This window comes from Abramis brama, assembly GCF_963993115.1.
Source record: "Abramis brama genome assembly, chromosome: 3".
In the NCBI taxonomy this organism is placed as follows: domain Eukaryota; kingdom Metazoa; phylum Chordata; class Actinopteri; order Cypriniformes; family Leuciscidae; genus Abramis; species Abramis brama.
The window spans coordinates 50,184,463-50,239,553 of NC_139965.1; the positions used below are offsets into that span (position 1 = coordinate 50,184,463).

Here is a 55,091-nt window from a genome sequence, read left to right on the forward strand (position 1 = left end):
AGAGCAAAAGCCAAGACTCGCTCATCCAGGGCAGGACTGCAGTTTCCCGTCGGCCGTGTTCACAGACTTCTACGCAAAGGCAACTACGCAGTGCGCGTTGGTGCCGGCGCTCCTGTTTATTTGGCGGCTGTGCTCGAATATCTTACCGCTGAGATCCTGGAGTTAGCTGGCAATGCCGCTCGAGACAACAAGAAGACCCGCATCATTCCCCGTCACCTGCAGCTGGCAGTGCGCAATGACGAGGAGTTGAACAAACTTCTGGGAAGAGTGACCATCGCTCAGGGCGGCGTGCTGCCCAACATCCAGGCCGTGCTGCTGCCCAAGAAGACCGAAAAGGCCACCAAATCCAAATAAACGTTTCATTAAGATCAAAAGGCTCTTTTAAGAGCCACCTATTTTATCTCATAAAGAGCACTTTTGTCTGTGTGGTAGTATCTAATAATACCGTAAACTCAGTGGTTGATTAAAAAAAAATAACAACCATCAGAACAGTCATGTACGATATTGACAATTACGAATACAACAGCAGGAACAAGGTGTGCATGCTATTTATGAACATGCTAAACATGCTGTAGCCTAATGTGTTTGATAGATATCATTCTTTGGTTGTAGTGCTTTTATAAAAATGGTAAAATGATTTTGTTCGAATCTGAGATCTGCACAACCATAAGGAATATGGTGAATATTTCAGAATAAGTAAACGCAACAGTATAAAATCCAGGCCACGGGGATGTTATATAGCCTACACTGTTTGATGCGCGAAGAATTCAAGAGCACAAAGCGGCACTTTGAGCGGGAAACTCTCCGTATGTTCGAAAAGAGGAAACGCGCAATCATTGGCTAGCAGTCATATATGCACGTCACACATTAGCCAATCACAAGCCTCTGCACCCCCTCGACACTATGAGCTCATGCCCCCGCAATTTAAAAGCAGGCGTGTGAAGTCAAGCCGCGTTTCCAGCGCGAGAAAGAAGTAATTAAAGCAATGGCAAGAATCAAGCAGACCGCTCGTAAATCCACCGATGGTAAAGCTCCGAGGAAGCAGGTCGCGACTCGCTACTAAAGCAGCACGGATCGTTTCTTTAGATCAGGGTTCCTCAAACTCGGTCCTGGAGGGCCTCTGTCCTGCACAGTTTAGCTCCAACACTGATCAAACACACCTGAGCAAGCTAATCAATGTCTTCAGGATCACTAGAAACTCACAGCTAGGTGTGTTTGATCAGGGTTGGAGCTAAACTGTGCAGGACAGTGGCCCTCCAGGACCGAGTTTGAGGAACCCTGCTCTGGATAATACACTTATTCCTCGGCTGGGATCGTGTAGAGCCCTTTGAAGCTGCATTGAAACTGCAATTTGGACCTACAAACATTGTACCCCATTGAAGTCATATGGAGAAAAATACTGGAATGTTTTCCTCAAAAACCTTAATTTATTTTTGACTGAAGAAAGAAAGACATGAACATCTTGGATGATGTGGGGGTGGGAAAATTATCAGGAAATTTTAATTCTGAAGTGAACTAATCTTTTAAGGCCCCGATATACTTAAAGTGAAATCGAAGAATTAACTGATGTGACGTAATGTCGAAATAAAATCAGGCCAATACAAACTTTGTTTTGAGTTAATTTTGGGAGTTCGAAACAGCTGGCCAACACAAACTTTCCGGAAAAGTTTAAATGATGCCCTATTTGCCCTTCACCCGACCCTACACCTAAACCCTACCATCACTGTGACGTAGGCAAATCAGGTAACGCGGTCAAAAACGCCCCTCTGTTTAAGGCCTCGCCCACTGATCTGGTAACTCCTATTACTGTCCTGCACTGCAGAGACCTATGGTGAATCCGAAATCGCCCCCTATACCCCACAAATAGGGCACTATTTGAGGGGACAACCATTTGTAGAGATGTCCGGAACCATAGTGAACATTATGTGCACTCATTCTAATCCACATTGCACTGCAATAATGAGTATACAACCGATGTACGCTCAATGATATTGGACTAACGTGGTGAATGAGGGTTTTGGAGGGTGATTTTGGATTCAGCCCTATACTTATCAAAATGATTGAGATGGCCCCAATAGACTGGTGCAGGTATGCTGTAGGCCAGTGGTTCCCAAACCTGTCCTGAAGGACCCCCAACACTGCACGTTTTCTTTGTCTCCCTAATCAAACACACCTGATTCAACTCATCAGCTCATTAACCCATGTGATAATGAGCTGATGAGTTGAATCAGGTGTGTTTGATTAGGGAGACAAAGAAAACGTGCAGTGTTGGGGGTCCTTCAGGACAGGTTTGGGAACCACTGCTGTAGGCAAACCGGGAGTTATCACGCTGGTTCCCTCGATAAAAAAACCCAATATGATTTTCCCATAGGCTTTTGGATTACTGCTAAAAACAAGCTCTGTGGTTAAGTTTATGATACTTGCACGTTTTGTCCATCAAAATAATTATCACAGATGAACTTTTATGAATTTTGAAGCCTAAATGCAGTCGCATATAAACAAATAAAGTTCCTAAAAATTCAACGTCACCACCACTAAGCTTCCGACAACTCTTTCAGTTTTTTTCTAAAAACAGTTCACCAAACATTTAACCAAAACCCATTCAAAAAACCCATTGACTTAGGGACGATGAAACCGGAAGAGTAAAATTTGCTAACTCGATTCCGCATTTTGGCCTACAAAGTGATGTCATACCTGCACCACTCATACTAACTGGCCAAACAAAGAAGGCAGGTTTAACTGGTCACAGAAGAGGATTGCGCCACTTGTTTTACCAATAAAAGAGTGGCTAAAAGTAGCAGCAAAACAATTAATATTTGACAACTGTTTTACGAGAGGAATATTGAATGACTGACATTAATATGCAAGCTATAGGCTACTGAACTTTTTATGAAATTTCACTGTTTTGAATATAAAATATGCTATAACTTGCATTTGATTCATATAATTCATAACTGAATGTGACAAGACGAGACACGTTTTGCATTTTCGACATATCAGACATAACAATAAGAGTGATATGTTTTAAAACAAAATATTATTTGCAAGTGGAGACCGGGGATGGTTGTAACACGGGTTAACTTTAACACTTTCATTTTCTCCAATTAGGAACAAGTTACAAATCACCTGATTCACTTCACACATGCTTGCTTTAGTCCTTATTTTTTTATTTAAAAAAATACAAAAAAATCCATGTGAGAAAGAGCCCTGTGGCAGCACAGCAGATTTTAGAGGAGAAAAACAAATTTTGATGCAAGAAAGTAATTTTTTATACTTCATTTATTTTTGTTATGGCAATTCCTGCTTTAGTTAAACTCATCAAAGGTAAATTATGTTTATTGTGTGTCTGTGCAGATATTTATCATGCCAGTTGTTGTGAGTGCTAATGTTTGGCTGTTATAAGCTGTAAGGTGAGCTATAATTCATGGCTTCTCTCTCTCTTCTCTCATGTCATGATGTGACATGAGATGTGTCAAACTACATTTGCATGAACTTTATACATTATTATTCTCTCTCTCTCTCTCTCTCTCTCTCTCTCTCTCTCTCTCTCTCTCTCTGAAAATCCATCACTTTGCAGAGTGGCAACATGTGGGTTCACTGCAACCGGTTTCTTCTGTACCATTTGCCCTGTCATTTTAGATGGAAATGTTCCTTTCGAAAATCGTTCCTCTCTCCGGATTAGGCAAGGCAAGGTAAGTTTTTTACACATTTCACACACTATGGCAATTCAAAGTGCTTTACATAGAGAGGAATAAAAATAATCACACAATAAAAGCAAGGAAATTTCAAACAGTTATTCAAAAGCTTTACATAGAAAGGAATTATAATAATCACACTATAGCAATTCATAGAGCTTTGCATAGAAAATAGACACAAAATAAAAGCAGAGGAAATTAAAACAGTTATAAAAGGATTTAAACGAGATAAATGATACAGTTATAAAATGAATTAGAATAAAATGAATTAAAATAGTAAAAAGATGATTCATAGAATAAACTTCTCATCTGGCAAAACACTGATGTATCTTATTTTGACTCTGAGATTTCCCGATGATTAATACTAAAGGGTCAGGAAACAGATGTAATTTGGGTTTGGCTTTTGAGGCTTGTAATCCTGTTTTTGAAATTGGACCTGTTAGAGCAGTGTTTCTCAACTACAGTCGGATCCACCTCCCAGAAAGTTTTTGATGTCCCACTAATTAAAACACCTGATTTAACTGCTTACTAGTGTTAAATAGGGAGACATGCGGGCTGTTTGGACTACACCGTTTTCAACTAAAAACAGAAGACTTTTTATGCGTTTTAGTGCAAGTTTTTGAAAACAACACTCGGTGTAAACAAAAAACGTGAATCTGTGAAAACGGTGACATCATACACGTGCAGGGTTTTGACAAGAAAAAAGGGACTTTATATCAGTGGAGAACATTCTAAAATTGGGATTACAGTGAATTTCCTATCCGATCTCACGGCAATTCATGTGTATTTTACGAGGTGGCTAATTTGTACGAATTAGTACGTTTTTGTTAAATCGTACATATTTTACGAGTTGCCCATTTCGTATGAATTAGGAACACCATACTAATACTGTGTTTGACCCCCTTTCGCCTTCAGAACTGCCTTAATTCTACGTGGCATTGATTCAACAAGGTGCTGAAAGCATTCTTTAGAAATGTTGGCCCATATTGCTAGGATAGCATCTTGCAGTTGATGGAGATTTGTGGGATGCACATCCAGGGCATGAAGCTCCCGTTCCACCACATCCCAAAGATGCTCTATTGGGTTGAGATCTGGTGACTGTGGGGGCCATTTTAGTACAGTGAACTCATTGTCATGTTCAAGAAACCAATTTGAAATGATTCGAGCTTTGTGACATGGTGCATTATCCTGCTGGAAGTAGCCATCAGAGGATGGGTACATGGTGGTCATAAAGGGATGGACATGGTCAGAAACGATGCTCAGGTAGGCCGTGGCATTTAAACGATGCCCAATTGGCACTAAGGGGCCTAAAGTGTGCCAAGAAAACATCCCCCACACCATTACACCACCACCACCAGCCTGCACAGTGGTAACAAGGCATGATGGATCCATGTTCTCATTCTGTTTATGCCAAATTCTGACTCTACCATCTGAATGTCTCAACAGAAATCGAGACTCATCAGACCAGGCAACATTTTTCCAGTCTTCAACTGTCCAATTTTGGTGAGCTCGTGCAAATTGTAGCCTCTTTTTCCTATTTGTAGTGGAGATGAGTGGTACCCGGTGGGGTCTTCTGCTGTTGTAGCCCATCCGCCTCAAGGTTGTGCGTGTTGTGGCTTCACAAATGATTTGCTGCATACCTCGGTTGTAACGAGTGGTTATTTCAGTCAAAGTTGCTCTTCTATCAGCTTGAATCAGTCGGCCCATTCTCCTCTGACCTCTAGCATCAACAAGGCATTTTCGCCCACAGGACTGCCGCATACTGGATGTTTTTCCCTTTTCACACCATTCTTTGTAAACCCTAGAAATGGTTGTGCGTGAAAATCCCAGTAACTGAGCAGATTATGAAATACTCAGACTGGCCCGTCTGGCACCAACAACCATGCCACGCTCAAAATGGCCTGAATGTCATTCTGACATTCAGTTTGGAGTTCAGGAGATTGTCTTGACCAGGACCACACCCCTAAATGCATTGAAGCAACTGCCATGTGATTGGTTGATTAGATAATTGCATTAATGAGAAATTGAACAGGTGTTCCTAATAATCCTTTAGGAACACCTGTTCAATTTCTCATTATATATATATATATATATATATATATATATATATATATATATATATATATACAGTGAGGAAAATAAGTATTTGAACACCCTGCTATTTTGCAAGTTCTCCCACTTAGAAATCATTTGCAGCTGTATCATACAAATAAATAGTTAAAAAATCATATATTGTGATTTCTGGATTTTTTTTTTTAGATTATGTCTCTCACAGTGGACATGCACCTACGATGACAATTTCAGACCCCTCCATGATTTCCAAGTGGGAGAACTTGCAAAATAGCAGGGTGTTCAAATACTTATTTTCCTCACTGTATATATATATATATATATATATATATATTTAAATATATTACTGGAGAAAATACCATATACATATATATATATATATATATATACTTTGTATATAACTTTACTTTTCCTGTACAAATGATAAATTACTGTATTTCAACAGGTCTCAGTAAATAATAATAAAAAGCAGCAATGACAACAGTGTAACTTTTTTATTTTGTTTTTAATTGTTCAATTGTAATTCTTGAAATAACATTTCAATATTCTTGCAGATTGTAGTTTCAGTTTTCATCACAAACTCTGTTTTTACCAAACCTGCAGTAACATTTATACATAAAAGTTTCATATTGCAGCATTTTAAAACAATTCATGAACAAATTCAGTCATAAGAACAACCCAAAAACTTGAAAATTCAAAAAAAACCCTCTCCTGAGTAGAATGTATTTGCTCTTAGTATAGTTTAAAGTGATAGTTCACCCACAAATGATAATTCTGTCATTGATTACTCACCCTCATGTCGTTCCAAACTTGCAAGACTTTCATTCATATTTGTAACACAAATGATGATATTTTTAATGAAGTCTGACAGCTTTCTGTCCCTACATTGACATCATACACAACTACCGCTTTCAAGGCCCAGAGAGGTAGTAATATTATGTCAATATCATGTAATATCTTTTGTTTCAGGAATTGATTTTAAAGCATGCACTTCTCATGTTGCTAGCCTTGTTCAGAGAGAAGCTTTAACACTTAATTGTGCTTGGGGAGGTGCGCATGTTTCTCTGTCTATGGCCTGAATGTCTATCATAAATACATTTTGTAATTCTTGAAATATATTTACTGCCCACAAATGGGGTGAATAATAATCATCTTACTCCTTATGCATGTATATTTTTTCTCTCCATCAGTTAACTCACATGATCATAAAATTTGATTGAGATCAAATCTGTTTTGTGCTTTTGTCTTTTAGAGTGAACCATCTTGACCATATCCTACTGTTCAAGTACAGCAAGCCACTGACTGGAAAAATGTGCTTACAAGAAAAGTCACTTCAGTCATCAGAGTTGATGGGATAGAGATCTGGATGAAGGGGTTCCTGCTGCATTGTATGATATTTTGTCTCACTTGAAGAACACCCTGGTGGATGGTGACAAGCCTCTTTCCGGTTACCAGAGTAATCAACCTCTTAAAGTAACATCTGCAAAAATCCCTTGCCTGTTCTGTTGTCCTAAATGCTCTCGGAGAACAATCACAATTGTCAACAAAATCCAGCACATTGGTCTCATTCATGCACATGAGGCAATTTTTTCAATAACTTGTGGTCTTCATGACTGTCAGAGAACGTTTTCAAAGTAGGACTCCTGTAGATGTCATATTTACCAAAAGCATAAACATACGATGTTACAACAGACTATGACTGATGTTCCTCTGCCTCTGTCTGAGGACGATGACCCAAACATGAAGGAGCTGTTTCAGCAATTTAGAGAGGACCTATTTGCCTTTGTTCTGAAATGCAGAGAAAAAAAATCACCTGCCTCAGTCAGTCAGTGCAGCAAGACATTTTGGATGTTGATTTCTTATTTAGTTTTTTTTTTCAAAGAGAATTGTGATTTTGGATTTTGCATGTCCAGAACTTCAGTCCTACAGTCCCCACACCATTTAAGTTTTTAATTTCGGCTCTATTCAAGAAGTACAGCCATGTAAGATTTGAAGACAAACAGCTTCAACGAGTAACAGAAGTAGATTATTGATGTCAAATATTGTGTTAAATATGTGTTTACTGTGGGTCACCTACATGCCCATGCCCAATGCTACATGTTCCATTGTTTTTTTTTTTTTTTTTTTTTTTTTTTTTTTTTTAAGATTCAGATTAAGTATAACTAACATGGACACAGACTGTTATTGTGTGGCAAGCTGTTAATCCCTGAATCCTTTTGTTATTGTTATTCATACTGTGTGAAAAATGAGAATAAATTGACTGTTCTCTCACCAGGTGGATACCTACAATATTGATGGCAAATTATTTATCAGCACAAGGTTTTCTTGCTGAAGAACAACGGCCCCATGCTGTAAACCTCAATGTGCAGTACATGATATAGCCTGTTGAATTAGCTGTATATCAATGTATAACTGTTCTCTTATTTTTCTGATTTGATTTGCAAGTATTCTACAGTATAGACAATTTCTTGTACTCCTGTTATCGTTTTTTAAGGCATTACAGTTTTAAATGACTGCTTTATACTTCTGATTATTTGTTGAGTAATGTCTGATGAGTTTTATGTGCAATGAACAATCAATTGTCTCGACTCACACCTGCTGCTGTGAGATGATGTAATACATTCCGAGTAATTATCTTTGTAAAAGAAGGTTTATAAATACAATTGCATATCTGTAAAATCTTCATATCTGTAAGCCAGTTTCTTTAAGATATTTTGTTTTTGCGCACCATATAGGATCAAAACTGCTTTGTCATTGGGGCGTACCTTGGGGATCCTTTTAATAAGGTTGTGCTTTCATTGCAGTATGCACAATTGTTCCTTGGGGTACAAAATTGCACCTTAAATGGTACAACGTTATAAGGTACAATTTTGTACCTCATTAAAGGTGCAAAAAAGGGTATGGGTACCACCCCAGTGATGATCACTTGTACCCTAAAAGGTACAGTTTTGTACTTTTTTTCTGACAGTGTACCTGTAATGAAAAGTGCTACACAAATAGAGATATTATTATGATAAGAATGTCAAATTATTATTATATAAACATCACCTAATACATTAAGACTAGCTTACAGCTCTTTTGATAGTTCAGTTCTTTTTTCATAAGTTCAAAAGTGTTTTTTTTTTTTTAGTTGAGGAAAAGACCAGGGAACAGAGAGTGTGGTTCGATCAGAGAGCAGGAAGAGTTACTGCATCGTCATTCCATGAGGCAGACAGGACAGAAAAATCTTCATCTTTGATTAAAAGTTTTCATCTGAAGCATCCAGGTATATATTGTTGTGCTGCAGATATGTCCTGGCACATCATGTTCTTCATACTTAAGAAAACATCTTTGTTTGGTACAGATCCTTGCAAACATCACCATTTAAACATGTTTTAAAATGAGAATAATTATGTAAATATGATAATTTCCTCTTATATCGCAAATCTTAATGCAATTGCAATATTAGTCAAAATAAGCACTTTTTTTTCCCCAAAAATGTCCAGCCCTAATATAAGTAGAAATGATTATTTAAAGCTAGTAGGAATTGTACTCCAAAATACAGAAATACTCACTTCTAGAAAATGAGGACACTGAGAGCCGAACCTGATGGCAATGCAGGGTCTCCATGCAGACCTCAGCGTTGCAGCATCAGGGCTTATCATTAACCCAGCTGCAATGGATGTGTCATGGTTCACAAATCCTTGTGTTCATTTTGTGGATCTGTTGGTGTGTGTTAGGTGTGGGGTCTATGTGTGTTGCTTGTTTGTTGCCTAGTGACCAGCTCATCACTCCAATCAGTCACTTCAGCTGCAGCTAGTTACTGCCTATATCTAGCTGGAGAGAGTAATGCTGGGTGTCGTTTCGTCACTTATGTCTTGTTCTTGTTGCCAGTTACCTCGTCTGAGCTGCCTGCTGTGTTGGTTCCCCACGTTCTCCTCTGAGTCCTATGTGGCGCTGGATTACCAGTTCGGGAATTCACATCGACCAGTCTCTAGTAGTGCACCCTGAGTATTCCTTTATGGTTTCGTCTGTCAAGTTTCATCAGTCTCCTGCATCTTGTCTGATCTGAGTATCTTCTCTGTCTAATAAACTTGAGTAACTTGCATTTGGATCTGGAACTCGTTATTGTGACAGGATGAGCGAATGAGCCCACAGCTATCACAATTACATGTACAGTATCAAATGCAGGCCCAAATGGGTGTAGTAGAGGTAAAATACTGTGATTTTGTGGTGTGGACACCCTTTTATACAGCGCATTCCGTTTGATGGTACATTTTTTTTGATGAGGCATATTTTAATGGTTAACTTCATTAGAACAGGGATACTACCAGAGCTGTTGGGTAAATGGTTTTCTGCCACGCCTCTCAACTCAACTCAAATCAAATCAACTTTATTTATAGAACACTTTCAACACCACAAGTGGAACCAAAGTGCTGTACAGAAAAAGATAAAATAAAAACTAAAACATAATGTAAACATGACATACACTGCATGCTTACAAAGCATTTTCAAATGCTAAAGCAAACAAATAAGTTTTAAGCGCATTCTGAAATACACCCAATGTAGGAGAAGATTTTACAGACAGAAGGTCATTCCAGAGCCTATAGGAGCTGCAACAGAGAATGCCCGATCACCTTTACATTTTAAACGAGATCGCGGAACCATGAGGAGCAATTTATCATTTGAGCGCAGAGATCTACTGGATTGAGAAAGACTTATTAAATCAGTAACATACTACAGCAACCTCAACCACTGCAACCTCTGAAAAGACACCTGTAGGATGTTACTGTGGTAAGCCTGTTGATAGACAACGTCCTCACATCTGAGCAATGCAAGCGAAAACACTTCCAAGTCATGTCTAAAGCTGAGCAGGGTACCAAAGACTTGGACATGTTTAGAGTGCAAAAAAAAAAAAAAGAAGAAAGAAAGAAATAAGCTCCACATGTATAATATAATTATACAAAATATGGTTTTGCTACAAATCAAAATTAAGTGAGCTACTCAAATTATCCAATTAAAGTAACAAACAAAGATTTATTTCTAAAAAATAAAGATTTTCAGCCCGTTCTCATCCCAAGGCGTCATATACTGACGCTTTTGAAATTTCTTCAATATCCGACGCACAGGGCACCCTTAGGCGTCAATATGAGACACAGATACATATGAGTCTAGGAGGCGCCTCCTAGCGGTCTAACCCTAAACCTACCCCAGACCTAAACCTACCCATAACCGGCGTCTCATATTGACGCTAAAGGGTGCCCTTTGCGTCGGATATTGAAGAAATTTCAAAAGCGTCAGTATATGACGCCCTATAGAATGCGTTGAGATTTTCTTATTGTACTTATTATATTTGTACAATGATTCATTTTTATCAGAGTACTTTGGACATTGATGTTCTTAAATGGATAGCATTTTGTTCTTGACACTGGTTGAACAATGATATTATTTTATTCATAAACTAACAGTAGGGTTTCCAACTTAGCTTTGGTTGGAGTGAGCAAAATGCAAATTACCCATGGAAGCCAAATGTTCTACTATATGAACTTTTTAGAAACTGTCCCTATTAACTGCTAATAACTCTGCCAGCCTGTCAGATTTCTTACTGACTAGTTTATTAAAAACAACAATTACATTTATTTTTTGTATGATCTGCATTGTGTGGCAAAAAGGTGCAGTAAGCCTTCATGTTATAGTTCAAGTATAGGTCATACAATATAAACTTGCTTGTCCACATATGTAAAGCACAAAGACAGATTAAAATGGCTACATTATAGATATAAGGAAAAGCAAAGGCACATGCAAACAGGTCAGAAGTAGAAAGTTCTTTATAAGAAAACAAACATGCAGCCCCTGAATAGGGTCACATATTTTGTCATTTATTGTTCTTTGAGTCCCGTTATGAAATATGAAAATGCATATTGTAATCGAAATGTTTGATTTGGCAACCTGTCCGTGTCAATAAACACAGATGGATGTGCTGCTTGGCACATTGTCTCACCCAAAGATATTTTAATAAAGAACAAGAGCAGTTAGTGTTTTGACTTCTCAACAAGTCATTCTGATCTCTTGGTTCTGTAGTCTCACACATTACTTTACTTATGTTTAAGTAGGATTAAACTCAACATTTGTGGTTGTTGTTGTTGTTGATGTTGTTGGCTGTTTGTTTTTGTGACACATATGGAACAAATAATTCCACTGAAATATTTGAGTTTGACATGGAAATATGAGGTTTGTAAACTGGTGTGTTAGTCATGTTTGTCTGCATTGAGCAGTTTAGAGCTGTGATATAGTTTACATTTGACAACGATATAAACAATCAAGCAGTTTCCATATATATATCGCTTTATGTGATTGAACTGTACATCTATACAGATAAAACTAGATACTTATAGTTGGAAGTTTGGGTTAATTTGTAATGCTGTGATATATGGAGGATTTATGAATCTGTAAGTTTTTGTAGAATTTGGTGTAGACAAGCATAATCATTAAGATGTTTCACTACCACAGTATGTGAGAGAATTAAAGATTTTGTTTATATCGTTCAGCCTCGAAGCAGACAATTAATTGAAAGTCATGCCATAGCACGCATAATTAATATGCTTTGCATGGTAAAAAATAATTTTAGAAATTAAGAGTGTGTCCGAGCCTGTATATATATAATTCAAAGAATAAGTTTGCATTTCAGATGCATCTCTTTATATTGCTTCTTTTACAGTTTTCTTTAAACGCTTCCTAAAAGTTGTACTTGAGGCCACTCAGTGAAACCATTCACTCATCTAATCTTTTGACCAAGTCGGCTAAACTGCAAAATGCTAAACACAGTTCTCTGTTAGACATCATTCAAAACTAACAGCTCTTGTTTAGTTTGGGAAAAACTGCCATTCAAATGCCACAATCATTTCCCGATAACCTACACCCAATGATCATGTGTGAAAACATTTAGATTTATTCACTTAGAAATTGAAACTCGTGTTTTCAGAAAGAAATATATTTACCCTCTTGCATTTCTGTTTATAGTTTAAATACCCAATGTGTTCACTTAGAAATCAAAACTCAATGTTTAAAAAAAAACAAAAAACAAAACATTTAAAGCTGATTGATTCACTTAGAAATTGAAACTCGTGTTTTCAGAAATATATTTCTACCCTCTTGCATTTCTGTTTTTAGTTTAAATACCCAATTTGTTCACTTAGAAATCAAAACTCAATGTTTTTTTAAAAAATAAAACATTTATAGCTGATTTATTCACTTAGAAATTGAAATGTTTTCAGAAAAAAATATTTTTACCCTCTTGCCTTTGTTTATGGTTTAAATACCTAATTTGTTCAATTAGAAATCAAAACTCAGTGTTTTCAGGAAAAAAAAATTACCCTCTTGTATATCTTTTTATAAAAACTTAATGTTTGAGAAACATGTCTTTTCTGTTTAAATGCAAAATATATACTGAATATACATGTTAAGTCACCTCTAGCACTTTATAAAATACAGATTGTTTCAAAGCAGCTTCACAATAAACAAATTAAAATTATACAGTAAAGCAGCCAAGCCAAACATATCATTATTCAATAAGTCAGTTTAGTAGATTCAGTTCAGAATTATGGCTAATCTTTGCTGGCTACATTTTTGAAGTAAGAGTAGTTTTGAATGAGGTTTGCTATTTACAACATTTTGCGTTTGATGGTTGTGTGTAGAGTTGAAAAAAAGATGAGCTTATGGTTTCAGAAATTGTTTAAGACAATACTAGCTACCATACAATACCAATACCATACTTACCAGCTTTTTTTTTACATTGATTAACTTTATATAAATAAACGCTTGATTCTTAATCTTGTTTTTATTTTTAACCACACCCTGCTGAAACAGGCCACCACTGCCACAAATAAAGCAATGAAATCATTTTACAAGCATTATAAGCTCTCCAAAAGAGAAGGTGGGTGGCTCTTAAAAGAGCCTTTGGGTAGCTAAGATTAGCAGGTGAGGCTTTATTTGGAGCTGGTGTACTTGGTGACGGCCTTCGTGCCCTCAGACACGGCGTGTTTAGCCAGCTCACCGGGCAGCAGCAGTCTCACAGCGGTCTGGATCTCTCTCGATGTGATGGTGGAGCGCTTGTTGTAGTGAGCGAGACGAGACGACTCACCGGCGATGCGCTCGAAGATGTCGTTGACGAATGAGTTCATGATGCCCATCGCCTTGGAGGAGATGCCGGTGTCAGGATGAACCTGCTTCAGAACTTTGTAAACGTAGATGGCATAGCTCTCCTTCCTGGACTTTCTGCGCTTCTTTCCTCCCTTTCCGGCGGTCTTGGTGACGGCCTTCTTGGATCCCTTCTTAGGAGCGGACTTGGCTGGTTCAGGCATGATGTTGTATTCTTAGAGCTGACGAAGCAATGTGAGCTTGAAAGACATTAGGGGCTTTTATTCACTACCATATGCTAATTTACAAAGAGAAATGGGAGCTTCTGATTGTCTGTTTTCATGGGCGAATCCCATAAAATCGTATTTCATTGGACAACACTAAGCATCACGAGCGGAAGGAGGGCCAATCACATGCGGTTAGATGACAGCCCCGCCTACCGCCCCATGTTTGAACAACATCCTCCTGACTCAGTTTCCTTTGTTTCATTTCCCGCTCTTTTTATTATTGTAGTTTGATAAAAAAAAAACTAAAAAAAAACGAGCGGCTCTAGACAAATATTGTGCACCATCGTGTAATAATTTTAAAACCCTTTATAGACCCATTGAGAGACTTTGGAAGGAAATAGGCCAATAACGGTCAGACACCTTTTAAAACAGATTTCTTCGGAACTTCATTGATTCATGAAACTGTTGAACTGTTTAAACTACATGAAATGAATGCCCATTTGAGTAAAATAACATATTTTTCGTTTTCTGTTAAACACAGTAGGCTACCACTGATCTAATAGCCTAGTATTTTTTCTCCACACAACCACATTTTAGCCACAGTAAGTGGATAAACATTTTGTTATACACGGTCTTATAATATTTAGGGTCTCTGTCGGTTAAAGAGAATGAAACGATGCTGGTATCGATGGGTGAAACGTTATCGACAAACTCTATAGTGAAATTCATTCTCGAATCTCGATCTAGAAAACAAAGCGTTTTATATGTATTGATGGCTAAAACATTGATCTTTATGTGACAGTGTGTGGCTCCTAAAAGAGCCGTTGTTGGGTTAGTGTAGTTTTTTATTTAACCTCCGAAGCCGTAAGGTGCGCCCCTTTCGTTTCAGCGCGTACACACACATGACGGTGACGGTCTTTCTCGTGGCGTGCTCGGTGTAGGTGACGGCATCGCGGATAACGTTCTCCAGAAACACCTTCAACACCAACACACCGCGGGTCTCCTTGTAGATCAGACCGGAGATGCGTTTCCCCGCGGCGAGCCAGACGACGAATAGCGGGTTTGGTGATTCCCTGGGTGTTATCGCGTAAAACCTTACGGTGACGCTTTGCGCCTCCTTTACCGCCTTTTCCTCTTCCAGACATGTTTATCTCAGTAATCAGGATACTTTAATACGGTTGTTTAAGAACAGCAACTAAAGGACGGTTAATGTTACAAGGATGCCTTTTACATTTGCTTACAGGACGCCTCTCCCCCATATATAGTAGCCTAGGCTAAGCTACGTCTGCGGATGAATCCAACATCTATACAGTGAATGTATATTTACCCATTGTTTTGGATCGACATTGACATATCTTATATTTAAACTCTCAAAATTAAAGATTTGGCTATCTGGTAAAGATATATATATTTTTTTTATAAGAGTAAGTTAGCTAAGTGTTTGGAGCAAAATCTGGTGATTATATAAATAGTTAAAATACCATAATACACAAATAAAATGGACATAATAAACCTATAACTTCGTATTATTTAACTCTGAACTTATTATATTGAGGCCTTAAAATATGCAAGAAATAGAAAAGCAAAACGGATATAAATTCTTGTAAATTATCCCCTGTATAGTTTAATATATTATATCCTCCTGAGACCCAGAATTATTATTATTATTTTTTAATTTAGTAAATTTTTTTTTACCAATGTCATTAGGCTACATTGTTTAGATGGGGAGAAAATATAAAAACATTTTTGGAAAAATATATTTTATTTATATGTTGTTGGTTATGCTGTATGTCTACTGATGTAGTGGACACCAGTAATCAGTTGTTTAAACAATAAAATTACATTAAATATATATATATATATTTTTTTTTTTTAACCCTTTCATGCATGAATTATGATATCCTCAGTCAGGATTTTTTTCCTATGTGTTTTTATTGCTCTTAGGGCATGAAAAACAAGAATTGATTTTTATTTTATTTTTTTACAAATTTTTCAAAGAGATCTTCAGATGTCCACTTGAGTGGACAGCATGCGTTTGGTTTAAACTTAAGATATACTAGATTTAATATAAGACAATAATCAAACACATAAAGTATATGAATTTAACGAACTAATCAATACAATTATATCAAATCATGTGAAAACTATAAAATATATACAAAAAATATAAATGCAAAATATTGCAAAGGCTTCATACAGCTTCATACAAGTTGCACTTCGCATATCTTTGATATCAGAACATGAGGACGTGATTCCATCAGATTTTTCTACAGTCTGTCAAGGTACAACTGTGGAAACCACTCAGATGCTCCCTCCAGTGCACCAGAGTATGGAGATTTACCCTTATTAGCTGATAATTCTGATTATGTTCAAGATGGACATGCACATTTCTATCATAGCCCTCCTCTGAGAAAACCTAGCGATACGTTTTTTCAATCTCATCTGAAATGATCAGTGTTGACGGTAACGCACTACAAGTAACATGCATAACCCATTCAGATTACTTTTTTGATGTTACAAGTAAAGTAATGTGTTACAAGTAACATGCATTACCTAATCAGATTACTTTTTGATCTAACAAGTAATTAACTACAAGTAATGTGCATTACCTAATCAGATTACTTTTTTATGTAACAAGTAAAGAAACGCATTACAAGTAACATGCATTACGTAATCAGATTACTTTGTGATGTTATGAGTGAAGAAACGCATTACAATAACGCATATTACATAATCAGATTACTTTTTGATGTTATGTGTAAGGAAACGCATTACAAGTAACATGCATTATGTAATCCGATTACTTTTTGATGTTATGAGTAAAGAAACACATTACAAGTAACATGCATTACGTAATCAGATTACTTTTTGATGTTATGAGTAAAAAAACACATTACAATAACGTGCATTATGAAATCAGATTACTTTTTGATCTAACAAATAAAGTAATGCATTACAAGTGTCATACATATGTAATCACATGACTTTTTTCAATGTCAATGAAAATTACTTTCTAATAATACAAGTACATTTATTTACAGTAAAAAAAGTCACTGCAGATTAAGTTTTTAAGTTTTAAATTTCAAAAACAATATTCACATTATAATTATGAATTGTAGCTGAAATATAGCAGTTGATGCATGACGTCCACTACAGTGGACATGTGATTAATCAGAGTTTTCTCTCAATCTAAAATCAAAACTTGGAAAATTTTACTGTGATATGACTCATTAGATATTGCTTGATGCTGCAATATTTTTTTTACCTACAAGAGTCTCCTAGATTAGAAGGAATGGGTGGATATTCCGGAGCAACTTGGCATGTCTGACTGACCCTTGGCCATCTTGGTTTGGAGGGGGAAAAAATCGAAACACAAAGGCTTGCCACTTGATTGCAATTTATAGGATGATGCACAAGGGTCCAATGAAGAGATTGATGTGCAACTTTGCCATAAAAACCTGTGCAAATTCAAGAAAATGCATTTTTAATAGCTGTCCACTGTAGTGACCACTATGCGTGAAAGGGTTAATTTACCAATTTTGGTTTCAGGATGTTTTTTTAACCAAACTTTGTAAAAAGAAGATTCTCAACTATGTTGTGAAAGATATAACAGAATGAATTGATTGTTGTAATCAAAATTATTCAACCCCGTTGCAAATCAGGTTTATTGGCAAAATTTACAGACTTTCAGCTGTTTGCAATGAACAAATCAAACAAAAGTAATTGAAATAGCTCAACACAACAAATGTTGAGAGTGGTTTTCCCCAAATTCAACTGAAAATGTCATTTTTAATGACGTCTGCATTCTCAAAATTAGTCAACCCCCTGAATAGAATCCTAGCAGCTCAGAAAGTGCATCTGTTGCTGCCTCACAAGCTAGACCCAGATCAATCTGTTGACAAATATCAACAGATAAAAAATCAAAACCTAACGGCTTCAGCTAGAAATCTTATAATGGGCTGTGGTTGGATCTTCCATCAGGACAACAAACATCAAAATCAACACAAAAATGTGTCACGGAGCACAAAATGAAGCTTCTGCTATGACCGTCCCAGTTCCCTGACCTGATGAGTGGAGTGAACTGAAGAGAAGCGCCAACATGGATCTGGGAAACTGAAGGATCTGGAGAGATTCTGTATGGAGAAATGGTCTCTGATCTCTTGTCAGTTATTCTCCAAACTCATCAGGCATTATAGGAGAAAACTCAGAGCTGTTATCTTGGCAAAAGGAGATTGCAAAAAGTATTTAATAAAAGGGTGGCAATAATTGTGGCCAACGTGTTTTGGAGAAAAACATTTATTTTACTTCAATGAAAGGTTAGATTTGTGCATATTTTTTTTTTATTGAAAGATCAAAAGGATAAACAATGCAGATTTATTTTTTTTACAGCCATCTTTGATCATATTTACCAGGGGTGCCTTTAATTCTGACCACAACTACACACATATATTATACACACACAAACATATATGTGTGTGTGTGTGTGCACGCTCGCGTCTGCGTGTAGGCTACCCTGTTGAGTAAATTTGGCTTTTATTTCTGCCAGTTGAAGCGTGCTTGTTTCGGTTTCTCTGATTGGACTATGGTTTTTGTTGACGTCATTGTTATGCGACGGCGCTCCATCAGCAATGGGAAGATGCAGGAGGGAAAGAAAAGAGAAAAAGAAAAGAAACGGGGATATTCTGATCGAGAGCACAATGAAGGCGAGCTGAAGAGGAGGAATATTGAATCCAGCATGGTGGTGAGAAAGAGAGACTGGTTACGGTTTAATAGGCTACTTGGCGTTACGGGTAAAGTTTCCTTCAGTTCATGTAGCTAACACATAGGGCCAAATTTAATAAACAGGGCAAATTAGCGTGAGAGCAATTAAAAAACAAAAAAAAGCGCCGATGGGAGTGGAAAGTTCTGTGCGTGATCTACTGACGCGCAAATTGAAGAACACAAATGCAGCCGGATCATTTCCATAATGACCAACGCAAATGCCAAAAGCAGCGCAAATTACCGCCTGGTTTAAGACCTTTTTTGGGGCGTTAAATAGTGGAGCAAATACCAGTAAATTGACTTGAGCAAACCTTAGTAAATCACCTTGCGTGATACTTTTAAATACTCTCCCATACATTTTGTGTCTGAAAGGTAAACTCCTGAGTCCTACAAATGCATAATGCATTAAGGTCAGCCGCAAAATAACCCTGTCCACGCCTTTTCACCACTGCGTGTCTTTAGTTTCACTAATGAAAGCCTGTTGTGACATGACTAGAGGTCAATTGTATGTATTTTATTTAAAACCCACGTCATCCTTAGTCTCTAAGTAAAACATCTCACGCAGATTCTTTCTTTCTTTCTTTCTTTCTTTCTTTCTTTCTTTCTTTCTTTCTTTCTTTCTTTCTTTTTTATTTAAATTCACATGACAAGAAAGTCATATTATATTAATGACCACTGTTGCTTTCTTTAATTTGTTTCTTATAAAGTATTAATTTTGTACGGTTTAATAATTTTCTGTTAAATATGAAAGGAGCCCAGAAAGGAGAAGAAGGAGCCCGAGGTTCCTCGTGAGACTAGTGATCTGGAGGAGGGTGGACTGGACCTGAATAAGGCATTCAAACCCATCAGTGCCTACATACAGGACCGCAAGGAGATGCTGGAACAGTGTTTTCATGTGCTGGGAGAAAATAAACTCAAAAAGATGCTGCCGGATGAACTTAAGGTATCTTTATTTTGCTGACATTCATAATGCATCATTACATCTCTGATCAGATGAGCCTGTATGTGTTTGTTTTGGTGGAGTTGGCAAAGAATATAGTGTCAGAACCAGGTGTGTCAGAATGTGTCGATACAAAGACCATAGACAATATTATGAGACTGATATCAGCCCAATTTGTCATAAAAAAAAATTGTAATATGTATGATACAGGTGTCGTGTCATTTAATCCATCACAATTTTATATGGCCACATTAAATGTGAATTGTTTAATGGCGTAGTTTGGAACCAGGAATTAACAAAAAGAGTGGCTAACCGCACACTGATCCACTCAAGACTGGAAAAGTCTACAAAACTTTTTTTTTATGCTGGTGTCTATTTGTTTTTAACTCACGTGCACTTTGCACTTTTTGCACAATGCAATTTATAAAATAAAAAATGTTTTTGTAGACTTTTCCAGTCTTGAGTGGGTCAGTGTACGGTTAGCCACCCTTTTTGTTCATTCTTCAATATATCATTGGCTCTACGCACCTGTAGTACAAGGACCTGCAGTACCAGGACTTTTTTCCTGTTTGGAGCGCTACATATTTTTTTCTAGTTTCGTAGTTTGGAACCAGATCATTTTTAAAAAGCAGGCCATTCACTTTACTTCGTACTATTCCTTTGACAGCTCAAATAGCTGAAATTGTTTGTCACACTGTCTGGAACAGTCAAATTTTGATTAGTTACTTAACCAAAGACAACACTAATCATGGTAACAAAACCATTGTCAGGTAGACAAAATCAGTTTTTAGAGTTATGTTTTTAAGCATTTACAATTAAACATTTAAGTTTGCTTTGGAAAATGAGTGGGTGAAAGTAAAACATAAAAATAACTAAATTGTATAGGCTGTTATAATAAACACCTTGTTGTTTCCTGCAGGACTGTTCTTTTAATGAGATTAAGAAACTGTGCTGGGATCAGCTGCAGGAACTCTCTGAGATTCATCTGCTGGAGATTTTGGAGGGTAAATATCCGATTCATCTTCACGATGTGTGAATTTTGACCTGTGTCTGAACACACAAACCAAACATTGATCATTCTCTTGTCATGTTTGTTGTGTTTTAACCGAGCGGCAGCCTCCCTGTCTCTCTCTTGAAACCAACACGGAAGTGACTGCAATTCATCGACTGGCCGCTTGAGGCTGGATGCAAAAGGGAGTCAAATCTGTATCTCCCCCATGTTAAAATGCCAAACTTTCCAGCAGAAAAAAAAATGTTTACAGCCTGGTGCAAAAAGTGGTTTTGGTCTATATAACTAATTTTGCCCTTCATGACAACTGTGAGGGGGGTTAATTGTTTTATAACTCATCCATTTAAATTATATTAAGCCTTAAAGTTCTGCATAATTAAGGGCGTGTCCTCTTGAGTGACAGGTGGATTGCCTCTGCTGTCACTACTTGAGTTTGTCTGCTGTCTGTTAGCCGTCACGTCACCTCAGCTAATTCCAGCTGCTGAACGCATTATACCTTCGCCCACGCCGTTGGATTCCATTGTTGTCGACTATTGAGGGAGCAACCAGCGCTGTTTTTCAGTTGTTTTCCTCTGTGAAAATGCACTAATGGATGTCTGACAATTTCGTTGATTTTTCAGATTTAAAAACTTCTATAGAGGCTACGCTCGTTCTGCGGTACCGTTGATCTCACGGAACAGATGTATGCTTATTTAACTTTTTAGTGTTAAATAAAGTACCGTCAGATGAAATCCCTCCAGGTGTCAGTGCTTTCTCCGTCCATGCAATAAATGCACATCCCGGCTTTTTCCCCTTTTTCTATTACCCGACGGCCGGCTCCGCCCACTTTTGGCTTCAAAAATGCTCTTTAGAAACCTACGGGTGACGTCACGAACACTACGTCCATATTGTTTTACAGTCTATGGTTTTAACACAGGTTGCCTTATTTATCATGTCATCATTTGCTTTGTGTAGCACAACTTGGAGAAAATTGGAATAGCGTAATTGAGTGTGGTCATTTGTAAATTGAAAGTGTCTGGCTTCCGGTGTCATCTCATAAATGCTTGTCATGCTGTTTGATATTGCATACTGGTATTTCTTGCCATATTATTTTAACTCTTTCCCTGCCAGCGTTTTAAAAAAAAAAGTTACCAGTCAAAGCCAGCATTTTTGATCAGTTCAACAAAACTTTCATGGCCCTCTGAATATTTAGTTGAGCATGCTTTATAAGCAGTAACGCTTTACAATAAGGTTCATTATTTAACATTAGTAAATGTATTAACTAACATGAACTAACAATGAGCAATACATTTGTAACAGTATTTATTAGTTAATATAGAAATACTGTTGTTCATTGTTTGTTCATGTTAGTTCACAGTGCATTAACTAATGTTAACAGATACAACCTTTGATTTTAATAATGTATTAGTAAATGTTGAAATTAATATTAACTAAGATTAATAAACGCTGTCTTTTTCCTGCTGATACAGTTCTTATAGTTGGGAGGCCAAAGTCTCAAAAGCTCAATAAAATGGGTTGAACCTGACGTGGTCTGCCATACTTTTTATTTGTGTTTTTTCTGTTAACTTTGACCCTAAGAACCAATAATTGGATGGTCTGCTCTGCCGGAAATATCGAAAAAAAAATTGTTGCCATTTTAGTGTATGTACCCTTTATTTTTTATCAGAAAAATGTGAAAAATTATTTTTTTCCTCAAATCCTCAGTGGGTTGGGTAGGCTGTCAATAAATGCATTCCAGATACACAGAACACATGTGCTGAAACATCCACTGAAAAACTAACTCTTAAAACACAGTTCTACATGATTTTGCATCAATTTAATGCAAAAAAAAAAATTGGCGTTTTCTCACTTTTTTCCAATATTTTCATCTTTACTTCATTGGCAATCAACTTTTCCTCCAAGTTATAACATCAGTCAATATGTCATTCTTTTCACCAAACAGTATACTCATTCCACAGAAAAAAAAAAATCCAACCAAAATCAATGGATCTGTGATGATTTCACTAGTTGATCAACAGGCTCAGAACCGTAATAGATTTTTAGGCTACTCTCAAAATTCCGAAAGACATACTGGATATTTAACATGTTTTTTTAATGTCCACATTATTAAGCATCATGGCCTAGGCATCTTTTTAATTTCAACATAACCCTGTTCTCCCAATGGAAATGTCACACAAGAAATATAATACAGCAAAATGACTTTCATTATTTTATTGCCTCAGATGACAACTATTACAACTTTAACGGAACAAAATAATTTAACATAACTTAATTAACTAGGTGCAGGTCCCTGTGAGGTGGGATAATCAGGAGGGTGGCACACTGCATTTACTGCTCTGGGGACAGACCTTCACCCTCACCACCTGAGGAGACAGCAGGGTGGGTTACATAGAAGCACGTTAAAAAATGCACCCCTCGGCGCATCTCACCGAAGGTGTAATAGGAAGGCATCTTCAGTTGGTGGAAGGCAACGCATGTCTCCTTTGAAGCTCACAAAGAGATGGGCTCGCAGTGCATCTAGAGTACCACCAAAGTCACTCCTGCCATAGAGTGACACCATGTATCGCCGTGCTGCTGTTATAACCTCTTCCTGAACATTCAGGCTTTCCTCAGGGTCACCGTACCTGCACAGTGGCAGAAGGTCTGTCAGGTGTTTAATAGCAGTTGTGTAGGCCCGCCTTTTTCCTCTTCTGTACAGATAGCTCACTGTGTCACATCCGTTAAGTATGTAGGTGCTGAGGAGAAGGGATGTAAGATCTGAAGCTGCAACATCATACTTCCCCGCCAGAGCTTCTGTGATGGCATGAACAGGTAGGAAGATATCCATCGTCTTCACCCACAGCTCCTGCAGCCCATCCATGTGTGTGATGTAGTACATGCACATCATGATCACATCTGTGTCAGTTGCAACCACTACAGCCCGTTTGTGGTGCAGAATTTGTACTGAGTATGCAATGTGAGCAAACATTCTGGTATCTGCCGCCTCATGTTTCTCACAGGAAAGTTCTGGAAGCTCAACCTGACAATCCACTGACAAGAGGACAGTGTGACCAGGATCACAAAAGATTCCACCAAGAATAAGTGTGCATCCTGCAGGAAGTGACTTGTTCTGAGCTGCCCATGCTTCCACCATGTAGTTCAACAGATTAGCTTTATTCAGTGGATTGTGAATGAAGCCTTTCCATTCAGGTATATGGAGAGTATCATGTGGCTTGTACTCCTTCATTTTGCTGAGGCAGGTCTTCATCCTCTTCTCTCGTTCCTCACCTTTCAGACTTTCAGCAGGGGAGACATCATATCACCAACAAAATGGATGCAGTCACACTTGTCTGGGAGGATTCCAAGGAGCTGCCTCAGGTACTTTCCTTGCAATTCATGGAAGGTGCTGCTCCCAAGATGTTGGTAACGTTGAATGAACGCCATGGCATCTACTACCATTACAACAGGCTTGTCAGATGGCGGTAGTTTGTCCACTTCCCCCCATGAGCTGCCAAGGGCTGTCTTGATTGCAGCCAGGTAGTCTGCCTTGTTTTCTTTACGCATTGCGTGACTTTGGTCAAGGGACGGATCTGGCTCAAACAGGGAGGCTGGGCAACTTGTCCATTCATGGCCAAACACTTCCACCTTTCTGTCTTCCTCTAAGTCCTGAACAAAGTACAGGTTCCGGACAACTGCACTCTCCTCCTCATAGACCTTTTTGGCTTTGAATTCCATGGACATTGACTTCTTTGGCTTTGCTGCGAAGTTTGAAAGTTTAATTTGGGCTACTTTCTAACTGTCTGTTCTTCTTTCTGCAGCCAGTGCCTCCAGTCCTTTTTCACGAGCGCAGATCAAGTCAGCAGATGTGGCTTTGTGGCCTGTTGAAATGTTGATCAGCTCCTGTTCTTCATATGTGAAAGGATTGATCATCTGATTGTTGATGACATCTGTTATTTTCCTTACACCTCATTCCTTCTTTGCACCTTGGCTGTCCTTGTCCTCGTGGTGTTTAGTGTCATCCGCATCCAGGTGTGCCATAGCCTTTGTCTGCTCTGACACAGCTGTCAGAACTGGAAGAGCTTTCAAATATTTCTCCATGGCCGCTGGCTGCTGACTGATGCCAGTGAAGAGTTTTGTCTTGGCATCACGGTTGTAGGTTTTTTCAAGTGCCATGTCTGTCCAGACACCATTGAACCGTCCTTCTGTTTGACGTACAGTGAACTTCCCATCCTTGAATTCCCTATAGATGTTTGGAGTCAGTGTAGACAAGCTTCTCATAGCTTCTAGGTAGTGGGGCAGGCAGGATACGTACTTGTAGTGGCCAGCAGCTACAAGGTATGGTAACATCTTTTCCACTTCAGCCAGGTGTTCCTCCCACAGACCTGCACGCTCAGCATGGATGAACCGTCTACCACATCACCATATCCATGTACATTAGCCATAGCTTTGTGGTAGGTGAGGTATGTGCTTCATCAAACTCAGCCATCAAACATGTCTGCTTTTTCAGTTGGTCAGTTGCATCAGCACACGCAGAAATTGCCTTCTCTACATCCTCTTCTGACAGGGCATCTAGGAGTAGCTGGACATTGTTGCTAAGCACACACGTACTCCAGGTCTGGCAAATGCTTCCCAGTGTAGGGCAAACATGGCTGCATACACCATAGTGTGGGCATGCAGCATTGCATAGTAGTCTTTCCCACTGATGATTTTGTTTGCTGTTCCACGGAGACAGACATCAGCTTCGACCATGATGTCTTCGATTCCAGTGGACTGCATTAAATGCCCAATGACTCCAAGGAAATTCTGAGCAATATGGAAGCCACCCATGCGCAAGATAAGTTTGGCATACTTCTCTTTGTTCTTCTTTTGCAGACTCAGAACCACCTCATAGATTGCTTGGTCACATGTGATGATGGCATCCTCTTGACTATGTTTTCTCGACACATCCATGCAGTACTGAACAGACTGTTCAACCACATCTGGGTTTGTTGGTGACTTTGGGAAGAAGGGACCATAGCTGATCACAGTTGCAGGGATGGTATATGGGATGAGAAATGCTTGGAATGAACTCGTGTTGGAGCAGCGCAACTTGGTTTCAGGTCCTCCAATAGTACAGTAGGGCAGCTATGCACTAAATGCCAGAGGATGCTCAGGTGGTCAAGAGGTTCTGCTAGACACACAGGAAGCTTAGGCTCTGTTTCAACTCCAGCCAGGGAGCAACTCTTTTGACAATCTTTTAGACTGAGGTGGCTTTCCTTGGTTTGAAAAGGCTGAGAAGATTCCAGGGCTGTTTGGCGAGTTTTCAGTAGAGGTAAGCTAACCGTTGATGTGGGGTCATCCTAGGCAAGGTTGAGAACTTGTTCTTGCTGCTTAGGACTGACTTTCACCCAGCCGTCCTCACCTAACTCTGGAGATGCATCTGTTATCATCCATGCCAGGTGGTTATACAGGTTAGAGCTCACTCTTCGGGATGCCTCCATGTATGATACCTCTAGCTGCAGTGATGGGTCTTCAGTCATACTTCCAGGCATCTGGTGACTTCCACTGGCTTGAGCTGTTCTGGCTTCTCTTGCTTCCTTCAGGGCCTGCTTACGTTGGTCCTGGAGCTCCTTCTGTATTCTCTTTGCAGTGTTGTAGGAAGAGACTATGGTGTCATCTGGTGTCAACTCATCATCACTTTCTTCTTCATACTCTGCCTCTTCAGTTTTCTCCTTAAGTTCCTTCAACTTTGAGAGCATGCAGCCAACATTCATTTCTGCTGAGTAAATCAGGCTAGAACATCCTTTCTGTGGCACAACCATTATTTTACTATTGCCACCTACTTCATAGTGCCTTCTAAGGCGGGCAATCAAGGACTAACATCTATATGAGGTAACATTGTGAACTCCATGGCTTTCCAAGTATTTACGGAATTCATCCCTCAAAGCTGTAACAAAGAATATGGCATTCTCTTTGAAAAGGGGCTCATCTATCCGAGATATGAGTTGGTTCAGTGCAGCATCATATGGAGTGGTGGCAGTACTAGTCTTTTCCTGTAAACAAAGACACTTTGTCAGGTAGTTGGTCATGCATTCCTTGTGGTATCAGAGGTCCTCAACAATCATATCAGTACACCTGTTTCCATCAGGACCACAAATCTTGTGTAGTATCTCTTCATCTTCAAGTTTGTTTGCTTTTTCAAGTTTTGTTTGCTTAAATGGCGATCAAAATGAGGGATCTATTCCCCCTGGTCGTGCGTGCTCTTCCACAAATGAAGCACTCCTTGTGTTTTGATGGGCTGTGGCATTGACATCCGTGTTTTTTTAGTAGGCCTGCTGCTGTCTGGCTCAGGATTAAATTCTGCTTCAAATGAAGTGCCTTCTGGCTTTTCAACTTTTTTCCTATTCTGGTCAACAGTTTTACGATTTGTGTACTTTGCACAACATTGTGTGTGCCACAAAGGATTCCTCCCCAACAGTCATATTTTAGTCATCTGAATTGTTTTAGTTTTAGTCTAGTTTTAGTCGACGAAATACAATAAGATTTTAGTCGACTAAATCTAAAATCGAATGGGTTTAGTTAAATTGTAATGCATTAATTTAGAATTTCTCTAAAATTTCCAAACCCATTATATAATCCCGGAAAAAAACATCTATTAATTAACCTGTTAATATGAACAATTTTTAAAGTTTGAACATACAATACAGACACAGATTTAACTGCAGTGACATAAAAACAATTCACAGATGAAAATGAGACGATAACTAAATAAAAACCAGCTTTAAATGACAACTATGAGGGAAATTTATTGACACTTTAATTGTTCATTGACAATCACGTCAATGTGAATGACAAAAAAATGTCATTGACAAATAATGTCGAACATTAGTGTCAACAAAATTAACACTGTTCTGGGCATTTAAAAAAAAAAAAGTCTACCCCATTCCTGTGAGGAGTTATGGCCGTTTAAAGATGCCACAGAAATTAGCTAAAATGGCTAAAGCTAGCTAAGTAAACTAGTAGAGAATGAATGCTGCTGCTACAGGGATACGTTTGGGATGAGGAATCATCAGAAATAAACTTGTTTGAAAACTGGCGTGGTCCTTTCAGTTAATTACCATTACAATATCCATATTACCATTCTTTTCCCAAAACGCTGGGGCAGACCTACCGGTATTCACTAAAGTCACTGTCACTTACCACAGACAATGATGAGCAGCTTCGAAGTCCGGTTGGTTGTTCCAAACAAAATCATTCAAATTACTAAGATCATGTGTGTGTGCGTAAGTGTGCCATGATGTTAAATATCCAGCATGTTTTTCAGAATTTTGAGAGTAGCCTAAAATTCTATTGAGGTTCTGAGCCTGTTGATCAACTAGTAGTGAAATCATCACAGATCCATTGATTTTGGTTGGATTTTTATGATTTTTTTTCTGTGGAGTGAGTATACTGTTTGGTGAAAAGAATGGCATATTGACTGATGTCATAACTTCGGGGAATAGTTGATTGCCAATGAAGTAAAGATGGAAATATTGGAAAAAAGTGAGAAAATGCCATATTTTTTTTCCTTATATTTTTTAATTATAAATTAATGCAAAATCATGTAGAAATGTGTTTTAAGAGTTATTTTTTTCAGTGGACGTTTCAGCACATGTTTTCTGTGTATCTGGGATGCATTTGACAGCCTACCCAACCCACTGAGGATTTGAGGATAAAAAATAAAGGGTGCATACACTAAAATGGGCACAATTTTTTTTCGCGATATTTCCGGCAGAGCAGACCATCCAATTATTGGTTCTTGGGGTCAAAGTTAACAGAAAAAAACACAAATAAAAAGTATGGCAGACCATGTCAGGTTCAACCCATTTTTGAGACTTTGGCTCCCCGACTATTAAGATCTTTAGTTGTATATGACTTATTGTTCGGATATATGATAACATTATTTTTGGTGAGTACATTATCCACACAGAAATGTAGGCTATATAACCCGTTATTTTCTCTGCAGTCAGATCAATGTCCATATTATTCAAAATATGCTTTTTTGTTTATTTTTTAAAACTCCAGGTTTGCTTTGCTTGTTTATCAGGCTGCACAATTTGGCCAAAATGTTTGTGATTTTATATATCACAAAAGTTTATATAAGTCTAGGCAATGTCCTCACTAATATAGTGAAACAAACGTGTGTGTTTGTAGGACATATTTTAAAACCATTTAGACAGGAACGAAGACCCTTAAGTTCTGTATGTATTTGCTTGAAGGTTTAATCAAAACGGCTTTCAATGTTGCATTTAAGTTGCGGAATTCAAATAAAAACATGTTTCCAAAACAAATATTTAATGGCAAACATGCTGAAGATTAATGGACAGACTGTCACTTTTCTCCATGGACTCACTTAAGTATTGAAAATGTTATAATCGAGTTGGTCCCACTAAACTTATTATATATTTGTTCATATATGTTTTTAATAGTTTTGAAAACATTATTTGTATGCATATAACTAGTGAATGTACATCAGTATTTTTATGTTGTAGCGTACCATCACTTTTGATTCGATTGTCATTCTCAATGCTGCTTGTAATTTCTGTCTGAGACAGTGATTACTGATATTTATGCACCATAAGTCTGATATTTTTTTCTTGTGATGAAGGCTTTATTATTATTTTTTGTTTGTAAAGGTAAAGAGTTATCAGTCACTGCAGCACCTGAAGGGAATAACTTAACAGACAGTCAGTAAGTCAGAACTCTTAGAATTATTTAGAACTCTTAAAAGTTCTTGTTATTGAACTTTTGATCATGTGTTCATTAATATTTACAGGCAGGACAGTAATGTGGACTCCACTTCCTCTCTGAGAGAAAATCCTGAAACGGAAGAAAAACAAGGTAAATAATTTATTATAGATTAGGGGTGCACTTTGTATTATTTTAACATTGATATCGCAATGTGTGCATCTGCAATGGCAGTGCTGGGTAGTAACTGATTACATGTAATTTGCATTACGTGGTCAGATTCAAAAAATTACGGTAAGTAGTTGTAATTAGATTATATTACGTTTTTAAGATAATCGTATAATCAGACCCAGATATGTTTTTATTGATTACGTGTTATTCTCACAATGGCAGTAAATTATTAATAATTCATTGATTCTACCTACTACTTTTTTATATTTTACATTTTCCTTTTTAAGATAGCCTACTACATATAAATGTTCACTTATATATGTTCAGGTTTCCAGCTTTGTTTAATTGCACACACAGACCAGCCACTAGTCATGTGCCTATCACTGAAAACTGAGACAAATACAGCATGATCACTGGATTTACAGAATCATTTCACTTTTAAGAAATGTTTTCTAAACATTGCATATCTAATTAATTCCTGATGAACATATTAACTATTATTTTAAATATGACTCATTTTGAATATATTATCAGTCATTTAACCATGTATTACTATTGTTGGAAGGCTTTTGTCTTTCAAACTTATTTTCATATTTCATATTTAATTTCATATTTACATGTAGTGCAGGGATTCCCCAACTTTTTTTGTCAGCTGTACCTCTTTGACCTGAGATATTTACTTGAAGTACCCTTTGAGGTTTTTTGTTAAAGTTAGGTCAATAATAAAATGAAGTCAATAATAATACATAATAAAATTAAGTTCACGGTTCTCTAATGTTGGTAAATGGTCACATGACATGCAGGTAAAAAAAAAAAAAAAATCTTTTTAGTAAGTTTTATTTTTGATTTGTTTTATTTTAAAATTATTATTATTATTATCATTGTTAAAGTTTTTATGATTTATTTAATAGCTTTTCATTAAACTCACAAACCCCCACAGTTCCTTCACAAACCCCAGTCTGGGAACTCCTGTCGTAAAGTAATATTTATATGCACTTTATGTTGTTGATAACAAAGAATGGATTTAGGGGCGTCCCGATATACCGGTATTGGTGATAACCATGATATTCAAAGCATGAAATATCGATATCATGTTAATTAAGGGTGTGACAATATACTGGTATTGGCAATAACCATATCATGTAATATTTGAAATGAGTAGTACACATATGATAATAGGACACGTAAATAATCTAGCGCCAGTACCTGGTTGACATATTTTTTTCAATTAATTGACAATATGTACAAATATATACAATAGGTGGCGGTAAAGCATAAGACGCAGCACGTGCAGCTACTACTAGCATGCACAATCATGTCTTCCAATAAGACAGAGGAGAGTCTCTACCCATACTCCAAAAAAGTAAGCTTGCCAGTATGGGAGTTTTTTAGATTTAGAGAAAATGACTCGTCAGACCCCAGCCAGCAAGACATATGTAATTATAAGTACTTTTTAAAATAATTACACATTAAAAATGTAATTAAAACAATTGCATGATAAGAATTTTAAATAAACAAATATAGCTTCAAAACATTAAAGCTAGTAAATAATAAAGAGTAAAAGTATATTTATGATGCAATGCTAATCGACATAGCCTTTATCACTGTATAGAATACTATAAAATATGATAAATTATTCCTCATTCTGTGATGAGAAGCCACACCAGTTTACAGAAGGAAGTTATTTTAATCATTTGACTGACACTATAACGCTATTTTGGAGTACAATATGGGAAAGTTATTCCCGTAAATTGTATTTTGACACTGCTAAGCAAAAAAAAAAAAAACCTGTTAGCATTTTTTGTCTCTAAATGAATTCACATAGCATGGTCTTAAAGTGTTTCATAAATGTCAGAATTTTATCATTGATTTAATTAATTCTGAGGATATGACAAAAATAGTTTTTTTTTTTTTTAAAGAGTCTACAATGTTTGAAGTCCAAAAGCTTCATGAACTATGCATTTTAATTTGGTAATGCCATTTCTTGTATTTGTGTTCCAAATGGGGGACGCAAGTTAACAGGTTAAGCCTTAAGGTATTAGTTTTGTTTTGTTGTGTTTTTTTTTTTTTTTTTTTTTATTTATATTTATTTTTATTCTCTTGAACTTGACAGTATTTTCTATAGATATTGTGATGTATCTTTACCGTGAATTATTTTGTCTGTGGTGTGAAAAACCTGATATCGTGACAGCCCTAAATGGAATATATTTTATATCTCTTTCCATTTTTATATCAATATGGTATAACATTATCCTCTTCATATTAATGTGATAACCGAGTTAGGTCAAAAGTAGTCCGATTATATTAAATGTTTAATGTAATTGATCATGTTACTAATTACAATTTTTGTCATGTAATTTGGAATCAGTAATTGACTGTTGCTGGGTAGATTACTTACAAATTGTAGTCAGTTACTGATTTCAAATTACATGACAAAAATTGTAGTTGGTAATGTAATCTAGATTACTCATTTTAGGTAATATATTCTGACTACGTTTTGATTACATTTTAGATTACGTTTGACCTAATTTGTTAATCACATTCATTTGAATAGGATCATCTTGTACCATATTGATATAAAAATACAAAGAGAAAGACAATATATTCAATTCTTTATCAACAAATGAAGTGTGTTAAATATTACATTACATCAGGGTCTCCCAGACTGAAGTTCATGATGGAACTGTGGGGGTTCGTGAGTTTAATGAAAAGTTAATGAATTAAATCTCTTTTTTTTTTTTTTTTTTTAAAATAAAAAAATAAAAATAAAACACTTACTAAAAAAATATCTGCAAATGCAGTGATCAAATGCTGTGTGGATCTCAGCTTTCAGTGATAGGCACATGACTAGTGACTGGTCTGTGTTTGCAATTCCACAAACCTGGAAGACCTGAATGTATATAAGCAGTAGAGTTTAATTGAAAGGAAAAATTAAAATATAACAAAGTAGAATCAATGAATTATGAATAATTTACTGCCATTGTGAGAACAACGTAATCATGTAATCAATAGAAAAGTAACTGTAGTCTGATTTTGAGTATTTTAAAATGTAATATAATCTAATTACAAGTACTTAATTTTTGAAATGTGATTATGCAATCCAGATTACTTGTAATCAGTGACTACCCAGCACTGTCTACCCAACAGTGCATAATGGTCCCATCACAGCATGTGCAATGTCCAGTATAGGGGTCGTAGTTGATACGTGATCCGTACGGACCAGACAGCATGATTCGAAACGCATGTGATTCTCGGATTAATTGCAAAGTTTAACCATCATAGTGAAAGTTTATCATTAGCATGTGTTTTAGGGCCTGTCAGTTTAAACATTCAAGCGATTTTAAACTGTTTGAGCGCACAAAGACGCGAAAGAGAACTGTTTTCTGTGCACACACAGCACCGCAAACACAGAATTCCGTTCTCTTTATCGTCTATTCGTCCTTGAACGGACAAATGCATGCAAAATTAAATCAAGTATCCTCATAGACTCAGTTGCTTATGGCTTACATAAGCAATTGAGAAAGAAAACAGATGTGTATAATTATATTGGATCAGTGCATTAGCTCTTAAAGTGACAACAGTGACAGCATATATATATATATATATATATATATATATATATATATATATATATATATATATAGCAGAAAAACAAACTATGGCAATGCCAGTTTTTTCCAATATCGTGCAGCCCTATTATAGATTTTAGACTATTATTTCTGAACGTTTTAATGAGTGAAAATCAGGCTTTAATGAAAGTGTGCATTTGTGTGTATCTCAGGTGCGGGTTCTGGAGAAGACAGTGATGTTCTCAGCATCAATGCAGAAATTGACGACAGTGACATTGAGGGTCATAAAGTCATCAAAGCTGAAGAATCAGTGCTCAGAGATGAACCTCTGCCTCCCACCCCATTCATGCAGTCAGCTGAGCCGAAAGTGGAGCTTCAGCAGGACATTGATAGAAGCGTCAGTGAAATTCTGGCTCTGACGTCCTCTGAACCCAGCAAAGATTTGAGGACAGAATCACTGGATAAATCAGCCACGATAGAAAATGCTCCGGCAGCTCCAACAGAGCAGCCGTCTGCTCAACAGCTGGAATTACTGGAGCTGGAAATGAGGGCAAGAGCCATTAAAGCGCTCATGAAAGCCAGTGAGATCAAGAAGCACAATAACTGCTAATTTGTAGAAAGCCATAGACTTTTATGGACATTTATGGACTTCAGAATTGCTTTAAAATTATTCTGTTTTTGTCCCTAAACACTTTTAGTCCCTAAAATTTCAGCACATGATGGCTTTAGACCCAGATATGCTTGAGAAAATGTTGATTTTGATATAATAAACTATTGTTTTGTTCTTTGAAGTGAAGAAAAACTACAAATGTTCCAAAATAAGTATGACATTGAAGTACTGTAACGCATACCTAGCATATTTGTTTTATAATAAATGTTTATAATGCTGCATTTGTTCATATAACAACTTACAAACGAGCAATGCTACAAACAGTTCAACATAAAGAATAAGTAACATTTGAAATTCCAAAATTAAGAGTATGTGCTCGTTTTATATTCTTTTCACAGAAAATATATATATTTTTTATAGTTGATAAACTATACAGTGGTGCTTGAAAGGTTGTTAACCCTTTAAATTTTCTATATTTCTGCATAAATATGACCCAAAACATCAGATTTCCAGTCCTAAAGTAAACAAAAAAAAAGTTTTTATTGCTTGTGCAGCAATAACTGCAACTAATCATTTCTGGTTACTACTGATCAGTCCTGCCTGCAGAATGACTTGGAGGAACTTTATCCCATTCCTCAGTACAAAATAGCTTTAACTCTGGGATGCTGGTGGGTTTCCTCACATGAACCACTTGCTTCAGGTCCTTCCACTACATTTCAATTGGATTAAGGTCAAGACTTTGGCAAAACCAGCAATGCAAGTTTGAGAGGTGGCGCCCCGACAAATCTTGCGAGAATCATGACTTGCTTTACAGCACGACGTCACATACATCAACAACATATGAAGAAGCCTCTATGGAAGACATTAGCATGCATTTCAGACGTAAATCATGGCAGAGTCGACGAAGAAAACGAAGAAAGCGTGGTCGGAAGAGTGCAGAGACTGCTCTGCGTGAGTGGTATCTACAACAGTAACGTTAAATACAAGTACTCCACAGCGACTCTAGGGGTCGCTGTTTGAGAAAAACAAAAATGCATAGTGTGCCTTTAAAAGAGATCCCCAAAAATCCCATATTAGGGACACTTTGGGACAAGTTCACAAAAATCACCAAGTCAAAAAAAAAAAAAAAAGAACTTGCACAAACATAGACCCAGTTTTGGACATTGCACGGTCGGCTATTAACGCTTTTACAGCTGAAGATCAAACAGCTGAAGTCAGAAGACGACACTAATTTCAATAATGGGCTATTTTGGTTCTCTCCAGATTTGCAAGGGCATTTATGATTTGGCATCCTTAATAAGTCAAAAAACAAATCTCAAACAAAATGTCCCCATCACAGTGTCCCAATCACTATACTGGGGCATTAGGACCCACACAGACCTCAGGGTGAACACCCCCTGCTGGCCTGATTAACACCTCTTCCAGCAGCAACCTAGTTCTCCAAGGAGGTCTCCCATCCAGGTACTGACCAGGCTCAACCCTACTTAGCTTCAGTGGGCAACCAGTCTTGGGCTACTAGGTGTGGGATACAAAGATATTGTCTTTCTTTGAATGTTACCTGGTATTCTCAAGACCAAGGATCAATAAAAATGAACCTTTATAATGATGTTGTAGAGTGCTACAAGTTAAAGTTTATACAGGGAATGCAGGCTGGGAAAGGCATTCTGAATGAGAGAGGGGGAAAAAATAAGTATTTTGGGGGTCAACTTGATTTCCAAAAATCTGACATCAGTATACATGAACAAAATTGAAGTGCAATTTAAAAAAACAACAACCTGATAATGAACAAAAATAAAAAAATAAAAAAAATAGAAGAGTGAAGAACAAAGTAGAAGCCCAGAGTTTTACCTCTTGATCATTTTGCTCTTTTGGCCTGATGAAGTGCTGCCAGGAATCGCAAACCCTCCAAACCTTGAAAACTGTGTCCATACTAGAGGAAGTATCTAAAATACCTTTGCAAACGCTACCTCTGTTCTTCTTTGGGAAAAGAAAAGGTTTGCAGAGACTGGTTCACTCAAAACTACGTCAAACTGATCTGCAGCTCCTAACTGAAACAATATTAATGGTAAACACAATTAAAACTATTCTGAACTTGCCGAATCACCACCAGCATTATAAATAATATATTTTAACTTTTTTTTTTATCTCTCTTCCCTATACATCTTCTACATTCCTCTGACAATGTTCTCAAATGTCTAAATTATTTACCATGATTTAACTCATACTAAAGTGGTGATGTCTCTTTCTCCCTCTCAAAAAAGAGACAAAAGAGGCTTATTATGAAGCCAATCTGGATTTCAAGGAAAGTTTTGTCCTGGATGTGACATTTGAGCAGTTGAGCTAGTCGAGCAGTTAAATCATACAATTCAAATATAACTATTACACTGAATAGTAAAATTGATACAGTATACCATAATACATTTTTAACACAATCAAACTTCATTACTGACAAATGTTTGGCAAATATGAAACCTGTTTTATTAGTCTGAAATATAAAGTAGTACTTAACTTACAGATTGATGTTGTAGGAAACAGGTCCTCTGACTTTGAAGCCAAGGTAGAAGGACAACTGTTTGTACACACCTTCTGGTTTGTGAAGGGTGATCTGAATCTGTTTCCCATCTCTAACAGCAATAATTTTACAAATAATTCTAGACCTCCCCATTGATAAGCTGAAGACATTTGACTTCTACATTTTCATCTCCTTCAGTTAGGGAAAACAAATACTGTGGGAAACTCACTTTATTATTCACATAGACATTTAAGATGTATTTGTTATCCATTGTAGTATCTATACATTTATTCCAATAAAATAATATTACAAGTATCACTTGCTGTGCACATCTTAAGTGGTCACTTTGCATGCAGAATGCATGCCTGTTGTAAAACAGTACACCAAGTCCAAACTGAGTTATTAAGAAAAAGTATATCTCATGGTAATTAGATCAGTATTGTGCATAATTTATCTTATATAGCTGTTCTTGTTCAACTGGACTCAAATGCTGATTTGATTCAGGCCACTGGTTTTCACATTAATTGTATTATCCTAAAGATTATAAGTACTTGAAATATGTAACAATAAAATTATATTGAAAGCAACCTAGGCCTGGTCTGGTCTTGCCCATCCAGTCTTCCTCACTTAACCTTCAGTGTTGAATTTTCCAGTTTGGACTTTGATTGCTGGATTGTCCTCATGGTACCAGTTATGATCTTTGAGTTGTGGGAAATACTGGTTAACCTTTTTTTCTTTTCTTTTTTTCTTGACATTTTGTGACTTTTTCTCATTTAGGATCATGAACATGTGTTTTGACATATACACACAAAATTTGTATTACATTTGTGATGTTCATGGGTCAATTTGACCCACATATTTTAATGTTTTATAGCAACTATACCAAAAATGTTCCTGAAATTTCGTGACTCTTTCCCCATGAACATGCATGCAAAGTTTCAACATGCTGATGTGTAGTGAAATGCATACATTTGTAAATTATCTTGATGTTCAGCAACTACAGACACAAAATAAAATTTCTTTGTTGTATGTCAGAGCTCTTCAACTAGTCCTGAAGTGCCAGTGTCTTGCTGAGTTTAACAACTTTTTATTTTCAAAGTTTGTGAAAACAAAACTGTTTAACCTGTTAACTTTCAGTCCCACTTTTTGAGCATAGACATGCAAATGAAAATTACTTTTCCAACCTAAATTGTTAATAATCTTGAATACTTCGGAATTCAAGCACAGGCAGAGCACAGACCTAAGTTTGGTATATCTTTTTAAAGGCGAAATGTCAGATTATTGTAAACCTGTAAAAAAAAAAAAAAAAAAAAGTTATAAAAGTAAAAGTTATAAGTTGTAAAAGTTTTTTTTTTTTTTTTTTTTACAAAATATGTATTTTACAAAGCATGTTTAACTCTAAATCAAAGCCAAACATCTGAACAAGTTCTGTGCCAAATTTTAGGTTAACATTGTGGTGGATTTTTCTTCTTTCTGCACCTGACTCAAAATTACCTGGGGCGTCTCCAATTGACACCCAAGCATCTACAGTCGACACTTAATATCTATATCTGGGGCATCTCCAATCGACACCCAATAATCTTTATATTCTAGCTCTGCGTCTACAGTTGACAACTGGCTTCGAGTTGGATGACATCTTGTCCCTTTTCCTAACACTATCAAAATGTCTAGTAAGCTTAACTAACTTGCTGCACAGCAGACAGACTCCAGACAATGCCTTCGAATATGCTTTAATCACGGCCGGGGGATCTCAGACAAATTTCAGAGAGAATCCAACCAGCAAAAATAATACAATAGTTTTTATAGAATAGGAGCATAGAAAAAGTGACATGAGACATTACATCATTTCCCTACAAATTGATTGGTTCGAAAACCCTTCTGTTACTAGGTAGAAGCAACTTAGATCTCAAATCATAAAATAAAATGGAAAAGGTTAGAAGTTCAGTTGATTACTCACTATGTCATGAGAATATTCTAGACTTATATTTTTGAAATTGTCTAGCCAGCATCTAACCAGAATTTTCCATTGGTTCAGAGTAGCCTACATTTTGTTCAAGTGTTATAATGTTAGGCCTAAAGGAGAAGTAAGGTTAGATGTTAGAATTATGATTAGTTTGATACACAGTTTGCTATTTTATTCATTAAAAAATCCATCACAACATCTAAAAATAAATGCTTTTAAGTAAGATTTTTTGGGCAAGTCCCAAACTTTCCCACTAGATGAAATCCAGGCTTCACTGGTGACCATATAAGGACTCTTTGATTTCCATATATGGTTTAAGTGATCTGAACCATATATTTCCACAATTTTCTAAATATTTATAGACATACTATTCAGAAGTAATTTGGGCATAATTATTGATGGAGAGGAGACGGAGTGATGAAGCCAATCAGTATAAATATATGGGGATGAATAAGGAGGCCATGATGATGCACAGAGGACAAATTGGTCCAGGATGCCCTTTGAAAAAGAGTAGGGGTGTAACATAAATATTAAATTCAATCTCTAAAACATGCATTAAAACATATGTAAAGAACAGAGCGTGTTTGGCACCGTATCACAAACGGAGGATCTATCGAAATGTATCTATTGCTGTCATTTCTTTTGAAAAAACAGGCACCAAATATGAAAACTAGTCTGAAAGCTTTCAAATGATCTATAGTTAGTCAAGATAGCATTGTTTTAAATGTGTAATCGCAAACATCACACAGATGTGGGTGAGGGGCAGTCTTAAAAATAATGGTTAAAAACATTTAAATTCAGATATTTATTCTTTGTAATGTGTGAAAAGTACTGTAGAAGTAAGTAGTGTGAGTTTTGGACAATTTTATTGAATCCAATTAGGATTTGTAAATTAGTAAATTTGACCCGCTCCAATAAGGCCGTACCCAGAAATCGAACAGTGCACAAAGGGTTAAAATACATCAAAAGTATGTTTGATCTTGACACATCTACAATTATAAATTGTTGAATCCACTCATTATGTTAACTTAAGATAATAAATTAGTTTTTAAATTTATGATTTTGAATTAGATTTAAATTACAAGTCTAACATTTTTGTTGATTAAACTAAAATCATTTTTATATAAAGAATAAGCAATGTTCATAAAATTTGCATGATAAATAAGGTACAAAGTATGTGCTATGCTGTTAATTTGACCTAAAATAGGTAAGATTAATGGGTTCCAGGGCCACCACTCCATTTTAATTATGTTGAAACTAAACTATTGGAACAACTTAATTTTTATGAGCATTGCAACAAATTAATTTCCTTCTAACTTAATGTAGTTTGTTGGTTGAACAATTTAATCAGAAGTTGTTATAACTCAAAAATATTGATGCAAAACATTGCGTTATATTTATTATTATTTTTCTTGAGCCAAAACATTTGTTTTTAGAGTGTATTCTGTGGACTGGCCAGGAAAATCCTCAATACATTAACAAAAAAAAGAAAAAAAAAGAAAAAAAGAAAAGAAAACCCTTACAGACCAACATTCTTTACTGAATGTAAGTTTTTGTTACTTGTCATTTAAAAGAAACAATTAATCAATAAAGAACACATACAACCCATTTATTCCACTTAGTTATAATTGAGACAAAATGGTGCAACAATATTCACACACAAATGACAATACAAAGATGTCCTTGCATCTTTTTTAAAACAATTGATTCCTCTCTCGATAAGTCAGGTGTGGTCAACATAAGCCAGGTGCCGGTCAAGGCTCTTTAGAGTCTTGCAACATTTCCCACAAAGGCTACACTTGAACGGACTCTCTCCGGCATGAGAACGCCAATGGATGCGTAGCTTTCTCCAGTGTTTGAACCTCTTGCCACATTGAGTGCAGCTGTACGGTCTCCTTAAATGTAGTTTTTTGTGCTGACGGAGGGTTTTGCGTAGGATGAAGGTCTTGGAGCAGAGCGAGCAGCTGTAGGGTTTCTCGCCGGTGTGGAAGCGTTTGTGCCTTCTTAGGGTTCTCTTGTAGATAAAGAATTTGTTACAGATACTGCAAACATGCAGTTGTCTAGACTGGCTTATGGATTTTTGCAGTATTTCAGCCTTCTGGATTTGTACAAAGCAAGGTTTTAAACACCCCCTGAGTTGAGGCGTCAAAGAGCGATTGGACAGTTGATAGTTGTCCAGCCTCTGTAAAGGTTCAAGCATTTCCTGTGACTCCATTTTTACAAGATGGCTCTGAGGTGTCTGGCTTCGTACAGTGCCAAAATAAACCCCAAAAGAAGACTGATTCCAGTGAAGACATGAATCCTCTCGTTGAAAAGAGGTGCTCTGGTCTAACTCTACTGGTTCAAGAAGCTCACCATCTTCAGGCTTCATCTGAGCGTGAGTATTTTCACATGAGGTCTGGCACAGTTGCGTCTCCTCTTGACATCCAGTTTCTAGTTCTTCTTCTTCAGTCGTCACAGCAACATCTTCATTTTCTCGTTTAATGACTTGTTCGGGCTCTGGTTCAGTCTTGCCCAATGTTTCTGGCTGATGATCAACAGTTGGCGGCCCTTCTTCAGGCTTTCCGACGGGTATGGTGGGAATCTCCAGAAATGTCTGCATTTCATTGTCATTTATGGATTCTGTAGTTTGTATCATTGTATCTTCTACAATGGCTATCTGTATGTCATCCTGTTTTAACTGTGCTGTTAATATAGGAGATGACACCTGAACTGGATACGGATTGAGAATTTTCAGGGTGTTTGACTGGTTTGGTTCTACTTCTGGTTGTTCAGATTCCCTGTGCGTCAACTGCAATGGAGTGACTGTGTCACTACATTGAAAGCTCATTAATGGCTGGGACTCTTCAGATTCCACTCTGACTTCACTGTTCTGCTGAGACTGCAGGACAAAAGACAATTAAAAAGAATTAAAAAAGGAAGAAAATCATATACTATGATGATGCAATTATTGTGCAATCAAACATAGTGGATAAAGGAGTTAAACCAGATGCACAGAGTAAAGTTAAAAGTGAAGCCAAATGGCCCTTTACATGGATTTCACTTGACCTATATGACTGCTGACGGTACAATATTATTCCAATTAGATATTGGGTAAAAAGTCAATGCAGACTGTGCAAAGTCAAGTATTATTTAAGCCAGACTGCACAAAAAAAAAGGTTCAAAGGCTTTTTGACATATAATTGATGCCATAAAATAACTTTTCAGTGAACAATATCTTAGAAATAAAGGTTCTTTAATGGCACTGATGGATCCATGAAGAACCATTCATTCATTGAACCTTTCTAATGCAAAAAAGGTTCTTTATAGTGAATAAAGATTCAGATTATTAAAATGTTTCACACACACACACACAAAAACTTACTTCTTTTAAGAACTGATCACTAAAAGGTTTTGTGAGGAACCAAAAATGGTTCTTCTATCTATGGCATCACTAGGGACTTTCGCACCATAGTTATAGGAACTCTGTTATAGAAACTAGCCACCAGGGAGGTCCCATGAGAACTACATTTTTCGCTAGGGTCATTTTCCTGGTTGCATTCACACCACCAGGAGGAACGTAAGCCAGTCGACAGTGACATCATTTAACTGTGGCATTTAACAACATCAACAACTTGAGGATGGAGTATGCAGTGATAGGTTGAGAAGTGCCTGGACTTAAGGGTTCGTGAAGTTAGTTCAAGGAGTAGGTATATGTAACTGTTTGTTTACACACACTGAAAAAAATGAGTCGTTGGATCAAAGTAAAAAAATTACTTCAACTTGTTACAAGTAATCGGTTTACTTTATCTCAACTTAAAAAAATTCATTTACTCAAATCACATTTCCATAGTCAACTGAAAGTAAAAATACTCTTTCAACCAAAGAGATTTGTTTAATTAGCATTAAATTATAAATTATTATTTGGATTAACTTCATTTTTAAAACTTTTATATATTAAATATCAAAATAAATACAAAACAAAATTACAAACATGAAATATCACCGAAATTTTTTCTGAAAAAATAAGCCTTTTACACTCTGGAATCAAACATTTAACTGTTTATTTAGTGCAATCTTCCAACAAACTCACAGAAACCAGAATTTCCACTTGTTCTAAAAACATTTGATGAAGAATTCATTTGATTTACAAAAGTCAATACTGAAACCGTTTTAGTGCATGACTTAATAAATAAAAAAAATACATTCAATAATAAAACCGTCAACAATGTCATTTTGTACAAAAAAACAAACAAAAAACATCCATCAATAAATGTATACATCAATTCCATTTGCTACAGTAAAATTGTCACTCGACATTTCAGATTATCTTGCATTAATTGAATGTAACAGAAAACATTGAAAAGCCCTTAAAATGGCATTGATAAATCATCCAGTGTAACATCAATTCATTGAAAAAAAAAAAAACATTGAAAGCTCCTTAAAAGACATGACATGCAGGAACATTTAAAGGGTTAGTTCACCAAATTGAAATATTTTTAATGAGATCTGAAAGCTGTCTCACTCCTTCATAGGTTGCTAGGTAATTTCATTCTGCCGGCCAAGACAAGTTAGTAAAGACATTGTTAAAATAGTCCAAGTGACTACAGTGGCTCAACCTTAAGTTTATCAAGGGACGAGAATACTTTTTGTGTACAAAAAACAAACAAAAATTACGACTTTATTCAACTATTAATTTTCTTGAGTTTGGGTCTGAGTGAGTTCACGAGAGCGCCACGACAAATGCGCGAGAACTGAGAAGATGACGCTCACGATCATTTGATGGGAAAAGGTTGAAAGGTAAGCCATTCATTTAGCAGCATTGGCAAGGAACTTATACGTTTTCTCGTTGGTTTCTCACGATTCGGACATCCAGTAAATGCACACTTTACAACCATTTTAAACACTACATCGAGACCCATCTGCGGCATCTTCTCAGTTCTTGCGCATGCGTTGTGTTGCTCTCGTGAACACGTCAAGAAGATGAACAAAAGTCTTACGGGGATGGAACAACTTGAGGGTGAGTAAATACTGACAAAATTTTTCATTTTTGGATGAATTAACCCTTTAAAATCCATTTGCATCTTCGCTATGTCCATGACAATTTTTTGAAAGGCCTCAAAGATATATTTAAGTACTTCAGGATACCTCACGTTCTCAGTACGTGATTCCAAACATCATGGCACAAGCAGATGCAACTGAGGACAACTCATGTAAAACCTCAATACCATCAATGACAATGCTGATGTCCAGGGGAGTGCTTAGACCATCACTTTCACAGAGCACAAAAACTGTCCAAGTTCTCTCTGTGCTTCATCTTTCTGGCCAATCTGAAAGACACACAAGCAAAAAAAAAAGAAACAATTCTCTGAATACTTGGCAAGGTAGACATTTTCAATTAAAATAAAATATCTATGACCATTCAAACGCCATATGACACTAAAAAGAACTCAATTCAGTGCTGTGCAATATATTGATAAAGTGTAAATTCTCTGATGTCCACTTTGAATACAAACTTTTAATTATTTGATAAAACACTTGCATTAATCAGTTAACTGATCCTCATGTGATTATAAATGTATGATAGAAACAAACTTAACTTAATTTGTAAGATTACTCACCATATGTAATTTTGTGTCCACCATGAGGTTATCCTGCAGCAAAAGAAGATGATGGTCGATAAGAATTTTGTCCGTGGTCACGTGGCTTAAACAGAATGCAAACTTGTCATTTGATTTGAAGCATGATCATCACACCAACTTAACTGTTGCTTGACTAATTTTAAAGTATTAACCACTCTTGCTACTTTATTTTTCTCATTCACCAATGTTTCTACATCAATCGTATGTCAGAAACTTTATGCAATCCACTCAATGAACGAAATGCAGATACGCAATGTATTATATACAATCTCTACCGATAGTAACAATTATATACTATTTTAGGGTTTTTCCTGGATCAAAATGAGTAGAAGGAGGTAAAATCCTGCTTGGAAAATAGGTATCTGAACTTGGGCTGTCACGATTATTAAATTTGGTAGACGAGGAGTTTTACCACGACGCGCTGTTTGAATGCTGAATGGAGAATGATTGACAGCTGCAGCGGAGGGAAGTCGAGTTTGCGTAAACTTTAATTTAACGATGTAAAATTTCTTCTGTCCCTCACAACAAGATATGAAATGGCTTTACACCACCTAAATAATTATATTAGAATTTGTGAATGATTGAGTAACAAAGATATATATTTCTGATTATTTATCGCGACAGGCCTAATCTGAGCCTGTCTGAGTTTTGAGGACAGCCGGATCGGGAACGACATTAGACGGAGGCGGCCGCCTTGTAATTTTCGATGCATGAAAAACCCAAATAAATAATGTAGGCCTAATTAAAAGTCCACAAATTATCTAACGTTACTACTTAAGTATTTATTAATGGCTATCCATCATTATTAGGCCTGACAGTTATAATTTAGCTAACTGTACTTGAAATATCAGATGACTCTGACCAAAATAAAAGATATTCAACCAAACACATGCATGAATGCATTGACTTCTACTTTAATATTATACAAATGTATATCAGCGGTGATAAAACTTAATGAAAACTTATTTTTAGGATTACTCACCAATACTGTGGAAATTGCGTATCCGCAACGGTCTTCATACAGCAAAACAAGATGGTGGCCGAACAGAAAATTCTCTCGACCCAAGCTTGATGACGTCAGTAGTCACGTGGTTTGGACGTGGACGTAAAATTTTAATTTGATTTAAAGCAATTAGTTTAAATTACACCCAAACAAATTGTTTTACTTCAAGACAACTAAACTCAATTACATTAGACCAACGACAAGCCAGAAAAGTGAATTTATTGAGTCAGATCAAGTATAAAAAGTTCTTTAAACTAATGACAAGCCATATGCAGCTTTTTAAAAATGGTGGGTGCTGGTGTTTCGTATGGCATGCGTTCGGCCATTCAATGTACACTTACACGTCACTGGTAGTTCCTATTGTGCTGGGTTACACCCTACTCTAAAGTAGGAGCTAATTAAGTCTCCCCAAAAGGCGTTCCTATAACTAAAATCATTTGCAGTTCCTGAGGTGCGAACATGCCTAAAAGCAGGTACTTCCGCCAATAGTTGTAGGAACTACGAAAACGTTCATCTGGTGTGAAAGCCCCTCTGAAAACAACTTTTAGAACCTTTATTTTTAAGAATGGAGGTCTTAAAAGAAGCACCATTTTTTAGTATGAAGAACATTTTATTCATCTAAAGAAAAAGATTCCAGAAATGTAAAGGGTTCTTCATGGAGCCATCAATGCCTACTTTAATTGTATAAGTTTATACATCTTACACCCCCCAGATCACAAATGAATTGTGTTGCCTTCCAGGCATAAGTGAATATTTGCAGCTTTTGTAATAGTTGTGTATAAGGGCCTCAATTGTCCTCAGTGCAAAAAGATGGATCTCAAAGTCATAGTCATTGCTGGAAAGTAGGGCTGTCACGATTCTTTGATTAAATTCGAGTGCTCAATTTTAAATAAAAAAATCCTTGATTACAATTAACCAGTGTCGATTAACTGGCAAAATACGGGAAGTGATGCATTCCATGGACGAGAATCCATGATCTGCATTATTAGACCGTTTTCTACGGCTGCACGATATATTTAACCATTTAAAAATCATAATATAGCATAGCATTTTCAGTTGAATTTTGGGAAACCCATTGCCACATTTGTTGTGTTGAAATAGTTTACTTACTTTTGTTTGATTTGTTCATTGCAAACAGCTGAATGTCTAAATTTTGCCAATATTAAAGGCTCATTCTGGTTTAGTATTCTCCGCGGTATAGATTTAAGTAATTAAATTAATATAAACGTACGATTATTAGACTAATGGCTTTAAAGAAGGACTACTAGTCGACTACAAAAGTCTTTAGTTTGAAGCAGCCCTACTTTCAATGGAAGGACAGAAATCTCTCAGATTTCATTAAAAACATCTTCATTTGTGTCTTCATGTTTGGAACAACATGAGTAAATGATGACAGAATTTTCATTTTTGGCTGAACTAACACTTTAAGTCATTTTAAAGGCTATTGTTCACTTATTCGATTATAGCCTGGAAATCCAGACCTAAATCTAAAAGATTAATGGTCTGGCGTCGACTAATGAAAATCGGCCAGCTCGAGGGGCGGCACCAAGCATGCATTTGAAAATCTCACTGCACGCAATAGGATAACACTACGACCAATCACAACAATAAACCCCATACGCTTAGCTACCAGCGGAGCTAACTGGTAGATTAGACCATACCTGTCAACACTCCCGTTTTTCCCGGGTTTCTCCCGTTTTTTAGCCCTATCTCCCGGACCCCTCCCGGTTTGTTATTTCTCTATGTAATTTGCATGGCCCAAACTCCTTTATGAGTAATCGGACCAATATGTTTGTCTAATGTTGACCAGTTTCCAGATCTTGTATTAAATGCATTATATTCACACAATCCACACACCATATACAATTTCAACCCGTTTGTCACCTCAACCTGGCAACCTATAACCCAGTTGCGCAGTCGCGTAAAGTTTAACCCCCCGAAAGCGAGCCGATAGACATGGCAGGTGAAGGCGGTGTCCCCGCAGTACACTTAACAGCATGAGCCTACCTCTTGCTATTCGCCAAACCCCCTCCGCACCGAACGGTCCCCGCACAAATCTCCCGGATTTTGAAAACCAAATGTTGACAGGTATGGATTAGACTCTTACCGTATCCGGTTGCAAAACAGCAAAAACATCCTTCTTTCAAAGGAACGATTCGAGCGGCGTCTTCTGTTCCTGTTTTAGATAAAAAGCCAAGTCTAACTCGTTCATTGTAGCAGCCAAAGCCGTTTCAAACAACTGGTATTCATCCATCGCCATCTTGCAATGTTTACTAATGACTTCGACGTCACAGCGCTGTCGTCATCTGTTTAGCTCGCCTCTGGCCCGCCTATATCAGATAACCCGATGTGATTGGTGCAGCTCAGATCGAGGGGCATATTTAATGAGCACCATTACTCGACACCAGAGTAACTCGCTGAGCAAATTCAACTCTCGCGAGAACTCTGGATTACCAGGGTAATTCGATTACTCAATCGTCAAAATAACCGACCGATTACCAAAATAATCATTAGTGACAGCCCCACTGGAAAGGGTCCAAAAAAAGGGACCTGGAGGATTTTCCTGAAGAAAAGTGGGCAGTTGAACTGCTCAGGACAAACAAGAAACTCATGAACAACTATCACAAAACAGAAAACAGCGTCAGAACAGGACAAATTTACCTTACTGTCATTGCACTCAAGCCGATTACTGGCACATTGTTCACCTGCAAAACAAGAATTTCAGAAATATTTTGAATTACATAAAATTACATAATTGTATAAATTTTATAAAATGTCATTTATATAAAAAAAAAAAACATAAAATTTCATGTTTATTTTCATTTTATTTTATTGAAGCCCTTGAATTCACTCAGATTTCAGTAATGATCAATCATGTTTAAAGCGATAGTTCACCCCAAAATTAAAGTTCAACCATTATTCACTCACCGTGGTAAGCAATATGACCGTCTTTCTTTTTAAAACGGAAAGTAAATTTTAAAAAAAGTTTGTGAGATAACATTAAGGTGACCTTCTTCAAACAAAAGCATAAATTCAGAAACAAACACTGTAATGCTAACAACTGCTTCTCTCTTATCTTTCACCTTTTCTGAATGATGTTATTTGAATGATTTGTATTATCTTAGAACTGTACATTTACAACAGATTACTCTAAATTGTAATATAGACGCATGGATTTTCTGTAAAGCTGCTTTGAAACGATATGCATCGAGTACCTCTAGTTGTGAAAGGTACTATACAAATAAATGTGAATAGATTGAATTGAATGAGTCTACAGAGTTTTAAAATATGGGTGACATTAGCAGTTTTTGTGAATTTGTCATTTCTTCTTTTTTTTTCTTTTTTTACCTCCAATCCCCTTATAGCATAATTTACTGTGTGAATGTTTCTTAAGCAGAAAAAAACAATATACCTCTTTTTTTATTATTTGTCAAAATGTTGGGAAGCATTTTGAAATATCAGTAAATGATGAAACATGCAAAAGACACTTACATATCACTACAGTAATATTTACAACGATTTCACCTGCCTTTAATACACAATTTGTGCCAACTTTTTCATGTTTTCCTCTGTTTTTGATGAGTGTGGAGAATACTGACTCCTTATTTACTCTAATTTGACTTTGTGCGTACCCAAATTATGCGAATGCTTATTATCGTTTATATAAAGAAACAACTGGTCATGGTTTAGAGTTTTATGAAATATTTTGGCATGATCTGAGCTTGTTTTTCATATTATGTAAAATGTCTTTGTATGTTATTTTACTGTTTTGATTGGTGTTGTTTTTTACAGCAGCAGTTGTTTTATTGTGCTATAAATAAATAAATAAATAAACTAAACTATGATTTACATAAAGCATCACCGAACAAAAAAAAAAAAAAAAAAACTTCTGAATTCAGTATATTGCCCATACAGTGAAAGTTAATGGGGTGCAGCATTGTTTTTGACCCTACTAACGTTTACTGTATGGACAAAAACACCCAAAACATTCCTATGTTACGCAAAAGAAACAAAGTCATAACGTACAGGTTTAAAATTACATCACAGTGAGTAAATAATGACATAATTTTATTTTGAGGTGAACTATCACGTTTAGGCACTGCCTATTGTTTGCATATTTATTGTTCCCTGTTGGGAATTTTAACACAGTTTATTATTTCTTTTTCTTTCTTTCTTTTTTTTTTTTTTTTACTGAGAACATTTCAGTTTAACCATAGTTCCCACCAAAATACACTAAGTAGGCAACTACATTCATTAATAACCACAATTAAATATATTCACAACTGTCAAAAATTAGATTTTGTTTGTCAGGATATGACACTTACAGTGGTTTATGCACATGCTGTCTGCGAAACTCTCTCTATACGCTTCTGTAATTTCAACCAGCAGGACATCAAGAAACGAGCCGAACAAAGATTTCACCCGCTCTTGAAAAACACTCAGCGCTCTGACATCTGTCATGTCTACCAACAGGTTTAAAGCACTATAAAACCTTGATCAAATATGCATAACGTTACACTTAGGCACAAAACGAAAAAAGCCGCGAGTTTGAACCAAGCGTTTGAAACTGCGTTCTTCGTCACGATGATGGCGTGTGAGTCGTGACGCATCTTCCTGTAGAATGGGCGATTTGTGCTGTTCCAATCCAAAATTGTCATGCCCTTCACTCGCTAACTTCCCTCCTTCTCGTTCACTCGGATGTACGTCATTGCTTTGCTTACGTTGCACGAGTGCCCACTACTGGCGGAAACTGCAATGGGCTGAATTGGAACGTCCTAAGCCCTTGATCACTTGGAATCAGCTATGGAGTATTTATTTATTTATTTTTCCCTTTAAGAATTTGTTTAATGCAGCATCCAAATGTTTATAAGTGTGTTTGAGTTGTTTTAAATAATAATAATAATAAAAAAATAGAATTAATATATAATAGGCTAGAGTTGTTTGTTGTGGTGGTGATTAGATGAGATCTGTGGGGACGTCACAATCGTACTGCATTGTAGGACATATAGGTGCCTGAAGTGTACATATGAAGTAGACTCGCTCCCTCGGTCAAAATCGAGGGAACGAGGCTCTCTCCATATAAACTTCCCTCGTCCACTTCACGAAGTGGAACGCACTTCAAAATGGTGGTAAGGATTCCCCCGAGGGGAAGTGCTTAAGGAAGTTCGCAAGTGCGTGTCTAAAAGTGGACTGGAACGCAACCTTGGAAACGGTTCATGAACATAGACAGTTGCTGAGTCCCAATTCGCCTACTTATACTACGACCTAAAAGTATGTACTTTTTTTGTGAGGAAAAAGTACATACTTTTGAGTGTGTAGCAAAAGAGTATGCACGTTCTGGGACATACTTCGATGACGTCATGCAACGTGAACTTGAACGTGGTTGCCTAGTTACGCATACCGCGACTGTTAACAAAACATTTTACATTTCATTCATTCATATCCAATATAATTTTATTTACTATTCCCATCTTTTTATCTTTTTTTCCTCATCGTTTTTTCCACAATACATTTACAATGTGTTCTACCAAATTGAGGAGTGAAGCAGGGCGTCGTCGTAGATCCAGTGGTTCCCAAACCTGTCCTGAAGGACCCCCAACACTGCACGTTTTCTTTGTCTCCCTAATCAAACACACCTGATTCAACTCATCAGCTCATTATCACATGGGTTAATGAGCTGATGAGTTGAATCAGGTGTGTTTGATGAGGGAGACAAAGAAAACGTGCAGTGTTGGGGGTCCTTCAGGACAGGTTTGGGAACCACTGGATTAACCAAACGCAGGTCGTTTGTGAGGCGGCTGGTTCTGACGTTCATGTGCAATCGTGTGCAATGTGTTTTTAACGAAAGCTACTTATTTTCTGAGTTAAAATATTTAAAGTTTATAGTATAACTATTGTTTAACATATTTTAAACTTAATCATAATTAAACTTCATAATTATGTATAATACTCAAAAATACCCCGATGAAAATGAACCATGCTTTTACTATAGTAAAAGTGTAGTAACCATGTGTCTTTTAGTTGGACTGATAAAGTTAACATTTGTACAGCCACAGTATTACAACAAATAAGTCAGTGTGGTTAAATATAGCTTTAATTAGGGTTAAACATTTGAATTCTTACACTTAAAGGGACAATGTATAGTTTTTTAGGTATTTTATTATCTAAAATCAATATTTTTATTCATAAATATGTCCTCAATGGTGTACAAATACCTCTGCTAATTATCTGACTTATCCTCGTAAACGAAGAGTTTATTATTTTTATATACATGGGACGGGTAGGTCCACGGAGGCTTTGATGTTCTGCCCATAGATATCATATATAAACGCTAGATGTCTTATGGCGCAGTCACTTCCGGCATCACCGTTCGGCCATCTTGTCACAGTGAAGCTGTGAATTAAGGTGAGTGATCAGCACGCACACAAATCCTCTTATCTCGCTGAAATCTTGACGGATTTTACAAACGGTTTGGTTTCTTACAAATGTTATTAACGTGGCTATAATTCCGAATGCTTGAACATGTATGTTATAATTATTCATATGTATGCAGTGTATGTATGCAGTGTCATAACTACATCTCTGACGTTTATAACAAACCAAACCGTTTGAAAATCAGTAGAAAATTGAGCAAGTTATGGTTATTTAAAAGTACATGCACCATTAAACAAGTGAGCGAGCACACTGTGGCAAGATGGCCGCCACGTGCGGACGTCGACCTCCATTGGCCAGCAGCGCGCACGAGACATCTAGCCTTTATATATGATATCTATGGTTCTGCCATCTTGAAAAACTATAATAGCAGAGAGGGACAAAAAGTACTAGGCCAACGCGTTTACACAACGCGTTTTCGTTCAGAGCCAGCGTCACGTGACTGAAACCAGCAGAAGCGGAGGAGCAGAGCAGTGAGAGGCGCTTGTCACTGCCCCGGCAAGTTTAAAAGTACGGTTATTTATAATGGAGGAGTCCATACATATGCTGAGTCACAGGTAAGGAGTCCTCGTCGTTGAAAAAGTCCAAAATAGGCCGTAAAAGGAAACGTGACCGGAGATTACAAAAAACAAGGGTTAATGTCGGGATAGCTAATGCAGGAGAAAGCTTTCAAAATAGACGCTGAAGTTGCCTGCTTTCTTCTCGACAGGTTACGAGTTACAGTGTTACGGTCTTAATTACAAGCTTTTTTTCATTGCTTGGTTGTGTACTTTATTATATAGAGTAGAATATTTATAGTTAAAAGTTAAACAGGCTCTTTGATGAATAGCAGCTATTGAGTAAAGTAGAGAAGGCCCTAAAAACAAGGTTGTAAGTTTTGTTTGTTCAAAACTGTAACATTCATTTGTTCGTTGTGTCAAGTTGCAGTTTGTTTGAAATAACAAACCAGTTCACCCGAAGGAAAACTCGATGAAGTGCTATTATAAGACATCCTGTCATAGCTTTTTGGTACATAACGGCTACCGTAGATGCTACACGCATTTGAAAAAGCGAGGCGCTGGAGAGCACTATTCGTTTGAATGCAAAATACAATTTCACCGCTAGATGGGAGAAAACCCTACACAATGTCCCTTTAAAAACTGAGGGCGCATCTCCGCTGCTGCATCCGACTGTCATGTTTACATCATCACCACCATCACCACAAAGCTCCTCCCTCCCGCACGCAATGGGTTGTGGGCAATATTAGCCGTTAAGAGTGTGCATTGATCTGCACTTCGAATTCTAACCGGAAATAGTAGACCATCCGGGTATCTTGGGAATACTCATTTCAACATACTACGATTTGGGACGTACTAATTCTAGTTTCGCATACTATTTAGGACGGATAGTATGCGAATTGGGACTCAGCAAGTAAGTATAAGAAGAAGTTCATGAAGCACTTCTTCTTCTTTAACGGCGGTTGGCATACATATTATTTGTGCATTATCGCCACCATCTGTTGGATCAATCAGTAAGTATCTAATTCTACGATGAGTTAGGGATAGAGGGGGCAAAAAAAAAAAAAAAAAAAAATTCCCTATTATAGTATAATAAAGCCCAGTTTCCCTTAAAAAACTAGTTTAGCTTCGAAACCTATACGAATCTTTACGAGTTTCAAATCTTCTTCTTCTTCTTAGGTTTTAATTGGCGGTTGGCAAACCAGCTTGGTGCTTTACAGCCACCTGAGTCATTCTACGAAACGGGTGCCATTTCCACTTTGCAATTTTCCAAATTTTCATTAAGAACAAACTTATTTTTGAACAACTTTAAAGATATTTTAATCCTCCAAAAAAATATATTTTCCCACCTCAGGCACAAAATCCCAAATAATATTATCCTTTTTATTCAGGTATGGGAGTCTTTCTTGTACCACCCCGTCATGGACAATATGTATGCCATTAGAGTAGTAAAACAAGAAATATTTTTTTAAAATCGAATGTTTTCCTAATAGTAAATTGTCCCTTTTTTGTATACCATCAATAGAAAGTCTGTATTTTTTTTTTTTTTTTTTATTCTTAGTTTTTTAATCTTGAAATATGAATTTGACATTTCAGTGGCCTCATTGTTTGTACTGAAAAAACAAATACACTTAAAAAATACAAATAAAGTTACATTTATTTGATTAGTTCACACAACAAGAACATCATTCAACATTAATTTATGTAAAATTTCAATTCTTTTACATACATTTTTAACAAAAAGACCCCCGTGACGGGGTGGTAACTGATGTCACGGATTGGTTGACTGTGACAGGGTGGTATGGATCTATATGAAATGCTTGTTTTAAACTTTATACAACTGGGGGAGGGAAACATTACAATTTGAGAGTTAATGGAAAACATTGGTAATGCTCTGAAAAACAAAAAAAAAGAGCATCATATCAGTGACAGGGAGAGTCGCATCCACACATCCCTCTGTATTTCCATGTGGCGGGATGTCACATGCTGTGGTGCTTGAATGATTTCGAGCACATCATCGAAGAGATACCACAGGAAGTCATCTCTTGGAGGCCAGAAGAACCTATTGGCACCAACACGGTGCATACACTTTACAAGGGCATGTGTTTCATCTGTTTCCATGATGATCCCAGGATAAAGGTCGCTGTCATATTTAAGCACGCACCACTTCCCAATGAGGTCTCCATTTTCCCAAGCAATTGCTTCTGTTGGCACATTATGGGCTGTTTTGTTAAAAGTGAAATGCTGTGTGGTGAAGCACTGACATCTTAGCTGCTTTTGCGTGGAGCACATGCAACTAATTTCCCGGTAAAGGATTTCTCCTGGAGTGAATGTGACCACTTGGTGTGTTTTCATTGTGGATGGCACTGGTGGAATCTGGCCTGGCATCTTTTCCATTGCCTGCTCCACTGCTTCAGATGCTACATAAAACAACTTAACAGTTGTAGATGTTTCAGTGAGGGCCTTATATAGCTCATGGGCATTGGGTATGTCGTGGCCGTTGGTCACCATCTTGTCCGCTGTTCTTTTCAAGGTTCCCCCAACACCGTCAGGGGCCCCCTTGCCATGGCTTGCCTCAAAAAAGTTCCATGTTCCACCTTTCAGGCCTCGTCTTGCAAGCTCTGTGCTGAAAAGGAAGAAATTCCCTTTCTGTCTGTATTGGGTACAAGGTCCATCACTCAGAAAGTGTAGAACAGATACATCTGGGTATGTGGCTTGTAGATAATTCAGCACCGGATTCATGTGTGCCCATATAGCTGGGGGGCTTTTGTGTTTGGAGGGTGACACTGTGCTAAAACAGATGGGCTCTTTTTCACCACCTATGTAGAGAACACCAGTGTGCAGAGGTCTACTGATATGGTTGAAATAAAAAAAGAAGGAAAATGTATTTGTCTTTTCCCCTCCCTTCTAAAGCTAAGGAGGTGAACTTCAAAATTTTAAACAAAATTTATCCTACTAATGAATTTTTAAATAATTCTGTGAATAATTGTGTTTTTTTGTGAAACAAATATTGAAAATTTAGAACATGTCTTCTTTTGTTGTGATATTGTGCAACCCTTTTGGATTGAGGTGCAGAATTGGTTAAGATCTAGGAGGGTTGAACCCCTCACTGTGAAGTTAATTAGGTTTGGTGTATGTCTGGAAAACAAAGAGTGTGATTTTGTTATTAATTTCTTGTTATGTTTTGGAAAGTTTTTCATTCATAAACGCA

The 55,091-nt window shown here is 36.9% G+C and overlaps 4 protein-coding genes across 5 annotated transcripts in view; 2 read left to right on the top strand and 2 right to left on the bottom strand.

The window, feature by feature from the left end:
- The window catches only part of LOC311078850 (histone H2A-like), a 446-nt gene extending 61 nt beyond the window's left edge, over positions 1-385 (top strand). Inside the window, exon 1 of the mRNA XM_084107892.1 lies at positions 1-385. This exon is cut by the window's left edge and continues 61 nt beyond it. Coding sequence (XP_083964018.1) covers positions 1-354 — 354 coding nt within the window. The 3' untranslated portion in view covers positions 355-385.
- A 9,731-nt stretch (positions 386-10,116) lies between these two features.
- Positions 10,117-14,144, bottom strand: LOC311078852 (histone H2B). The gene has a single exon (XM_084107894.1). It carries the CDS (start codon positions 14,102-14,104, stop codon positions 13,730-13,732), a length of 375 nt encoding a protein of 124 aa, XP_083964020.1. The 5' UTR covers positions 14,105-14,144; the 3' UTR covers positions 10,117-13,729.
- Positions 14,145-18,677: 4,533 nt separating this feature from the next.
- caap1 (caspase activity and apoptosis inhibitor 1) lies at positions 18,678-34,131 on the top strand. Its single transcript, XM_084109814.1, has 6 exons — positions 18,678-18,848; positions 19,620-19,811; positions 20,728-20,812; positions 29,451-29,505; positions 29,591-29,655; positions 33,455-34,131. The coding sequence occupies exons 1-6, from the start codon at positions 18,690-18,692 to the stop codon at positions 33,850-33,852; spliced, it is 954 nt and encodes a 317-aa protein (XP_083965940.1). The 5' UTR covers positions 18,678-18,689; the 3' UTR covers positions 33,853-34,131.
- Positions 34,132-38,078: 3,947 nt separating this feature from the next.
- LOC311079721 (uncharacterized protein) lies at positions 38,079-49,639 on the bottom strand. Of its 2 annotated transcripts, none has more exons than XM_084109376.1 (3): positions 49,277-49,639; positions 47,613-47,656; positions 38,079-41,208 (listed from the first exon to the last, which is right to left on the bottom strand). In XM_084109376.1, the coding sequence occupies exons 1-3, from the start codon at positions 49,410-49,412 to the stop codon at positions 40,051-40,053; spliced, it is 1,338 nt and encodes a 445-aa protein (XP_083965502.1). In that variant the 5' UTR covers positions 49,413-49,639; the 3' UTR covers positions 38,079-40,050. The 2 variants fall into 2 exon arrangements, 1 of the variants encoding a protein (XP_083965502.1); XR_014605438.1 differs by lacking the exon at positions 38,079-41,208 and adding an exon at positions 42,354-43,636 and having other exon boundaries at positions 43,928-47,656; positions 49,277-49,620.
- Between the last annotated feature and the right edge of the window lie 5,452 nt (positions 49,640-55,091).

Bases quoted from the DNA above. Each gene is read 5' to 3' on its own strand.
- LOC311078852 (XM_084107894.1), bottom strand. From the start codon at position 14,104: ATGCCTGAACCAGCCAAGTCCGCTCCTAAGAAGGGATCCAAGAAGGCC.
- caap1 (XM_084109814.1), top strand. From the start codon at position 18,690: ATGGTTTTTGTTGACGTCATTGTTATGCGACGGCGCTCCATCAGCAAT. The intron at 18,849-19,619 runs GTGAGAAAGAGA...TAAATATGAAAG, and splicing joins ATATTGAATCCAGCATGGTG to GAGCCCAGAAAGGAGAAGAA. The intron at 29,506-29,590 runs GTAAGTCAGAAC...TAATATTTACAG, and splicing joins AATAACTTAACAGACAGTCA to GCAGGACAGTAATGTGGACT.
- LOC311079721 (XM_084109376.1), bottom strand. From the start codon at position 49,412: ATGACAGATGTCAGAGCGCTGAGTGTTTTTCAAGAGCGGGTGAAATCT. The intron at 47,657-49,276 runs GTAAGTGTCATA...CTTGTTTTGCAG, and splicing joins CAGCATGTGCATAAACCACT to GTGAACAATGTGCCAGTAAT. The intron at 41,209-47,612 runs GTAAATTTGTCC...TTTGTCCTGCAG, and splicing joins TTGAGTGCAATGACAGTAAG to TCTCAGCAGAACAGTGAAGT.